This window comes from Cricetulus griseus, assembly GCF_003668045.3.
Source record: "Cricetulus griseus strain 17A/GY chromosome 1 unlocalized genomic scaffold, alternate assembly CriGri-PICRH-1.0 chr1_1, whole genome shotgun sequence".
In the NCBI taxonomy this organism is placed as follows: Eukaryota; Metazoa; Chordata; class Mammalia; order Rodentia; family Cricetidae; genus Cricetulus; species Cricetulus griseus.
This window is the reverse complement of record NW_023276807.1, coordinates 155,351,874-155,423,962: the sequence shown is the minus strand read 5'-3', so window position 1 is coordinate 155,423,962 and position 72,089 is coordinate 155,351,874. Positions and strand designations below refer to the sequence as shown.

General features: G+C 40.9%; 2 protein-coding genes and 1 pseudogene across 2 annotated transcripts in view; 2 read left to right on the top strand and 1 right to left on the bottom strand.

Annotated features, from left to right (window-relative positions):
- Window positions 1–23,675: 23,675 nt before the first annotated feature.
- Window positions 23,676–62,100, top strand: Rassf6 (Ras association domain family member 6). Its single transcript, XM_035453051.1, has 12 exons — window positions 23,676–23,811; window positions 24,109–24,295; window positions 32,491–32,589; window positions 47,920–47,998; window positions 49,814–49,956; window positions 56,160–56,257; window positions 57,033–57,214; window positions 58,853–58,954; window positions 59,244–59,295; window positions 61,642–61,760; window positions 61,847–61,944; window positions 62,025–62,100. Exons 1-12 carry the CDS (start codon window positions 23,676–23,678, stop codon window positions 62,098–62,100), a joined length of 1,371 nt encoding a protein of 456 aa, XP_035308942.1.
- Window positions 39,839–40,159, top strand: LOC118239714 (annotated as a pseudogene).
- A 5,824-nt stretch (window positions 62,101–67,924) lies between the features above and the next one.
- LOC100759078 (alpha-fetoprotein) overlaps window positions 67,925–72,089 on the bottom strand; it is a 44,245-nt gene continuing 40,080 nt past the window's right edge. Inside the window, 1 exon segment of the mRNA XM_027388375.2 lies at window positions 67,925–68,595. Coding sequence (XP_027244176.1) covers window positions 68,491–68,595 — 105 coding nt within the window. The 3' untranslated portion in view covers window positions 67,925–68,490.

Here is a 72,089-nt window from a genome sequence, read left to right as displayed (position 1 = left end):
TGTGATGAGAATTCTTTGTGACAATAATGGGACATTCAATGGTGTCCTATGCTGAGAAAGGAATGCTTTGCCCCCTGTAACAGACATTTCCATACAAAAACAAATACAAAACACTTTTATATCGTGCCTTAAAATTTACCATGTACTGAGCTAGACAAGCACATCCATTATATCTAAAAACCACACATACTCTATAAAGAGGGTGTTTTACTCCTCTTCACAGATTTGGAAACTGAGGCTAAGAAACGTTAATGACATCTTTCCAAGGTAGCACATCTGATGGACAGACAGTATTGGCAGGGTTTATGGGAAAATTTCTTGCCTCCAGAACAAAGATGTCTTCACATTCACATAGTTAATTGCTTGAGTACATATGTGAGAGTAGTTCTCTCATTAGATAGAGACACTTACTTGGTGTAGTTGCCCATTATTTATTGACTTTACACATTACTAAGCTTATTCAGTTTCTCTTGAAAATATAGCCCTCATGTGGCTGAATTTTAAGGCAAACAATCTGAGTTTCTTCAATTTCCAGTTGTCCTGGCCACTCCTCACACTGAAATCACTTACAAAGTGGAATTCAATTAAAATGAGATGGAAGTGTCCATGGCCCAAATAAAAACCTTCTGATTATTGCCTTCTGAGTGGACAGTTCTCTAATTTCCTGAGCTAAAAGAAATATCAAGAAATAATCAAAACATTACTGTTCTGTAAGAACTTACTGGGCCTAGCATGGTAATTCCTCCCAATAAGAATGCCTAGTAACAAACTGTGTGGCCCTGGTCATCAACCACTTGAGAATGGCCGGCATCCACCTTTGCCTGTGGTGGGCTCCTTTTTGAACACTTATCACATGGTGTGCCACAGTGTATGCTGCTGGTACTGTAGTGTGGTACTTCTGCAATTTCAGACTACCACCAAGTGCCCATGCCACAGAGGTGAGTGTGCCTAAAATAAATCCAACAGCTAGTAAAAACAATGAAAATGGATGAGAAGATCAGCCTTGGAATACAGTGGGTAGCACACAGATGCTCAAGCAGCTAAAAGACGTTCCTTGAAGGCTCTGGTAGGTGGCTGTTTCACACACAAGTATTTTGTCTCAAGAACAAGATCATTCATTCAACCCTCGTGGTAACTCTACAAGGAAGGACCATTCTACTGATTTCTGCATTTACTGCTTGTGTAAATGTACTGTTAGTAACTGGTGACCTGGCCTCAGCCAAGTCTAGCCCAACACTGCCACCTACAGGTAGGATGAAATATCACTGTTTACAGGGATGCCATTCAAATGGAAAGTCCTACGCAGACCTGACCAGAATCTCGGTTTCCCTCCACAACACAACATTGATTTTCATTTAAGGAAATAGCTGTGCTTGGTAACCATGAAGTTAGAGGGTTCTCACCTGTTCTGACCTTTGGGAGGTCAGTCAGTACATCTTCATACCTTTTCCAATAATATTCAATCTGAGGCAAAATTTGCAAATATCACTGGGGTTTATGAGAAAGGACAGTTTGTGTCCTAAAAATGTGCAAGGGAGTATGTGACCCAAAGTTCTGCAAGGGAGACATCTTGATGACTGTGATTCCATAGCCGGGATAAGGATGAGGCCAGAATGGAGATAAACAGAGCCAAGGTCTTGACCAAACTTGTCTCATATTGGGGCTTCCTTTGGTTTTTCAGTTTATGTAACCAAAATCTCTTTGCTGTGGTGTCTATTTCATTGTTCTTTAAATCATTTTAGCTGAATGTATTTCTTTGTACACGCTATAGCAAGTGAAGACTGCGACGATGCTCATGAAGGGGAAGAGGGAGAGTTGTCTCTGGGCCAGCAGAGTGTTCAGAGAACTCTTCCACAGATCATCCAGATGTCATCATTTGAAATTCATCAGAAGTGGGTAGAATGAGTAAAGATATTTATGCTGAGTCAATCACAGCGCCATTCACCCATTTGTGCAATTGCATGAAATCCAATTTATGACAAACTCTAGGAAAACAAGCTTCATTTCCTGCATATTTTGGTGGAAATGCAGTCACAGGTAGCTACTAAGAACATAAAGTTATATTGAGAAATAAAACATGACCAAACTGATTGTTGTTACTTTGTAAGAAACCTTCCCTCTCATGTAACTTTTCATAAGAATTCAGGAAATAAACCAGGCATGGTGGTACATGCCTGTGATAATCCCTGTACTCAGAGGAGGATCTGAATTTGACACCAGCCTAGGCTGTGCAGGAAATTGTGTCTTTGTAAAGTAAGATGAAATATAAAGTATAAAATGGTTCAGGAAATCATGAGTAGTGTGACTGTGTCTTCCACACTGGCTTCATTTATCAAGCAAGATTGGCAGATGTTGGCTCCTAAAGGGGGACTGACACTTCCCCCAGATCCTATCGTAAGGACCCCTTTCCAAACCAAGCACATTTCTCTTTATGTCTGTTGATCTTTCTGCTAACTCCCAGATGCTGGGCTCAACTCTACTCAAGTCAATAGGAAGCCTCCAAGTATCATGTGTCTTTACATGGGCTAAAAAGATGACTCCATGGATAAACACTGTGTCCCTCAAATGTGAGGGATGGAGTATGGGTACATTTCTTCAACACCAAAGTAAATGTAGGATCAGTGTGGTGATGTGCCTATAATCCCATGAGGCAGAGACATGTGATTGCCCAGCTAGATAGACAAGCAAAATTTCCCTGCTCTGGGTTTACAGAGAAACCCTATCCCAGTAAATAAGATGGAGAGCAATTGAGGAAGACATCTGGTCAACCTCTGCCTTTTACATGCATGTGCACACACTACACATGATTTCACACACCTCCGAACATATGCTTTTAGTACATAACACACACAAATAATCACACAAGCCACATATAAATGTCAAAAAATGCCCTTACAAGAAATGTGGGCCAATAAGATGACTCAGAAGGTAAGGGTGGCTGCCACCAATCCTTGACAGGCTCTGTTGTAGCTCTGGGACCCATATGATGAAAAGAGACAACTGACTTTTGCAAGTTGTCCTCGGGCCTCCCAGGGTACAGTATGGCACATATATACACCCCTAAACAAGCACACACAAAAAATTTCAAAAAGAAAATACAAGAATATTCCAGAAACTGAATATCATATATTTCATAAACAGTTCTATTATAATATCAGTTAACATGAGAACTAATTTAATTTACATATTTAAATATGCATATAGTTATATATTACAATGTATTTAGGGAAGAGGAAGGTTATCAAGTACTTATGAAAATTTTTGTTCCCCTGTTTACTGTCTAAAGCATACTGGAAATTGAGAAAAGATAGTGTTTAATTTAGTAATTAATTTACTTTAATTTAATTTAGATAGATTTTGATAAGTCAAACTAGAATTTTCCCTTGGTGTTTATCTGAGGAAAAAAACTATTTTGTTCTCCAGTTACTTTAGCTGTATTTAGTTGAGAGAAATAGTAGACAACTGGTCAAGACTCTCTGGAAGGATCAGACCTGCGACTAAATACATGTGTGCAGGAGTCACTGCAGAAAAAGCAAGCAAAGACACCGTGATTGGGGGTGGGGGGCGGTCCATAAGAGGGAGGATGAAAGGACAAAGGGACTTGAGGGAAGCTTAGGGAGTAGCATCACTGCAGATGGGTTGTTGTCAGGATAGTGTAGTTGTATTAATGGATCTCTTAAACCTTATCTGAAAGAAGCAAGATGGAAGTTTTGGAGTAACTGTTTTCAGATTAGAGGAAAAACAGCTATCTGCTCCAGCAGAAGGAAGGCAGGCTTCTCTGTGTACACCATTTCCGTGCTCTGTGGGTTCAGGCATGTCTGTGGATTCTTGCTTTGTCATGATCCATCACAGTTCCATCTGATAAGAGCATTTCATGAAACTGTCTGTTTCAGAGAGAAACATGAAGACCTGGCAGGGCTGCCAGGCCAGCTCGTAGATGCCAGAAGCATCTATCTCTCTCAAAATCACAGCCTGAAGTTTCTAAGCTTGCAAAACAAAGTTATTCACTAGGCAAAGGAAAAGGCCCCAAAGCCTAAAAATGTATTTAGAAATAAATAAGTGAGTGAGGAATTGTTTTTACCAAGTTAGCAATGGTTTTCCATGTGAAAGTTGACAAAGTTTCTCATTTTCATTCAAATTTAGATAAACTTTTTATATGTTTCTCAACATAGGCTTTCAAGGTAAGATAACCAATTATTTTTCTGCTTTTTAAAAAGTTTACAAATATCACTCAGGAATGGTGGTAGACATTTGTGATCCCAGCACTCAGAAAGCAGAAGTTAAAAGGATTCCTGCAAGTTCAAAGCCAGCCAGGGCTACATAAGGGGTCTCTGTCTCAATAAACAAACTATACATTTACTAACATTTTTCAAGTTCACAGACTGAATTAGAAATGCTCACATGCCGGGGGGTATGTGGGAGCATGTGACACTTGTTCTGAATTATGCCACGGCAGATCTGCAAGACCCTTTCCAAAAGCAGGCACAGAAGCTGAGCAGTACCCTCACCATGGCCCGTGAGAAGTAGAAGCAATTCAAAGTCATCGTTGGTCACGAAGGCAAAATGGGGAGCTTGAAGCCAATCTGAGCTACATGAGATTCCCCTGTCTCAGAAAAAAGCAAAGCAGAAACCCAAATGAACCATTGCTCAGGCGATAGCTGACAGGCCCGGAAGCTGAAGGCCAGAGGTTGGTACTGCTAAAGTAGCTGTGCAAAGAGGGAGAATCTGGTAAACCCAACTCCCAGTGCACCACTGTCCACCCACATCCTGTCCCTGCTGGGGCCACCTCACATACATACAGTGAGTGAGTGTGGTTCTAGGAGTCTTTCTCCACAGAGTCAACTTAGGACACAAGAATCAACAAGATGAAAGATCCACTACCACAGCAGCTCATGGAAGGACCATTAGTATCTCTCTCCTTCATTGGCCATTGTAGCCCCTTCTCTTCAGCTACAATTGGCCATTGTAGCCCCTTCTCTTCAGCTGGTGCCCCCAATTCTCTAAGAGGCTTTCAGATATTGTGGACCAGAAGCTTGTTCTAAAACCCACTGCCACTTAGAGTAATACCAAAGATGTGGTTCCATCACCAGGTGCATAGAAGCCTTGAAACTCAGGCCTTTATGTGAGACAGTGTCCATATCTGGATGAGTACACAAGGTAAGTAGACAAAGGGTGATGCAGAAGTGGACCTGCTTAAACTGGCCCTAATGACATATGTGGAAATTGTGTTTTCTCTCCTACCAACTCTGCACTCTTCACAGTTGGAAACTGGTTCTCTGAGAAAGAGAACATGGCACTGCCAGATGAAATAAGTTAAAAATCCATCAATGTATAAGTTATAGCCCCTAAGAGTGCTTTAACCTCCATCTGCCTGTGGCCCAGCCAGCAAGAACAAGTCACTATCATGGAAAAGTGACCCAGGCCATCAGAGGAAAGGTAAGGGGAAGCAGATACAGGGTAGGAAATTGTTGGCACTGCTGAGTCAAGGCCCAGCACCTTCATAGAGTTTAATTTCCATCCTGTGAAGCATGTGTGTCCTAATGAAACTCTGCCATGCCAGGCTATCCTTGCTCATGTGACTTAGAGTGAGGTCACTGACATAGGTGGTCAATGTGATAATCATGGAGATGAGTTTGGATTGTATTATAGCAGAAAGCAGAAGAGCCTCATGGAAAATTCATGAATGTATATAATTGCTCAATCCACTTGAGAAAGATGTCTTCCTCGATGAGACTAGAAATGAGCACTCTTGCCAAATCGGTGGCTCCATGGTAATTATCATGGGCAGGATTGTCACCTATCTGAATTTTTTAAAACAGCCGTCCACTGGTCACATCTGGTTTCTAAAGGAGCCAGGCTGTGAAATATGAGTGCCACCATCCCTGTGTCCTCTAGATCTGTAAGACTGGTACTGCTTTTTCCATGCCTATCTTTCATGACGCTGTATGCTTCTGGGTCTTATTTGGGCCAAGGCAGGTAGCTGGTGAGGATGGTTTAGGTGTGTCTTCTGATTGTCCACACTAACACAGGGAAGATGGTTTGGATGTGCCCACTGATGGGCCCCACTAAACAGCAGTTACTTGATGCCAGGGATGTTATTTTTGACAGCTCTCAAGTACACATATCCCAGTTATGTATTTGGAAACAGAGAAATGACTTGGAGGTAGGTCAGTTTGTGGGTTCACAAAACATAGGATCCCCTTGATTCAGTCACTTCCCACAAGGCCTCTCAACTGGGACTGGGTCATGTATTAACCACATGTATGCCAAAGAATCCCAGTAAGAGAGCAGCACATTTAACAAATTAACAAAGCCATGTTATAAATTACAAGATGAAATAACCTTATATGTGTGTTTTTAAAACAGTATTGCTTCTCATACACAACCATGGAAATTCGGTCACATCACTCAGCATTCCTACTCTCCTGGCTCCCTTCAAAAAAGTTGTTATGTTAATTTACAAACGACACAATTTTAGTACTGTTTGACATTTTTGACAAATGTCCCTGCTGTCTAGTCACTAGAAATACAGAAAGTGATGTTTATCCCCAAGTTTTTCTCATGCTTTGATCAGTCTCTCTCACTATTCTCAGCTTCTGGTAGGCAGTTTTCCATATTCTATCACTACAGTTTTCTGATTGTACAAATCCTTTATGATTGAAACCATGTACCCTCAATGATCCCCTTGCTGGCTTCCCCAGCACAGAATGATGTTTTGAAATTCATTCATGTTTACGCCTGAATGAGTCGTAAGTGCTCAGCGATGTTCCACTATATCGTCAGACACCACGGCTTACTCAGCTCTTCAGAAATGTCTGTGTGTTTGAATTGTTCCCATCTGGGCATGTGTATTATGAATAAAGATGCTATGAGCATTTCCCACAGAGTACGTAAACGAGTTTGCATTTCCCTTTTCACGAGAAGAAAAGTCAGCAGATTGGAATCTGAAATCCCCCTCGTTTGGACCACCCCTTGGGCCCTTAAGGCCATAGCACTACTATGTCCCAGCCCTCTGAAAAGGTCACAGATGGGTGACTAGGTATGCAGTTTGTTCTGGACTGTTCCTATGTATCTATGAGGTAGCATAGTCATTGCTAACTTCCCCTCCAGTGTCAACAGCAGCCCTGCGTGGAGGATGCTGGAGCCATTGGGGAATTTATAACAGCATGGAGGTTTGGAAGAGCCTCTTCAGGGTGTCTGTAGATGGAGAAATCCTGAACTCATATGTTATTTCTCTTTCCCAGAACAAGCTCTCTCCTACCATCTTCTTCCCAGTTTTCCTTCCTTGTGATTGTCATGGGGCCCCAGCCATCTTGGTCCCTAAATCTTGGGTGTCTTGCCAAGCCTGGACACTCTATGTCTAGAAGTTCTTGGTGCCAAACTGCCTTGCTGCCACTCTGGGGCTGTCAGAGGAGGAGGAGATACTCTCAGTTTGCTGACTGTTCTGTTCCAGCGGAGAGAGAGGCCTCTCTCATCTCTCAGTATGCCCCAGAGCTCTGACCTCTTTTCGATTCTCCCACCTGACTCTTTTCAATACATGGGTCTTTAGGGATTCAGAAATGAGAATGGCTTCTTCTTTCTACATTTCCTGGGACAAAAGAGGACAGGAAGTAGGAACCAAAGAGGGGGAAATATTTGGGGAGCTAATTATCTCAGTATTATCTCAGTAAGTTACACCTTTGTCTTCACATCTGGGAGACTACTTATCAGGGCTGTTCAGAACAGCCACCCCATGAAGGCTGGAAGGAAGTGAGTGAGAGAGAGAAGAGGTTGACAAAGCGAGCTTATTTTGGAAAGACTTATTTTGGTGGATAGTTTCGTGAATTCTCCAGTGAAGACACAAAGCAAAAGGCTCCTCCAAACCTTCCTAAAATCCCCCAAGACCGATAGGGTCCAATCAAATTCTCCTGACTATGCCTTTGACCTCTGACTGACTTCACCCAATCTCTTCAAATAGTAATGGCGCCTCTGAACATAAGGAGCCACATTGGCAAGACGTCACTATCTCCAAGAATACTGAGTTTTCTGTTTCTACTAAACTCTATATCCTAGGATTCTTTGTACGATTTTACTCTTGCGTATTGTTCCTTACACCCCTGCATCTGGTACCCCAGTCTCGTGCCTACAGGCTGAGGGATCAAGCTGATCTCTTCTCCTCCCTTATTTGTCACAAATGAAAACATATCATAAGACCTTTCTAGGGATCAGCCACACTGGTCTTCACAGTGGCTGTACCAGTTGGCACTCCTGCCAGCACTGGATGGGGTTTCCCCTTTCCCTACCTCCTCACCAACATACATGGTCATTTGTTTTACTGGTCTTGGCCAAACTGACTGATATAAGAGGAAATCTCAAAGTAGTTTTAGTTTGTATTTCCCTGATCACTAAGGATGTTGATATTTCTTGGACATTTGTGCTTCACCTTTTGAGAACTCTCTACTTAGTTCTGTACCTCATTTTTAGAGGGGTCATTTGTTTTCTTGGTGTTTGGGGTTTTATTACTTCTTTATATATTCTAGTACTAACCCTCTACCAGACCCAAAGATCTTTTTCTGTTCTGTTGGGGCTGTTTTGTTTGAGTGATGAAGTCCTTTGCTATACAGAAGCTTTTCAGCATCATGAGGTCCTATTTACTAATTGTTGGTCTTAGTACTGTCAATGTCCTGTTCAGAAAATCCTTTCCATGACTGCAAGCTCAACCTATTTCCTAGTTCCTCATATAAAACATTGGAGACCTCTTTGCCTTCTGGTGTCTTCCATCTCTTTCCTTGATGTCTGACAGTTATTATTACACAGGCCTCTCACCAGCAGCAATGTGAACAGCACTACAACAGTATTTAATTGTGTCATCACAAACTCATGTGTGTCTCTTACGCCAGGATCTTGGCTGTGCTATAGGGCAATCAGCTGTACTGAGTTCCTTTCCTTTCCAATAGGGGACCATTCTCAGGCAGTCAAAGAAGATATCGATGTAACCTGCAAAAGCAAGGACAGGTTCCATGAGATACTGAGAAGAGAAGCTAACAGGGAGGGCTCAAGCAGGGATACATGAATCTCACTGTGCAGGGGGGGGGGGGGAAATGGGCATTGTCAGTGGACAGGGCAGGGGAGGCCTGGAAAGGAGAATAGGGATCAGAACAGGAGGGACCAGGTGGGGGTCAGGGGAGAGTACTGAGAGAGAGAGAAATGGAATCTGGGGCATCTCTGTAATGAGCTAGAAACCTAAAGCAATGGAAACTCCCAGCAATCTATGGGGGTGACCCTAGGTGAGACTCCTAGTAATGGGGGATACGGAGCCTAAACCTGCCATCTCCTGTAACCAGACAAGACTTCCACTGGAGGGATTGGGACACCAACCCAGCCTCACACCCTTCAACTTACACTTTGTCCTTCCTGAAAAATGTGCTGGGGTAAAAGTGAAGCAGAAATTGTGGGAGTGACCAACTAAAGACTGGTCCAGCTGGAGACCCATACCCTAAGAGGGAGCTCACGCCTGCCAGTCAGAACCCAAAGGCAGGATACCCCAGAGATCTAGGATAGAACCAAATACCACTGTCAAAAAAGTCAGTGAGATTATTCCTAATGACACCCCACTATATTCATAGATTGGTGCCTAGCCCAACTGTCCTCAGAGAGGCTTCACCCAGCAACTGATGAGAACAGATGCAAAAACTCACAGCTAAACACTAGGCAGAGCTCAGAGAATCCTGCTGAAGAGAGGAAAGGGGAATTGTAGGAGCCAGAGAAGTCAAGGACATCACAAGAAAACCCACAAAACCAACGAACCTGTACTCCTAGGGACTCACAGAGACTGAACCGACAATCAGGGAGCCTGCATGAGACTGACCTATGCCTTCTGCATATTTGTTATAGTTGTATAACGTGATCTTCTTGTGAGGCTCCTAACTGTGTGATCAGGACCTGTCTCTAACTCTGATGCCTGCTTTAGGGACCCTTTCCTCCTACTGGATTGTCTCATCCAGCCTTAATAGAAGAGGAGGAGCCCAATTGCCCTTCAACTTGATATACCACGGCTGGTGGATATCCATGGAAGATCCACCTATATCTGAAGAAAACCGTGGAGGAGTGGATGTGGGGTAAAGGGGAGGTGGGAGGGGAGGATTTGGGAAGAGGGGAAGGGAAATTTTGGTTGGGTTGTATAAACAAAAAAAGTAAATACCCCCACCCCAAAAAAAGAAAACAAAGGAATAAATTTTGTCACCAGAGGGCGCTACAGACTAAGCCCTAAAATGTGGCTGTCTGCAGCTGCCATGAAAATGCTTGTATATTCCCGTGTTTGTTTTGCCATGTTATACCAATGGATTGTATTGTGCTAGTTTGTATCATATGATATGAATTTGTATGGTACATGCTTGGATTTCCTCAGAAAAGTATTTCTAATTTACTATTCTATTTTTAATTGGTGTCTATAATTACAGATATCAATCAAAAAATCGATACCATAAGAAAAGAAACAACAGCACATGCTGAAATGAGAGTAACTGAAATTGAAGAAAAACAAAGCTTAATTCACCTCAAGAGGACTACAGGTTCATTTTCTGAGAGACAGCTTGTCAAAGGTAAAAGGTCACAGTGGTCAGTCCATCTTGTCTTTAAAACCTAGAATGTTGCTGGTATATTGTATAGTCACTCAGGAAAATACATGAAAGAAGACAGATTCTATTGTACATATGCTTTTAGCTGGTTGAACAAACAAATTCATTGAAGGTTCCTAGTGTCAAACACTAGGAACCCTGACTACCCATAGCCAAACTATCTACATGTTTCTTAAAAATCAGAATTCCTGTGATGCAATGATGGGAACTGCACTTTCAATTTTTTTAATTCATTCACTTTTAGTTATGTGTAAATGTGTGTGAGCCACCATACTGCAGCCTAGAATTGAACCTGAGTCCTCTGGGATCAGTCCCCATTCCAAACTCTAATCCTAGATCCATGGCGTCACCTGGGACTATGTCAGCAACACGAGCTCTCAGTTTCACTGTGGGCTTTCTGTGTCAGAAACTCTAGACCTAAAGCCAAGGTGTCTGTGTTTTAGGACATCACTGGCACACTGCCTCTCTCTGAGTTTGAGAGGCAGTCCTGTGTGCAGGGCCCCAGGCCAGCTGAACCAGTAGAACTTGAAAGTCCAGGCCCTAATTTCCTTTGAGGATTACTGGGTGAGCAGTAAAAGTAGCAGTCTCTTTCACAAATCAAAAGGGACCTTTAGCAAAAAAGTCCCTCTTGGGAAATCCAGAGGCCAGTAAACAGTCATTTAAACACTTTCTTCACTGCTTGGACAAGGGTCTTTTCTGCTAAAAAAATAATTCTAGGGCTTTACGAGTTACACATTCAAACTCTCCTAGGGCAGAATATTGGACGATTTAGTCTCCTAAATGAGTGGCTTTTAAGGGACAGTGCTGTGCATTATGACAGTGAGAGCACAATGGAACAATGGGGGGAGGGGCAGGTACAGAAGCCACTTACTATAGGAAGGTTGGAGATTCTTGTGTTTATGGTGTGTGTTTTTCCCTTGTGGTTAGTGGGGCCCTCCATTTCACCTTCCCCACACTGTACAGTAAAAGCTCTAAATTCCAACTTGATGGCCTCCACCTGTGAAACACCACTGTTACTAATCAAGGAGGATAGAATGTCGAATTTGTGGTTTTCACAGCATGAAAACGGACTGAGTTGTAAAACATCGAGTAGATGTTAATTCCAAAGTCAATTAAGAACTTTCTGTGTGAGGCAAAGATAAACTTAAAATAGCCAATAGAAGATTCGTTTTTCAGTAGAATTCAAGCTTAGGTGGTTTTTTGTTGTTTTTGTTGTTGTTTACTTTCTTTCTATTTATTCTTTGTATCTTTCACATCTTGCATCTCAGTCCCATTAATTACCCCATCCCTTTGTGTCCATCCTCTGTCCTTGAAATCCTCCCCCCAAAATAAAATAAAATCTAAGAGAAAAAAAAAAGGAAAAAATCTCATCGCGAAAGCTGTAGTGTGATGTAGTGAGTTACACAGTAAACCCTTTATCCTTACGTCTTTACAGGCAAGTGTTACAAAGACTCCGGTCTCGCTAGAGGCCTCTTGTTTGTGCTACACTATCGATGCTGAGCCTTCACTGGAACTCCTCTTAGATATCCTGCTGTTGCCCTGTGTCATGGAAACTCTGCAGCTTTGGGACTGTGGGCCAGGTCCCTTCATATGCTCCAGCAGATCATAGATGGGGTGGATGCTGAGGTGGGCCAATTTATAACTCTGGTTCTGGGCCTGGATAGTTACAGGGTTGGTCAGCCCACCGATGCTCCCTTGTCCTCACCACTAGGGGGAGCTCTCCAGCGTTGCCCTGACTAGTTAACTCCTTGCTACCATGAGCAAAGGGCAGGACCAGTTAGTTCTGCTTTCCTGCCCTCAGGATCGTGTTTCCCACACCTATACCTTCAGGGCCAGCTCTACTGTGTTGCACAGTCAAGGTGTAGGGGCCACTATCTCGAGTGCTGCAGCTGGTGAGGGCAGGGAAAGCTCCCACTTTTATGACCTCAGGCAGCAGGAAGCTGGGGAGGGGGGCATCTCTCCCCCACCCACACCCACCACGTGGCAGATGAGGGGAAGGGCCAGATCTCCCATTCTCACATTCTCTGGGCTGTACACACACACACACACACACACACACACACACACACACACACACCAACAGGATCAGCCTTACTGTGGTGCAGGTGAGGTGCAGAGCCCACTTTCCCCTGAATGCTACAGCTGGTGGGGGCGGGGGATCAGCTTCCTTACCTTCCACAGGTGCCAGGGGCAAGTGGTGAGGTCATCTTTCCGTTGCCCTCATCCCCACATGGCAGACAAGGGCAATGTGGCCAGCAATCCCACTCACACACCCTCAGAGCAGGCCCACCTGCACCTCTGACCACGAAGCCAGTCCTACTGCGCTGCCCAGTGAGGAGCAGGACCTGCATTCCTGAGTGCTGCAGCTGGTGAAGGGTGGGGGCAGCCTCCTGCTCTTAGGACCTCAGCGCCAGCTCTCCCACCTGCTTCAGGCATGGTGGTGGGGGGCATCTCTCCCCAGCCCATGTTGCCAGACGGTAGATGAGGCTCGGGGCCAGCTCTCCCAAACTCACCTGTGCCCTCATCAACAGGGTCAGCTCTGCTGTGCTTCCCAGACAAGGTGAAGGGCCTGCTTTCCCAACAAAGGCATCCCCTGTATGAGATGTGTATGGAAGAAAAGTATCATTTAAATCAGTATAGTTCTTTTTTTTAAAGATTTTATTTATTTATTATGTATACAACATTCTGCTTCCATGTATATCTGCACACCAGAAGAAGGCACCAGGGATGGTTATGAGCCACCATGTGGTTGCTGGGAATTGAACTCAGGACCCTTGGAAGAGCAGTCGATGCTCTTAACCTCTGAGCCATCTCTCCAGCCCCAGTATAGTTCTTTTTAGTCACATAATCTCAAAAGTACTGGGAAAACTTTTACTGTATCTTTAAAATAACAGATATGCACTTCACACAATGAGCAAAGTTCTATTTTCAGAAAATGTTTATCATTCATACAGCAAAACTGAGAGAAATTATGTAAAATAAAAATTATTTTTCTTTAAAGAAATCTCAAATACTTCAAGAATGCAAGTCTTTGGAAATGTAGTTCTTCATATCACACTTTAAAGATGTTGCTCTTGAATATAAATGAGCACAAATCTTATTACTTGGCACAAGATTCTCTAAAATTAAATAACTGATAAATCACATAATGGTCTTAAATAATACTTCAAACATTAACATTTGCTTTTACTAAAGGAACAAGCCAGTAAGAAGCACCCCTTCATGGCCTCTGCATCAGCTTCTGTCTCGAGGTTCCTGATCTGTTTGAGCTCCTGTCCAGACTTCCCTCGGTGATGAACTGTGCTAAGGAACTATAAGCTGAAATAAACCCTTTCCTTCTCAGCCTGCTTTTGGTCATGGTGTTTCATCACTGCAATAGAAACCCTAAGACACTCTGTGAGAGTCAAGGTTCCACAGTGCCATGCATACTGTCTTCTTTCATGTATTTTCCTGAGTGACTATACAATGTACCAGCAACATTCTAGGCTTTAAAGACAAGATGGACTGACCACTGTGACCTTTTACCTTTGACAAGCTGTCTCTCAGAAAATGAACCTGGAGTCTTCTTGAGGTGAATTAAGCTTTGTTTTTCTTCAATTTCAGTTACTCTCATCTCAGCATGTGCTATTGTCAGCATTATCCTCCTCAGGTTGGGAAATGAAGACTCCAGGAAGTCAGGCTGGAGATGTGATTTCTGTTGAGGCCATGTGTGCTATGATCCCTGGGCCACTGGATGCTCCATGGAGTCCATTTAAAAGGCACCAGACAGACGAGTCTATTTGGCTGTGTCACTCAATTCGAGTCCACTGATGCTGCTGATATTCTTGTACAGTAGCTTCCTTGTTCAGCCCTCTGCTTGCAGTAACGTGCCGGGAAGTCAGAACTTCTGCCTGCAGGATGTAAATGAAAGATAGGAGGAAGGAATGTCATGTTTCCAGACACCACGTCTCCAGAAGACTTGGAACACCGAGTTTCTTAAACATTCTTCCCCCACTCCAATACAGCTGCCCTACATACTTTTTCTCCAATAACAAGCTTCAGTGTAACCAAGAGCAACAGAAACCCCACTCCTTTCCCCACTAAACTACAGATCTGCTGGTCAGTGGAGGGATTGTCGACTGATCCTTGTTCTTGAAGAGGCAGTGTACTCGAAATATAAAGAGAATGTAGAGCTGACATCATGTAGCTCATTAAACTGCATAATGTAGCAATTGCTTAATGTCAAACATAGTCACCATTTAACAAGCAGTCACTGCTGCTAGGGCTGGCCAGATCATGTCCTCTTACTAACCTATAAGTAACCCCAGGTATATTATGTTCTATACACAAGTAAATGGAGACTTTCCCATTCTCCTTTTGCTGTCTTCATTCTAGCCACACTGGCTTGATCAAACCTTTCAGTTTTTTGTCCCTTCCTGTCACACTATTTGCGTATTCTGCTCCATGCACTGATTGTGGTTCCCCTCCCAAGCCACACACTATTACACATTGATTGGAACCGTTTTCAAATAACATCTGTCTCAGAATTGACACTCTGAGACACAAGGGCTATAAATGTCTTTTGCTGACTCCTGTATCATGAGGAGCTAGTGTAATGCCAGGGACAAGGTAAGGATCAATATTTTAGATTCCTCATATTGACAGAGCTAAGGGCCAAAGTCAATTCTATTTAAGCCCAAAGCCTAATCTTTTTATGCTGTGCCTTGCTGCCTCCAACAGTCATATTAATTTAGGAAAGGAAATCTTCAAACAATACAAAAATATGAAATATGGCAGGTGACAGCACCACTATAATTGCAAATTGCTGGGCTGGATGACATCTTGAGATCCTTGGCATTTTGGACTTGTAGAGAGGCCAGCTCTCTCTGCATGTCCACCAAGACATGTGTGCTGTTAGCTTTCACCACAGGGATAGTTGAACTGTGTTGCCACAGTAAGGTCAGATGTCAAACTATTCACCTTCCTCTTCATTGTCAGCAATCAAACTGAGGACCACAAAAAACATTTGCTTATGTAGATTATAGCCATTAGTGTTTACCCTGTTAGAAACTTAAAACTTGGAAGTTTTGTTTTGTTTTTTGTTTTTTGTTTGGTTGGTTGGTTGGTTTTTGGTTTTTCGAGACAGGGTTTCTCTGTGTAGCTTTGGAGCCTATCCTGGCACTCTCTCTGGAGACCAGGCTGGCCTCTAACTCACAGAGATCCGCCTGCCTCTGCCTCCCAAGTGCTGGGATTAAAGGCATGCACCACCAACACCCGACAAAACTTGGAAGTTTTTAAGATTTACATATAGTTTCAAAAATTATTAAAATCATCACGTTAATTTTATACTTTATTTTATTTAAAAGGTCTATTTTCTAAAACATATACTGAAGAGAGTCCATTGTCTTATAGATTACAAATCTCCTTAATGTCTAGATTAATGAAAATTATCTGAATTTTGTAGCTCTGCCTTACATCCCTTGTAATACTGAGATTAGAAACTTTCCACACACATATAGTTGAGAGGGGATGTTTCAATGGTTCTTTCTTTTTGCAAGTTTTAGATAATTTGGAGACATTTGATTCTGATGTTCTGCCAAAACTCAATGGATGGTAGTTTCTTAGTGATCAATTACCATGTGGAATCTGAGACATTATCAAGGAACTTTACATTTTGTTGCTAGTCTGACCTATAGATTAGTTTTAAACTTTAAACAGATCTTTCAATAAGGTCTTTTGACTTTATGTATTGATCAATTGAAAATGATGGTATGTTGTCTTATAGGTAAGTCTTTCAAATGTCTACATGCTTTTTACATAATATAAAAACATATTTACTAAAATTACCATTTATGTCATCAGGAACCTCAAGGAGTAAAGAAGACAGGCTCTTTCAAATTCTATCTTTCACTTGAAGCCTCAATTTCTGTAGAACATATAATCTCAGTTGTTTTCTCAGAGATCACAGGGTCACTTCTGAGGAAATCTCACCCTATCGGTCATCGTTTATGTGTTTGTATTCTCTCGTATAAAAATACCCTTCCATGAAAACTGGCTAGCACAGGTAGCAGTTTGAACAATTACACTACTGCTTGTCTCAAGATAATCATTATATATTAGTACATAACATGTTTTATGCAATAAAAACAATGCATTTTAAAACAGTCTGGTCTGGGGATTTCAGTTGATTATTAACTTGTCTAGTATGTACAGAGCCCTGGGTTCCGCCCCAGAACCATGTAACCAAGTGAAGTGGCACAAACCCGTAGTGAAGTTCAATGCTATCCCCTGCCACACAGATAGTTCCAGGCCAGCCTGGCATATATGGCACACTATCCCAGAACAACAACGAAAAAGCTAAGAAAAGATGTTCACAATCATAGTCTTCAAAGAAGTGCAAATTAAAATCACCAGGAGGTCAATTCACACTTGTTAGTATGACTCCTAAAAAAGACCAGAGACAACAAATCCTGGCAATCCTATGAAGAAAAGGCTAGTACACTGTTCATGGGAATGCAGTTTGTGGTAGACATTATAGAAATAGTATAGACACTCTAAGGAAACCAGTAATAGAATTGCCATAGACCCAGTAATCCCTCCTCTGGGTATATTGCCAAGTAAGATGAAATCACTATCTTACATTATTTACAATAGTCAAGATATTGAAACAACCTAAGTGTCCATTGCTTGGATGAATGAGCAAAGAAAATGTAACATAAGCATACAGAAATTATTCAGCCTTGGACATGAAAGGATTTGGACATTATACTAAATGAAAGTAAGATGGGTCCAAAAACAAAAATATTACATCATCTCGACAGTATGAGACTCTGAAGACAAAAACAAAAACAAAAAAAAGTCACAATAAAGGAATAGAAGACAACCAGTAATGACCAAGGTGGAAGAGGTGGGATATAGGCTAAAGCACACAGAATAACTGCTGAAGCATGACAAAGTCTAAGGAGAGCTCAATTCTAATATACAACACAAGGGCTGTATCTATCAAGGTTATATTTTTATTTGGAACTTTCGTTAAGTAATTATTTTAGCCATTCTTGCCATTAGAAAAAGTAATTAAGATGATAAATGTATTTATTTGCTTCATATAGCATCCATTTTACTACCCATATGTATTTCATAATCTGTTGGAAGACTCAAATATAAATAAAATTTTTTGATAAAATACAGAATAAGAAACTCAATAGTCTTTTTAAAGAAAAAATTGCTAAATGCAGATTTAGAAAAACAAGCATCAAGTTACAGTCCGTTGAATTTCCATGTGTTTTCATATAATCATTTTCAAGGAGAGTCACTTTGGGGATGGGACAAAGATTACCGCCCCTTTCATTTATATGAAAAATGATTCTCTTCCCCTTTCAAACAATACATATGATTAAAACAAAGGCGTGGCTTTTCTATTAGAATTTACGGGAGCTCTGTGATGGATGCCTTGTGTTTCCTGCTGTTAGTAAAAATTGGAAGGAACCTATGCTCAGAAATTTCTTTTCAGACAGACAAAATGAGCAAGGCTTCCCTTTGTAGCTGAACACTGAGCTCCTCCAAGAAGTCTTTCTTCTTTGCCGAGTATTACCAAGTCTTCAGCAGCCTGCCACAGATTAACTTTTCAGTTAATGTCTAGGCTGCTTTCCGCCTGGCATGCACAATGATGGAAAGCAGTCAATTGTAAAAATAGAAGCTATGTGTGACTTTCAAATGGAAATCACTGTATTACTCCTCATTTAATACAGTGGCTTTCGGTTGTTTAAGGTACAAAATCAGCTGTGGCACTGACTGACCATTTAGCTCCGCAGTGTAACCGTAACAGAACAAAGATCCTAAAATGCCCAGCTACCTAAAATGCCTAGAAGTTTGCAATAACCTGTGCGCATATCAATAAAAGTATTACTTTAAGTGCGAGAAATTCTCGAAGGAAATTTCTCCTCCTTTCTGTTTTTTCTCCACAAAGAGTTTTAATCGAGGCTCTAAAATCTGTTTTCACAGAAGAGCAAGTTCAGGTTCCTCAACAGAAACCGGAAGTGCTGTTTATTCTTCAAGTGCTGCGAAAAATATTCGGAGTTTTCCCACAGGAATTAATCTGTTTTATTATAATAGAACGGCAAAAAAAAATCCCAATCATAAAATATATTTCTTTCAAACTTTACACATTGGAAAAATAATGTCTGTAGGCTCATTGTTAAGGCAGCTTCCTCCTAAACAAGGTTGTTTCCAGTTGGGTTTTTATGGGAGTCCCCTCCTTATCAAGGGCAACCCTACTTCTGTTTGAGCTTCCCTTGGCCCCAGCTGAGTGAAGCCTCCGGTGGGAAGCAAAAGTGGAAGGCTATGAGCTCAGCCCCTGTTCTCCATACTTAAAATTGACAACTGTTGGTTTTCTAGATGTTTTCTTCAAGATATAGAGACCTCTAACTATTTTTCAGAGGTGATTTCATGGCTTGTGGAAATTACTCAGCCTAATTGTAACCCAAGTCTCTTTTTCTCTTTCTTTTCTGTTTCCTTTCTATATGTGCTCACAATGTATTGCAACTCGAGTATTTTTCTTACTTTCTAGTTAAGACTATATTGATGGGCATGTAAATGTATACCTGAAAAGCATACCCCAAATTTTGTGGATTAAAATAACAGTATTAGTGTGGCTCAAAGTTCTAATTGATTGAGAATTCGTACTGTTTTCAACTGGGCAGTTTCCCTTGTATCTTCAGTCATTTGTGAGTTTTTAATCGGCTGTGGGGTGACTTAGAGCTCTGGTTACAAGCTGTGACCTGGGTAATCCCACAACTGGACCAAAGGTCCCTATCATTTCATATGTCAACCCAGTCTCGTTAATATCATCACTGGGAATTTGAAGAGCAGCAAGCAGGAAGTAACAGTGGGGGAAAAAAATGAAGTCATTCAAGTCTTGTTTGGGACTGATCCATAGACCAAAGCAAGTATCATGGCCAAGCCTAGAATTGGTGCAAATAAATTCATCCAAAGGAAACATGGTGGAAGTAGGAATGTTGATAAACAAATCAAAACCTTTACTATAATCATCCCAACACACATGTCAATAACCTAGTAATAAGAACACAATAAAGCCTCAACAACCATGGAAAAACTCTACTTTAGGAGACTTTCTTCAACATGAGATTATCAGTTGCTAATAGATACACACTAGACCTAGAAGAATTTGACAGTGTATTATGGTGAATAAAGTAAGTATCCACTTAACTCTTAATAGTCTATAGGGACCTCTAACACTTGTGGTATTCAAGGCAAAAATAGTTAAGAAATTTTTAGAAGTGATGGTCAGGTTGAGTTTTTCCATAGAGATGATGGTATGTCACTGGTGACACTGAAGATATATGAGCCATAAAGGAGAGTATAAATTCTAGTACCAATGTATATTTATTTATTAAATAAAGTGCCACCTCAAATGAGGAAACATTATGATGTACATTTGTTTGCTCGATACATATTTACCATCGTCATTATGATGAGTCAATGCAAGGTTTCTTGAGCCTCTGACACGGACCTGGCATTAGTATGGACACCAAAGAGGGGGCCACCTGTATTCGTCACTTTTCTGCTTCTGTGATACAACACCATGGCAAAGGCAACTTAGAGAAGGAAGGGTTACTTTGAGCTTATGGTTCCAGAGGGATGAACGTCTATGATGGTTGGGAGTCATGGCAACAAGAGCAGGCATGGCAGCAGAAGCAGGATGCTGTGAGCTCACATCCTCTTCTGACCACACAAAGCAGAGAGAGCAATCGATAAGTGGGGGGAGGATTTTAATAACAAGGCTCACACACTTCTCTATCAAGGCTATACCACCTAAACTTCCTTAAATGGCACCACCCACTGGAGACCAAGAGACTGACTATTGGGGACATTTCATGCATACCACCACAGTATCAAATCTATATCCCCACTCTCTTGGATCTTACATCTTGAAGATGTAAGATAAATAGCCTGAAATGAGAAATGCATTTAGGCAATGATAACTGCCATGAGCACAACAAAACCCGGTACTGTAATAGAGAAAGAATGGAGGCATTCCTCAAAATACAGCATCACTGAGAAGACAGTATTTAAGGAAAATCAGAACAAGGAGAAGATGCTGTAACCAGAGTAGAGATTTCTTGGCAGACACACTACCAAGTACAAAAGTTGTGAAGCAGGAACAAGCTTGGTCTGAGTTCCAGGAGCAAAACTAAGTCTGGATAACAAGTATTCAGGCAGCAAAGAATTGTTGCAGCCAGAAAAGGAAAAGCAATGTCTTTGTTTGTTTGTTTGTTTGGTTGGTTGGTTGGTTTTCCTGTATAACAGTCCTGACTTTCCTGGAACTTACTCTGTAAGCCAGGCTAGCATCTTGGTAAGGAGCTCAGATTTAGATTTCATCCCACATGTATGGGGCAACCACTATAACGACTCCTAGCAAAGGAAGTCCTCATGATGTGATCCGAACACTTCATAAAAGGACCTACTGGCTGAGGTGGAGAGTAAGCTACATCAGGACAGAGCAAATGCAAAGAAACCAATCAGGAGATCATTATAGTATCCAACCCAGGGCCATGCTGGCCTGATGTAGGGGGAGAGGGGTGGAGCTGTGACATGGGTGCTGGGCATGGGAGGAAGAAGAGAAAGGACCCCAAGGCTGACCAATATTGGGCTTACCTAGCCCCATAGTAGGCCTAGGGAATGAAATAGAAATATAGGCAGGATCCTCGCCTTCAATATGGAATCAATACTTTGTATTATTTGATAAATATGGATTATTTAGTAGGTGAGACGCTTAGAAAAATGAGGTTAAGAATCAAAATTCATGGCTTTTAATGTAAGAAATCCAGATGCACAGAATTTAATGAATAAATAGTATCTGGGGAAAACCTGGAAACAAATAGATACATGTATGGACATGAAAGTTTTTATTAAACTTAGTTACAAAATAACAAAGAAAATTAATAGATTCAACTATTTAAATTTTGAATCTTTGATATGTAAAAAGTACCATAAACAAGACTAAGATGTAAACAAATAGCCGAGGAAATAAAGCTACAGCATATACAATGAAGAGTTGATATGCTTCATATGCAGAGACACATTTTAAGTCACTAAGAGGAAGATGAGCAAAGGGTATATTTTTTAAAGTGAAAATGGAAGGTAAATTTGAAGAAAGATTTCAATTTTCCTATTCCACACATATTTATAAAAGATATCAGTTGAGGATAGTAGTATATACCTGGATTCCCAGCACTCAGGGAATGAAACAAAGAGCTGAGAGTTGGAGGCCCGCACAGGATACCAAGTGAGACCATCTCTCAAATAAATAAATAAATAAATAAATAAATCATGAATGTTAAACTTTCAAACCGATAAATGATTGAAAGAAGTATAATAACTCAAGGCAGCATATTGCCCTATGGCTATAAAAATGATAAATCATTCTCTGGATTATGTTTTTAGAGTCTAGAAAGATGGCTCGGCAGTTAAGAGCACTTGCTTGCTCTTGCAGAGGACCCAGGTTATGTTCCCAGCACCCACATGGTGACTAAGTCCTGTCTGTAACTCCAGTTTGTGGGGATCCAATGCCCTCTTCCAGCTTCAGCAGGCAAGTATACATTCCTTTTCATCTTGCAACTTCACTGTGGAGGTTATAATCACAGTTCGATGCAATTATACATAAACATTTGCAGTATTGTTTAGTAGTAAAACTTTCTCACACTTAGGAACTGGTTAAATAATGGTCTATGCATATGGCACATTACACTACGGCTACTTAAAACACATTGTAAGAAAAAATAATAACCTGACTTGACATATGGTAAGTTGTTCACAATATCTTTTGTGGGATAAGAGCCGGTCATAAAATAACAGACTGTGCAGCCACATTTTGATATGTTCATAGAGTAAACATGTCAGTCAAGGCATTCAGCCCATTGCTTACAATAATTTTACCTCAGAGACAAATTTAGAAATAGTTCTCCTTCTCATTTCTGTGTTTTCCAGAATTTTCACATTGTACATGTTATATGATTTCACAGTCCAAAGAAAAACTATACATCTACACAAGGATAAAGTACTTAAAGGACAAAGGGGTCCAACTGGAAGTCTGCAGACAAAGGCAGAAACACAATGATGCCCAAACACTGAAAACAAAGGTGATCCCTTTGTGCACAGGTGATTGGACAGAGCCAGGATCTGGGGAGACATTCTAGAAGCAGGGACTGTAAACACTGCAGGTCCTGTTCCTTATCATCCAAAGGTCAGTCCACACTAGCAACCACACACCAGGGGATTGTGGGCTAAAGTGAGCAAACTAGCACAAGTAACGTAGGGCCCGGGCTTACACAGGACTCAACACTTGAACTGGGTCCAGTGCCCCTTTTGACCAAGGCCTGATAAATCTCAAAGTTCCTGCTCTTTTTCGCTTGCCAAAGGCTACCTCCATTGTCTGACCCTCTCTGCTTGAGAAGAATCCTGTGGAAGATACCACATAGACACATCAAACAAGTCTTGTGACTCTGACGTCACCGTCAGTCATTCTGTTCATTCAGCACTCCAGGAGAGGACACCACATGTCAACTCTCTCATCTTCTCTTGAAAAAATTGTTAAATCCCTTTTTGTAAGTTCAAAAACTTGACACCTGAAAAACAATTGATTTTCCTTCAAAATTACCAATAATATTCTTACATGCAAACAGGAAAGTACAAACAATGGTGTTCAAGTGTGTGCACCCGTGCATGTAAATAAAAACACTGTTTCCACAACGTCTGTCATCTGCTAGTCTTTTGGGCTCCCTTTGAAACTGGAGGTACTGGAGAAAAAGTAAACTTGCCACACCCAATTCAGTAGATGAAATGCTAGCTACCAGATGCTTCTGTGGGGCTTAACAATATAACAGTAATACAAATATGCCTACCCAAAATTCTCTAAGTCATGTGGCCAGACCAGGCAGATATCCTGGTGTTGCAAGCTGCCTAGGAGGTTTAGGCGCACCCTAAGGGTGTGAGAAATAAAAACTGCCTTGGGGGCAAAGGTGCTGCCAAGGAATGGGGGAAGCCAAGACTAAGGAAACGAAAATGAAGAAATCTCAAACTGAAAGACTAATTAACGTCTCAAAAACAAAGCGCAGAGTCCTGGCTGCTATCGTTTATCTACAGCACGGGTGGCTGGCGAAAATCATGCAACCAGACTTTGCTGACAAAGGTGCCCAAAGTCAGTCCACTTCTGCAGAACAGTGACAGAGAACAGTGTACCTGCTGGCGGCTGGGAAGAGAGAGTAAACACTCCCAACATGCACTGAGGCGCTGGGCGTGGCTCAGGTTGCTCACACCCCCTGCGATTGGCAACCTAGTAATAATTAACTGCTGCTCGCCAACTATGCTGGGAGCAGCACAGTGGGGCCAGCCATGCGCCCTCCGCCCCACGGACTGAAGCCAGGAGCAGGTGAGTGAGCAGGTGAGTGACAAGGACGCCGGTACACCCTCGGGCAGTTACGCCTCCCCACTGCAGACAGGGACGCTGGCCACCTCCGGCTCCGCGCTGCTAGACCACAAGAGTCTCCTCTGCCCAGCGTGACAATAGCAGGTGAACTTGGAGGTGGAGGGGGAAAGCCCCATTCACTCCACTCCCTCCTTCGGGGTTGTGGGGGGTGGGGTGAGAGCAGACCCGCAGAAAGTGGAATCCATAGTCAGGGAGGGTAAATGGGTGCGTGCTTAAATCAAAAGTTTCTCAGAATACTCTTTTCCTGGACAAGGTAAGCTTGTGAGGAGGGTGAGGAAGACTAAAGGGAAAGAGTAAAGGGAAAGGTTTGGAAGAGCGAGCGAGTCCATCCTGCCCTCCCTCTATCCCAAAGAACCAGATCATTGACTTTACCTGAGCTGCAGGAATCCCCTATCCTAACAAATTACTAGACTCCTGCGTGACACCCGTCTCTGCATTTAAAGTGTGTGTTAAATGGCCACATCGTAAGGGGAAGATCCTTTGATTTGAGGGTTCGGTTAAATATTCGTTTCCTCAAGGCAAATCACAATGAAAACGATTTGGGATAGAATGAAGACCTCACCAAACAGTGATTAGAATAAATGTAATTACACAGATGTCCGTGTGTTAGCACCAAGATTCTGAAGTTGGGGAGCCTTGGGATCGAGTCTTGTGTCTATTACTTACCAGTGTGTCACTTTTAAAGTTATTTCCCATGTCTAAACCTCAAAAGTCTTCCATGTGTAAAGCAAGCCTGATAGTGTCAGTCACGTGGGGCTTTAGTGAGGATTAAAGAGGTAGCATTCCACAAATGGCACTTTTTATCACCTCCCACAAAACCACAGCTTTATAAAATGGGTGATTGATGTAGGGAGGGCAAGCTGACCTGAGCGAGGCAGAAAACACCAGACCTGGGGACACTGGAAGAGATCAATGCATCTAAGACCCAGCTGGTAACAATGGGCAAGCATCAGCTTTGTGAGCAGAGGTTGAAACTGCCTGGCTTCTCAACACATTCAAGTATTTAGCATACCTGGTGGCCAATTTAAACTTACATGTTATTCACTTTTATTTCATGAAACTTGTGCTTATTTCAGAGGGAAATAAAACATCTGTAGTGGAAAAATTATTATCTGTCTCGTGCCGTAGAGCACTTGCCCTTAAGTTTCACAAGAAAGACTGCTTTTGAATGATATTCATTGAATTAGACCATCTGGGCCAGGCCCTTCTATTGAAACACATACTGAATGGTTTACAGTCACATGATAGTAACTTTCATTTATAGTCAAACAGTGGCCCTGCTTTGTCAGTCTCTAACCCTTCAACTTAAATGACAAGGAAGTGGCTTTATTTTATAAAGTGTCGTGTAAAGAATGTTTTTTTGTGGCTCTTGCTGTTAGTTTTATGAATGTTGCTAAATGGTTTACCCTGAATCTTGACAGAAAATCATTATTGTCTTAAGTATTCTTTCTTCATTATAGAATCTCAATCTCCCAGTGCACTTTTAATTAGATATTGACTGAAAAATTATGGGTAGAATCCTAAAGCCAAACTAACTAAAGTTCCTTGTGCTGTTGTCTTCTAGTACCTAACAGTGACTAGTGCAGTTTAGCCCATAAAATAATCAAATTTATTTAGACTAAATGAGAGTATTAACTAAACATTTTTCATTTATTATATTGAATATAAATTGTCAAATACAATTTAAAGTATTTGATTTTCTATTTCCTAATAGATATATTAATATATAGAACAGTGTACCAATTAAGATAAATCTATTTAAATATATTTAATATTTCAATATTGAGATTAATCTCTTTAACCATGTAAGAAGCTGTCTTGGTATACATAAAAGTTTATCTGCTGTTCCTAAGATGTATAACACTTTATTACAAATTATAGAGTGTTTTAATCAGCTAGAGAGAAAAATAACCAGGGTGTTTAAGAAATAATGAACTTTTCTAATTATATTCAAAATAACATAATATATAATGTAAATAACATGTCACTAAATATTTTATACTCAGCTCTTTATTTTAGTTTCCTAAGATGAGTACCATAGCTGAACTAGATGTCTAATGCTAGTAGTCCATTTCCTTGTATCAGTTCCTTGATTACAATGTAGATGGAGGATTCTGGGACTAGCTGGGCCATGTAATGGTTTTACTTTCAGCTTTTTCTGAGTTCTCCACACTGAATTGCATGGTGGCTGCATCAGCTTGCACTCCATCCAACAGTGAATATGTGTTCCCCTTCTCCCACATCCTCACTAGCATCTCATCTCAACCATTCTGATAGGAATAAGATGAGATCTCAAAGAAATTTAAATTTTCATCTCACTAATTGCTAAGGATGTTGACTACTTTTTAAAGATGTAGTTTAGCCATTTTCATTTCTTCCTTTGAGAGCTCTCTGTGGAGGACCTCGTATGGTTGCTTTTCCTCAACTTCACACAAACACCTAGACCTATATGCAAAAGGAGAATATCAATTGAGGAATTGCCTCTGTCAGATTGACCTGTAGGTGACTGTGGGGGGGGGCATTTTCTTCATTAATGATTGATGTGGGAAGGCCCAGTTCACTGTGGGTGATATGTATGTATGTATGTATGTATGTATGTATGTATGTATGTATGTATGTATATCAGGTTGAGCGCCAGCCATAGGGAGCAAACAAGTGAGCACCATTTCTCTATCTACAGGGCCCTGACTTCCCTTCATGAAAGATTAGAAAGTGTAAACTGAAATAAACCCTTTCCTCTCCAGTTTGCTTTTGCTCATAGTGCTGGTCACAGCAATAGGAAAATCAAATGAGGACAAATTGGTAGCTTATTTTTTAGTTGGGTCATTTGTTTTCTTGACTCTTTGAACTTTTTAAATAGTTCTCTATGTTCTGGATCTCAATACTCTATCAAATGGATAGTTTGCAAATATAAATGACAATGGATTCAGCAGGTTATGTTTTTATGTGGATATTTTGTGTACATGTATAACAATAATTAAGAACAGATCATGAGTTTGAGGGAGGTAGCATGAGAAGGATTAGAGGGGGAGAGAGTGGGTCGAAATGATGTCAATGCAATACTCATGTATGAAAATGTCAAAAAACATAAAGGAAAAATAGGTTTTACCAAAATAAAAATAAAATATTCAAGTATTGAAAGCATAGCTTCTGAAAAAGTACTTCTCCACACTATTCCTTGTATTATGGTAGAGAACTAGTCCTTTGCAAACTTTTGTCTGTGTCTTTCAAAACTGTCAATTATAGTGCTTTCATAGCAGCAGGTACCACTGATTCTAGCAGTTGACCATAGGGATGTCTCCTATTGAAAGAAGTCAGGACTATGTCAAAGGAAATGTTCATTATTACTCAGGGTCCAGTCAATGGAGGTTCAAAAGAGAAAGTGTTGTTTATTTCACAGCCAGTAAGTGAATAGGAAAAGTGAGTCATGATCTTTGGGACAACTTTTAGAATTTCCTTTTGAAACCACAGATGGAGCAGTGAATCCTTGAGCCCAATGACAACAGCAGTGGCCAACTGAGCGGAGGAGCAAGATGCCTGAAGTCCCAATTGGGTACCATGATGCCAGTTTGCCTTCCCTTCTAATCCCACTTTCCTCATCTCCCCAAGGCACTCCAAGAAGAATAGAGTTTATTGATTAAGTGCCATGGAAATATGCAATAGATTTTAGAGATTTGGCATTTCCAATGTCATTTCATATAAACTGAGAGCAATTGCATGCTCATTTGGAAGTCTGTACTTTTTTGATCCTTACTCTGTTTAATATTGCCTTAAATTCAAGGGTTGAAATAAAAAAAAATTGAAACCAGGTGTAGTTACACACACCAATAATCTCAGCACTTAGGAGGTGGAGGAAGAAAGATTGGAGAAATTCACAGCCACCCTTGTATTCCAAGGCAGCTGTCAATCATCTCTACAAACAAGGTGCTGTAGCAAAGAAAAATATGGAGCCAAGCATTTCTTGGAATTCATTTCTTTTCCTTCTTTCAAAAACTGGATAATGGATGGAGTGGCAGACGGCTTCTGACTACATCCCATGTCCTCTAAGTGGAAGCTGCATGCCATGCCGATCTGCTCTCCCTATCTCCAGGTTTTGAGAAAACACCTTTATTTTATATTGAAATACGTATTTGTACATCCTCATTGCTTCTCCATGCTAGAACAATTTTCTCTGAAAAATAATACCATGTTTATAGTTCTTGAAATAACCTTACCTCATAATTAAATCATATACTCGTGATATTTCTGGGGTTACTTTTGTTTCTTAGTTACTTTTATTGTGGCTATGTGTGTAATGCAAGGTAAGTTTCCTACATATGTTTTTTAAATGTACATGTGAAATCAAAAGGAAAATCACTCGTCCTCTTAAAGCACTTAATTTTAGTTATTATTACTTTTATATAGGTTGTTGAGTGGCTCTAATATTTTATTAATTTTTATGTGTGTACTTTATATACACACTCTAAATGATGAATAATGAAGTAGTCATAATCCTGTTGTGAAGAATCTAGTAGTTAATTTAAGGAAAAAATAAGGAAAAGAGAGCGGTTAAGTCATTAGCAAGCTGTGAATAATTTATTATAAAAGTTCAGAAGCCAGCGAAGTGCTGTGGAGTTAGCGATGTTGTTTTGTTTAGGTTTCTATTTGGCTTTTTAAAAGAACCTGGTCCACTGGCTCTACATTCAGATCTAGGCTATATTTCTATACCCTGCATGGTAGCAGGTTCAAGGAAGACACTCAAGAAATGCTTGGTTGGCTATTCAAAGGAGTGAACCAAATTTTCCACTCTTAAATAAGTAACCATTGAAGTCACCCATGGTTGGGCACTGAAAGGTATTTTAAATAATTAGTCTATTTGTGTGGGACTTGAATTCCCTTCCTCCTCTCCCCACCTTCCTCATTCTGGTAACTGGCAGATCCAGGCATGCCCACATCTAAGCAGGAATACAGAGCTGGGGGAAGTGAACCCCAAAGGCCTCTTCTTTCTTTTCTCAAGTCCCAGAGCAACCCACACGCTGGGGCTGTCTGTCACCATCTCTAAAGGCTCCAGACCATCTGCCAGCTAAGAATGATTGTGTTTCCCTGGGCTTCTTCCATTCAGGCTCCCCTTAATTAAACCTGCCTGTTGTCTCCAGGGCTTTCTAAGACTTGATTGCCCTGTCAAATCTTCTTTCTCTGGAAATCCATCCTATGGGTCAAGATGGAAAAGTAAATAACCAAACTTATTAAACCAGTGTTCTCATTTTACATATAACCTAAGTCAATCACAATTCTTGCCCCAGGGCCTAGTAGTGATTATGATTCACTGTCCAAGCAAAGTGCATGTTTATAGCAACCATCTTCCTTCTCAAGTTGTAGTGCATTGTGTTCCTCCAAAGAACCGAATGCCCAAAGTATGACCTCAGAAAGTTCTAGACTTGCAGTCCTTCCTGTTTTCTTCCATCCTCCTTATCTCTGCCGCTTCTGACTGACTCTATTACTTTCTTCCTGAGCTTTTGTGATAACCAATTCAGACCTTACACCCATCAAGTCTTACTAATTTAGAAGATTTTCCTTAGAACTCCATAGGGTTTGATTTGCTGAGTCACAGCAAACAGGACTAGGAAAAGGGAAAGGAGAAACTATTCGAATTTGTAGATCCACCCTTTGCTCTGAGTAAACAAAACCTCTGAGATTTTTATCAAATCGTTCTCTTACTTTTTAGTTATTGGAATTCTCTGAACATTTTAGGCAGTTTTGGGATCATTTGTGTTCAATATTATTTTTATTCAACTATTGTACACTACCTATGAACACAGTCTTTTTTAATTCTTGTCCGTTAAATTCTATTCAACTGCCTTCTTTCCTAAGATTATATCTTCCAGAGTCTTAGGAGCTTACCTTTGATGTACTCTAACACAGATCACACCGTCTGACAGTACACTTGAACGGTGATGTTTGCCCTCTAAAATAAGGATAATTTATATTTTTCTATGCCTACAAAAAGATGGAACTGATAGGAAAGCTACTCCAACAATTCTTCAGCCTATCACTTCTCAGTCACTCAGCCGCACAGCACTTCCATGATACTCTTTACTTCCAAAGTTCCTCAGCATTTGATGGCAGCGAAGTTGCCATCTATGGTGACTTCTGGGTCCCCACGTTGTAAGACTGGGTAAGACAGCTCTCTAGATCCTTAATTCAGGTTGTATATTGGAAATACAGTCCAAGAGTCCTGACCTGTGGATTCAAGTCTGCTTATGATGGGGGGAGTGGTTAGGACTGAGACTGAGTTTGTTGCCTGATTGGATGTGTAGGAAAGAATTGTGGAGGAGGAAATACTGGAGCTGAGAGAAGTCAATGCTGCTCTTAACCCCATTGCTTGTAAGACTGTTAGACATCCTAATAGAAACTAGGTGGTAACAGGAGTTTGGAACTGAGCTGTTGCCAAGTAGATTAACAGATTCATTTGCTTGGAAATAGAGCTAGAGAAGTGAAGATGGAATAGACTCTCCAACCAGCCAGTATTTAAAGAGACATAAAACAGTGAACAGAACAGACTAAGACACTGAGATCTGTGAGGTGGCAAGAAAATAAGGAAAGTCGTTGTTGCTCAGCCTCAAAAGCCTAAGAAGAAAGTGTATCACACAGGGAAAGAAAACTCAGTCTTGTCTAATGCTTCTTCCAGACAGACAAAAATGGACAATTTGGCAAAGTATTGATGATTTAAATGTGGGCGGAGAGGCACAGGACAGGGCAAATTAAATAGATGGTAAATAGCCCATAAATGGATCCAAGAAAAGGTAGTGTTTGAACCACATCATCATCACTGAAGGATCTTGATGTGGGATATCTACAATGCATTTTTGTAGGTTCTAAGAATGAGAAAATATAAAAGTAAAACTCAGGGTTTAGATGCTGGAGCAAGATCTGTGTAACCAGACATCCAGATCTATCAATCTTGGGAATGGGTGATTGTAGTTTGTTAGGCTCAGGGGCAAACTATGTCTTTGCTGTAAGGAAGCCTGGCATGGAGAGGATTGTAGCTAGGATTTTGTCCCTTCTAGCATGAGTCATCCATGACACAGACCTTGGGCAATGATGTACTATCAAAAAGACATTGTTATGATTTGAACCAGGGCAATAGAAAAGGAAGTAAGACATAAATCAGTAATGACAATATAGGAAGCAGAAATACACAAACAGAGTGGTGCTGATAAAGCAGCATGGGGAGACTGGAAAGGGGCCCATAGGAGTGGGACACATCTGGGCCAGTGGTCGAGATCCCCTTGTGATCAGCTGAAGGAGAGACATGATGGTGTGAAATTTCATTACCCGAGGTCTGTCATTGAAGAAATGCTTCAGAGCTGAGTGTGTAAAGATGGGTTTGAGAACAAATAAAGAAAATGTAAAGATTAGGAGACTTAGGCTATGTGTACTAAGAATGAAATCCAGGAAGGTTGGCACCAAGTAAGAATTGTGATGGTCACAGTGGTAGAAGCATGAAACAAACAAACAAACAAACAAACAAAAAGACCACAGTTAAATACTGAGCTCAGAGTCAGAGTCAGATACAAGATGCCTGCTGAGATCAGCAAAGTCCTCAAAGGAAAAGGATGCAGCAGGATTTTATGAGACTAGTAGAATAACTATTTAACCATCCCTTCTTCTTCCTCCTTCTGCTTCTCCTTCTCCTCTTCCTTCTCCCTCTTCTCCTGTTCCTTCTTTCCTTCTCTTTCTTCCTCCTTCCTTCTTTCTTCTTCTCCTCTTCCTCCTTTCTTCTTTCCCTCCTTGTAGCCCAGGAAATTAGTATATATAATTTCTTCCACTCTTCTTGCCACACCCAAACAAACTACTATGAAAGTAAAGAGAATCCCATACAGGTCCTTTTTATTAAGGAACTGAGCTTTTCTTTCCAGCCCGCCTTTTGATTCTGATTATAGTGCCTGTGATTTTTCCAGGCTCAAAATGATAATTACGTGTGTGTGTGTGTGTGTGTGTGTGTGTGTGTGTGTGTGTGTGTGTGTGTGTGTGTTTATACAAAATGGACCAAGCAGAAAATACTCTTAGTATTTGTGACCACACCCTGATGCCATTGATGTGAACTTGTAATAGAGGCGATCCTTGGTATCCGATCTCAGACTCCTAGGCCTGCAGGATAGTTGGAGGCTATTACATCATCCTTAGTCAGCTCTCAAGCCAGGACTTGACTTCAGTGCCTGGAATCTTGTCCTGATTTGGGGTCCAGCCACTTTGGGTGAGGTGACTGCAGGAGAAGTACTGTGATCCGTTGTATAGACTTAAAAGCTTCTCATATGCATTAGAGACGAAAGCAAATACTCAATTTAAATAATAAAGTCACTTGGGTATGTCTCCCAGCAACAACACATTCATACTTTTCTAATGTTTTAGGGCATCCTCAGATCATCTTGGAAAGGGGGGAAGGATAACAATGATGGATCACCAGTACCCTTCTTGGATCTTTGTCAATGAGAGGACATTCATAACCAGGTAATCATATATATGATATGTTAGTCTGCTCCAGTCACTGATAGAATGTGCCATTCAGACCTTTCTAGACATGACCTATGACCAACAAGATCAGCACCGTGAATCACTAGGTAAGATCCTAGATAAGAAAATAAAGTATATTCCTAAAGACTGCTAAGCCATACCCTGTCATAGAGTAGCCACTCATATTTCAATTACAGTTGTCTGATTCCATTTAAAATTATCCTCCAGTTTTAATAACTGAAACATTTATGAAGACTAAGTTAGGGAGATAAAGCTCATGGATGATATTAACACACTCAGAATTTGCACTAAAGCCAGAAATCATGTATTCAGTCCTTAGCTCTCTCTTTCTGCATTACCATTTCTGAAATATTTCATTTTTTTTTGACATGAGATTATGTAAGATATGACCACTATCCTTACCTAATTTCCTACACCCAATAAATAGCATCTTCTATTGCTTTGTGAAGTTTAAGAACTAGAAAGCTGAGAGCTGAACCTGTCTGAGCCAGGGCAGATCCTGACAAAGACAAAGTAGTAGACTCAAAGGGTTCCCAAAACATGGACTAAGTCATACAGATGCTGAGAGGAGAATGGAAGCCACATGAGAAATGCCAATATTGTCAGTCAGTGTAGCAAAGCCAAGGGGCACAGAAGTGGTCAGAAGTCACCCCTAGAGGATAAAAATGTGAAAAGAGAACATGAAAGGCCATTTTAAAGGGAGAAGTCTCCTTGTTTGTTGCTCAGACAGTTGCTGGGTACTCACTGTGGAAGGGCTGTAATAAGCACTGAGCATTCAGAAATGGACCAAACAAAACCCTACTTTCAAGGGACGACAGAGAGTTCAGTCAATATGAACATAAATGCTAAAATAAATAGGACATTTGAGTAAAGCAGGAAAGCAAGTGAAGAATCTGAAGGTAGACAGGCAGGGAGTCTCTAATTCAAAAAAGTATTCAAGGAAGACCTTAGTGAAGACTCAGGACTGGAAGAAAAATGACTGTGAGCATCCCTACCTCTGAAACAGGTGCATACTTGACAATATTGGAATGGCTGGTGCAGAGGAACAAAGTAGAGGGTGAAAAAGTGAGATCAGGGACTCATGGGGCCCAGAACACATGGTGTTTCACAGGCCATTATGAGACTTAGCCTTTCCTCCCAAATAAGGTGAGAAGCCGTGGAAAGATGGTGAATACAGCAGTAATAACGCTGTTGATCTGACTGTTATTTGAGGAACGCATTGATGAAGGGCATAAATAGAGGCAAAGAAGTGATCCTTCACAGTGGAGATGATGGTGTCCTGAACCGTGGCACCAAGAGCAGTGGAACAAGGCCTGCAATAGATCAACCAGTGAGGTGACTCGAGATTAGCAAAGCACTCCAAGGAAAATGTGCACCAAGTATTTTATGCTACTATCTTGTTAAATAGTTTACATGTTTTGTTGCATTTATAGAATTATAAAAGCTGAGATTTCTTTTGGGTATATGCCTAAGAGTGGAATTGCTGGATCTTGTGGTAGACTGATTCCCATTGCCATACTGATTTCCAAAGTGGCTGTATGAAAGACTCTGATGACATCCTATGGAAGGCCTCACCATCCAGGGGGAGCAGAAAAGATATGTGACAGATCAGGTTTTAGTTTGGGGGGGGGCGGGTAGGGGAGGACGGGTGGGAGAAGGGAAATGGATTGTCATGTAAAACAATCCTGTTTCTAATTCAAATAAAAAAAAGCTGGAAAAAAAGCTGACATTTAAAGTATGTATATTGATCACACATTGAGGAAAAAATGCAGTTTAATTGTAGCTTATTTATTACCTTAAACAGATTCCATTTTACATAGCTGAGACCACACTGTATCTTGTTTTACATGCCCATCATTAGATTACAAATATTTCCCCATACCACTAAAGGAAATCTTACTAAAAAGTTTTGATTGATACAGTAGCATTCAATGATACAGAAATGCTACCCTGTAGTCATTCCCTAATTTCTATCTTCAAGATGGCTGTAATTTTGTTTTGATATGTAAGGTTGGTTGACAGAAATAGCCCTGGAGCAATGTGTACAAATAAGGTAAGGTTACTTCTTCAAATTAGCTCTCTGAAAACATCTGCTTTCGCCAGCAGCTGAAGGTCTAGTGGCCTCTCTTCCTTATTTCTTCCAGGAGCACCTGGTTAGCCTAGGTGAAATGTAAATCACTTGAGGGTAAGAACTACCATCTTTTGTAATGGTTCACAAAGTTGGACAGGTGGGTAAGCTTAATGTGTGAAATGACTTTTAAGTGAAACACAGATGCTCGTCTTATTTTAACACTATGGAAAGTATTAAGGAAATATAAGTATACACAATCCTTGGTTTCACAAACATTAGGAAAAAATAACAAAGGAAAGCACAGTTAATTAGAAAACTGTTGACAGTAGTAATACTTTAAGTTACCCTAAATTATTAAAACAGCCATGCATAATTAGCTTTACAGTGCTGCCATAGCCCTCAGCCAGACCACATTGGGCTTTCTTCTCTCTCTCTCTCTCTCTCTCTCTCTCTCTCTCTCTCTCTCTCTCTCTCTCTCTCTTTCTCTGGGGTGCAGGGAGAGGAAGAAATAGTTTATTTAGGTCACTTGTACATTTATCTTTCTTACACATTAGCCTTAATATCTAATATATAAAATTAATATTTCCATCTCTGAAAATACTTTCACAAGCATTTCCTAAAACCCAGCTATAAGATAGAAGAAAAAAACAAGAATGCATTTTGAAAACCTCTGTACGTTCCCACATTATTATTTCTCTGCAATTAAATATATTACAATGAAACCACACATTGCTGAGGGTGGTCCAAAAGGAGGCTCAGATTGCTGTGACCTTTATTTTTTGTCTTTAACTCAGTCAACTGAAGAACTTAGAGTTTGTCTTCCATAGTCTAGAGCATCTTTTAGGCCATGGCACTCTACATGCTTATCCAAGTCCTGTATGACTGAATGCCATCAGGAGCAGCTTAACTCCACAGACACTATGCGTCAAGATAGAACTCTTTAATATGTGCCTGGTCTGCGGAACGCCTGATTGTGAATCGGAATCTCATCAGCAGTACAGCCCCTGGGCTCTGTCCCAGAGCTGGTCAGGTGACTGTGAGAATCTCACCAACAGTACAGATGTTAGGCTCTGTCCCAGAACTGGTCAGGTGACTCTGCTGCCTACTGAACTCGGTGAACTTCTCAGAGGAGGAAGGGATAAAGTTCTGGCAACTTGTAACTTTCCATCATAAAATTCCAGGAACCATAAGAAATCTCTGCAAAACTGTCATCAAACATGATAGCAATGCTGCTGGCTAATTATGGTATCCAGTGTGTACACATCTGGCAGTCTCCACTGTTTACTTTTTCTTCAGCAGTTTTTCAGCTCTCCCTGTCTATGTTAGGCATCATAGAGAACAAAACAGAAATTGTCAACTTATTAAAGTATTTTTATTTGCCTACAGAAATGTAGCAAAGTGTTGGAAATTGTTATTAAAATAGATTTTAAAATAGGAAAAAGTAGTATATACCTAGTTGAAAATTTGGTCCCAGCACATATAATGAGAATTAACATATGAGCAATAAAACAAGCAATCCCGGGGTCATGGCTCCACCCACAGCCAGCAGAGCACTTGTATTTTAGGACTGCATGACAGTTTGTTTTCCAGACTTCCTGGCCCATTGTTGGCATCAGTTCCTTTCAAGCTCCAGTGACTTGGGTTCCAGTTGCTGCTTCACTGCCTGGAGTCACTGCAGTGCCAGGTGCCCATGCAAATATTCCAAATTAAATGTGGTTCCATTTGGTTGCTTTCAAAGCACCTTATTTTTACATTGTAAATCAGAACACTTTAGAAGTGATCGAACACCAGCCCTGTATTTAAAGCAAACAAAGGTTCAGTCTAGTTTTAAATGCAGTTCAGATTTCAGAACCCAGTAGGCTTGGTGCTTCTCAGAACCTGATATCAACCCTCACCAGCCAGAAGGCGCATGTGCACTCCTGTCCTTAGTAAATAAGTTTAATTAGCATGGTGTCATGAGTTTATGCAGAAAGAACATTGTCCTTCCAGCTTCTTTTTCCAGGCTTGTTGGCCAGTGCCCTTTTGCTGAGACAAAAGAACCAGCCACCTACATTGCTAAGCACAAATTATTCACAAAGGGACAGTGTTCCTGAGTCTGCCTCCTACCAGGCTCAGAGAGCCGGAGGGCTTTGTGATGGATGGTGGGAGTCCAGAGTCTTCTCATCTAAGGAGTGAACACCCACCAAGCCCTGTGTATAAGGAGATGCATTGCTCTCAGGAAGGCCACTTCTGGGTTTAATAGGATACTCAAGGCCTCTCTAAAGTTTTTTATAGAGTCAAGAGTTTAACTTGAGTCAGAGACAAGGGGTTTGAAACATGTGCTTAGAATCCTCTCCTTTAAAACAGGGACTTTTTTTTTTTGTGTGTGTGTAGGAATTGTTTTACAGTTTTCACAGTATTACTATCTGATGATCAGGTGAACATAAAAGATTAATATAGAAAAAAGATTAATATAGTAGAAACTGAATGATACATATGGATTATGTCACAAATAGTACAGTAATGTCCCCAGATATATGGGAAGAGGGCACTTGCTAAAAGTTCTTCATAGTCAATATTTCCCCAAAGGCCTCTGTTGTCAGTACCCATTGAGTGTGTCAATGACAGTCCCCTGCTGCTACCAGTTCAGTTCATCGGCTGCATTACCCATCCTGTCACTTAGCAGGTTCAAAACACAAGATCTTCCCAAGAAACACAGAGACTTTTCCAGAATCAGAAGTCAAATATCCAGCACTCCACCCCTCTGTTTATTACCTGTGTACAATTTGCTTGAATTTCTGATAGCTTGCCAATTGCATTGTGTCACACTTGGGTATGTGTCATCTGTGTGGCGCCCCCTCCCACAGAGTAGACTAGGATTCAATTTCCATGTTTTATTCCCTAAACAAGTGATGTTTGAGGGTGTTCCTTGAGCCAGAAGCTGTTGCTAGAACAGCTAAGGTATTTGGATAAAGCAGGACCCTTCTAGAAGGAACTTGCTGTCTGACACTGCAGCTCTCTGCTTGCCCAGAAGATTGCCCGGAGGCCAGGCCCTTTCTGGGAGTTTCTGGGTCTTCATTGAATATGAGCTAGGTATCTCCATGTCCAAGTTCTCAGCTGGTTCAGCCGCTGTGCTCTTTGGGAAGTGCAGGTCCAAGGAGGCAAAACAAAGTGAGAGGACCTCCCTTGACTGAGATCCAGGAGAGACAGTTTATACTGAGGGAGAGCTAAAGAGAGTTAGGGAATAAGGATCAAGAGGTATCTGATGCAGGAAGCCTCAGAATCCAGTGTCCAGTGAGTTAGAGCAAGCAAACAGCTCCAGGATAGCATATATATAATGAGTATGGGTGTCCTGTCTGTCTACATGCATGTCTGTACACAGTGTGCAAGCCTAGTGCCTGCAGAGGCCAGGAGAAGGCATCAGATTCTCTGGGAATGGAGTTGTGAGCAGCTGTTGAGTGCTTAGTATCAAACCTAGGTTCTCTAGAAGAGCAGCCAGTGCTCTAACCTCTGAGCTATCCCTCCAGACCTGGAAGGAAACTGAGAAGGAAAGTGGGAGAGGGCCCACACAGAACCATGTACCGTGATAAGGGTTGGATGGTTTTCTCAAAGAGCTACAGATAGACATTTAAAGACATTAAGCAAAGCAGATGATATGATTAGACATGTTCTGTGTTCAGTGGACATCGTGTGAGTGACAGGTGGGCATTACTCAGAATAGCTGGGCAGTTGCTTAGTGTATTTATTTGCAATCGAGAAGAATCAGCTGTCAGTCCTGAGAACAAAGCTGGTTATAGTGGCTGTAAGACTATGTGAGGAAAAAGCTCCAGCCTGGAGCTCCTGCTTGCATCACATCAGTGGCCCTGGGGATTATATATCACCTTCTAGCAGCACTCTCACAGGTCTGGTGAGGCTGGTTGGCCTACAGGTAGCAATTGAAGGACTTCATTAAGTAGACCAGTTAGATTGCTTTCCCCTCCAAAAGGAGCAGGGCATCAGAGTGTGAAGTCACCCTCATTCATCTTTCTTAGCAGGCACAATGTCCCTCACCTTTCACGCACAAGGAACGTTGTTCTTTAGCACACTTGTGCCTCTCAATATATATATATATATATATATATATATATATATATATATATATATATATATATAACCAGTGATATGTGGCACAGCCATGTTTACTTTTCAAATGATTTTTCCCCAAAATTTTCCATTAAGCCCTGTTTTAGAAAAAGTTGAGAAACTGAAATATAAGCAAAACAGGGGATGAATGAGAAGCATCATTTGGAACCATCTTCTGCTCTCTACCCAGCCAGTCACCTCCAATTCCCAAGCCCAATCAGCCTTGCACAGTTGAAGCTCATTGATAACCAACATGGACAACTACAACAGCCTCCTGCTGGGGCTTCCACTCTGAGGCCCATTCTCTTTGGGCTACCAGATGTTTCCCTCTTCTGTAAGCCCCATTATCTTGCCAAAATCCTCCAAAAGTTTCTTGTGCTCAGAGCAAAATGCCCACCCCTCTGTCTAGCTTCAGAGGCTAGCAGGCACTCTAGAATCACTTCTTTCCCTTCCCTTCAGAAGTGCCATGCTTAGTCCTACTCTCAGAACACTTGTGTGTCTGCCCAGAATTGGAATCTCTCCCTTACTCTTTCTCTGGCTGTGTGCTCCCATTACTGAGGCCTCAGTTTACCATCTCAGACCTCCTGAGCTGCCTCTCTCAAGTCCTCTTCCCAAGCACTGTACCATAGAATCATGCTTTCTTTTGAGAAATCTTACCCTCCTTCAAATGGTGGTTTTCTTTGTTTTGTTTTCTTTCCTTGCCGTCTGCTAGAAAGTCATTCTCATCTGTAGACGCCCAATGCTTTCTTCCAGGCTGCACCTTGCTTCTACAATGTCTGTTAGGCTTTAGTCCCACTGGATAGAAATAAGTGAGTGACCACCTCAAAGACCTTACCCATGACATTACTATGACTTCACATGTATCATCCCCAGATGATGTTTTCATATCGAGGGGTAAAGTGATGACCCACATGACGCATCTCTCTTTTTAATGTACACACAAGTTTAGAGTCATTAGAAATAATCAATGCGCCCTTTCCTGATTGACTCGTGCAGTGGAGGCGGTGATCTTGGATGCCAGGTTTTTGTCATGTAGACACCTCCACTGCAAAGATGATCAACATACCAAAAACCCGAACAACTTTCTGTAAGAAATGTGGCAAGCATCAGCCTCACAAAGTGACCCAGTATAAGAAGGGCAAGGATTCCCTGTATGCCCAAGGAAAGCAGCACTAAGATTGGAAGCAGAGTGGTTACAGTGGGCCGACAAAGCCAGTTTTCTGAAAGAAGGCCAAAACTGCAAAGATTCACTCAGGTTTGAGTGTGTGGAACCCAACTTCAGATGGATCAAAGAGGATGCTGGCCATTAAGAGGTGCAAGCATTTTGAACTGGGAGGAGACAAGAAGAGAAAGGGCCAAGTGATCCAGTTCTAAAACTTGTGTCTTCTGAGAGGAAAATGCTGAAGCAGTAGGAAAATGACCTGTTAGGAAATAAAGTTACCATTCCTGATATCTTATAAAAAAAAAAGTAATAAATTAGTTCAAGTCAGAATGACTACATATCTGAGCTGTCATTCTCCCTATAGGAAGCCTCCCCCTCTTTTAAAAAGCTAATATTACCTGAATTCTCAGTGCTGTAGATGTAAAAGATTGGATCCAAAAGTGGGAGCCCTGGGCTGCTCCGGAATCACCTAGGACCTGTTAGGAATGCAGACCTCAGGGCCCACCCCAGACCTCCTCCATTAGAAGCTTGGCAGGCTCAGCTCAGCAGTCTTGTCTCCACAAGCTCTGTGGGCCTTGCTCTTGCCCATTCAAAGTTGAGAAACTTGTATTTAATGTATAGCTCAATGGGTTTCGTGGCATTCATTCACCCAGTAGTCTACCATGCTTTCATGTTTGTGGAATTTTCAAACAGGGTTTTCTTTACCTTCTAGTGCTTCTCACTCTGTTCCCTCCCAAGACAGCACCAACAAGAAACAAAGTCATGTTGGTTAAAAGCGTCAACTCTTCCCTTCGGATTGGCATCAAAGCATGAACAGTGGCACTCACGTGTAAATAGCATTAACACTGTGACCCAGCCCCTGCTGCTGGGTGTCTCAGGCCCTGGGAGAAGATGTAGAGGCAGAGCCCTTCTTCACTCTGGCCTCTGCCCACTGGCAGCACAAGCTACCACAAGTACTTGGCTGCTTGTGCTAGCAGAAAATGAGATCAGCTGTTCAGCCTTCCATTGCAGAGGCCAACTGGATGGCAGGTTATGTTTTCATTTTTTAATCTTAAACTTTAAAAGCCAAACATGAAAAGAAGTGGGTAAGTTTTCCCCCCTCTTTGATGGATAGAAAACAAACCCTCCAGGGTGCAAGTTTTCAAATACTGATATTTACTCTTCTGAAAGGAGTCTGTTTGAAATGGTCAAACCCAAGCCTATAAAAGCCAGAAACAGAGGAAAGAGCAGCAGAGGTTCCTGAGTTCTAGGCCAACCTGGGCTACAGAAAAAGTGTTCCATCTGTCTCTCCTGTCCACACCTTGCAGCATGCTTCCAAGTAGAAAGACGCCTCTCATAAGGTGGGGTTTAGGTAGTTAAAACATCTGGAGCCTTCCTTTCATCTACCACCTAGTTCCCCACCCTGCTGCCTCTGACCAGGGGGAGTTCCTGATGCTCTAGCATGGAGTTTCTGGAGCAGCCAGGAATTCTTCCTCTTTGAAAAGAACAGAAGCTTTGGCGCATGTGCCCCTGCACTGGACTCTGACATCAAGAGATGGAAATTTGCTTCAGTCAAGATGGCCCTCTTCCCCACCCCCAGGGCCCCAGCTTTCAGACTTTGGAACCCAGTCCCTTCATTTGCAATGGAAATGTGACTAACCTACTTTGCTAAGCTGAGGAAGGTCTGTATGCCAGGTGGTGAGATGAGGCATTCTTTCTTCAGTGTCCCAGCCAGAAAAAAGAGGCCCAAGGCAGGGAGACCTGGCACCCAAGCTTTCTTCCGGGGGAGGGTTAGGGTTGCTAAAGTTTGCAATTTCAATTCCAGGATTCCAGTGGATTGTGAGGAAGGATAGTGGGCTCTGAGAAGTTTGCCAGTGCTTACAGACATCAGCACTTAAGAATGAGGGCAGTGTTAGCTGACATCATAGGACTTTTTTTCTGTTATCTTCACACTTCCTGATCTTGCCTTTCCAGAGGCAGGCAACCATGTATACTATGAATTATGGATGTCAGTTAAGAAAAATCATGAATACATTAAACACTTAATGCACAATTTGGAGAGTAAGCAACATTACAACCCACAAAATAATAATCCCTGCAACAGTCAATCCATTACGCCTACATGTTTAATTCCTAGTTGTTTTTAGATTTATTCTATTTGTGTGTGTGTGCACACATGTGCATATGCGTGTGTGTGTGTGTGTGTGTGTGTGTGTGTGTGTGTGTGTGTGTGTGTGTGTAGTATGAGGACCAGAGACTTCAGAGCCCCTGAAACTGTAGTTACAGACAACTGTGAGCCATCTGATATGGGTGCTGGGAACCAAACTTTGGTCTTCTGGTAGAGCCCACCTCTAAGCCATCTCTCCAGCCCCTAATTTCTAGCTGTTTTATAAAGGCATATAGAATGTTCTCAGTTAAGCTTTTTGAAATTGTTAAATAATCTCATTGCTAAAATTTAACATTATGAACAGAGTCAATGGAAAAAAGAAAACTAAATATGCAAAAAGGGGGTAGGAGGTGTTTTTATTCTGCCCTGTGTGTTGAAGGGACTCAAGTAAAACAGTCCTGCTCTGAAACATGGGACAATCCAGAAAGAATGTCACCTAGTGCCAACATCAGTGACTGACTTAAGCCATCAACATTTTTCAGAAGTCTCCCAGAGAATGACATGGACATAGGAGTCACAACCAAGCATGGCCATGGACATTACTTGGTACATGGTAGTCTCTTAAGGTCATGTTGCATTACAGCACGTGACAATGTCTGTACTTTGTTCACATTGGGCACAAGTTATAAGGATCAGGAATGGGACAGGGCTCATGGTTTCCAGGGAAAGTGTAGAAGAGCCATATTGTGATGCTGTAAACAATTGGAAAAGCAAAAGGAGATTATTATAATACAACTCAAACTTGACACCCATGCGTCTCTGGATAGGAAGCATAATTCCCTTCCACCCATCATCCTGTCTCATACCCAGGTTTATTACAGTTTAGAAAATCAAATAAATGTTTCTTCTAGACAGCTGAATAGTATGATAGGGAAGAGGAACTCATTTCTTGATAAGCTTGTTATCGATGACACACATAATGTAGGTAGCTCCCATCTGCTGTTCTACAGTTCTACAGTTCTCGACACAAGGTACAAAGTGCACGTTAACATTTCACAGTTCATTTGCATATACCAAGTACGCCTTAATGTCTTGCAGTTCATTTGCATATGTAAAGTACACCTTAACATTTTACAGTTCATTTGCCTATACAAAGTACACTTTAACATTTTACAGTTATTTGCATATGCTGTAACCCACTAAAGCCAAGCAGGATCTTAGAGGCACAGGTGCCCTTACAATCCCTCCTCCCCTTGTCAGTTCCTTCATGGCTTGCTGTCTTCCAAAACCCATGCTAGAGAATTCTGGGCATGCATCAGCATCTCCCAGTATGCCTGGCTTGCAATGCCAGTGTTGGAATGCTAGTTTCTCTGGTGGATACTGATGCCCCGTGAATTTCTTTGGTTAGAAATTCAGTCTGTATAGAAATTTGGCATTTCTCAGTTTAGTAAAAACACCTTCCCCTTAATTAGTGTGTGACAATGTTCTTAAAAACCCATGTTATGTACTGTGACATAATATTTTATGTTACAAAAATCCCACAAGTTTTTCCCAGAAAGTCAAGATTTGATGACTCACTCAAATGTGTTTTAATCTTATTTATGTTCTTTTGCTGTCTCTGTATCTTCTAGACATCCCAAGTTAATGAAAAAGGACCAGATGGATAGCCCCTTTCTGAGCTACCATTTTAGAACTTTGTTGGGGGATTTGAATGGCCTGTTGTAACCAACTGGTCTGTGTTGGGTGAGGACATATTTGGGAACTGAGGGAGAGAGAGGCACAATTTGTTTATTATTATTATTATTCATTAAGAATGGGTCTACTGAAATGGGCTCTTAAAATTCTGCTAAAATTACTACTGACAAGTCACATTGTATATTTAGTCCATATCCCTTTTAATGACAAAACAAACAGAAAACCTCAATAACACTTTTCATCTAGCCATAAGTGCCTATATTTTAGACTCCATCTAGATCATTCCATATACATGGATCATTCAGTTGTCTTCCCAGAGAATACCAGCCTTGTTCTTGAGCCTCTGGCTCAGTGATATGATGGCCTCAACCTCCTTTGCTGCCTCCTTGTTGTCTGTGCCTTCGGCTCTCTACCTACTGGCTTCCGTGTTGCTCTGTTTTTCCTCTTGCCTAGAACTTCACTAGCTTCCCGTTTCCCAGGGGATGAACTTGTTTCTTAAAGCACTCATTCTTGGGAATCCCCGGTTCATGCTCCACTCTGAGCTGCTCTCACAGACTTCAGAAATGCTGATGGGTTCTTATTAACGCTCTCCTGACCTAGCAAGCAATTCCAGTTTAGGTATTGCCCACCCAGGTTCACCACAGGGGACCATGTGCTCACCTTCTATGTGGGAGGAAGGTTTCCTGACTCAGCTCACATAGTGATTCATGCATGTATGAATAAATGGCCATTAGTTCAGCCTTTCTGTTAGCATGCTTAATTTGAATTAGCCGACACAGGGAACCAATGGGTGGCAACTCTTTATTTCCTAATGTCCCTCATTTCACTAATCAACCCATTTATATCACAGGTACACCTTTCTTCCTAGTGTTACGTTCACCCATTCCATCACTGAGCCCATAAACTAATCAGCTTCTAAAGTCCCCTTTCAAGTAAGATGCACACAGTTAAAAGGCCCTTGTAGAATGCATTCACAGTCACTGTGGTTTTTCATGTAACTTCTAAATTAAATTAAATGCTTTAGTTTACCGAGCTAAGTCTTTGTCTATGCTCCAAAATCCTTTAAAGTACAAAATACTCAATCAAAAAATCTCTGGCAGGTGGTGAGAAGAATGGGAAAACTTTGGTAGCCTCTTGCTACCCAGTGTTGCACAGTGGAAGATGGATTAGTGGGGTCCCTCTGCAAAGGGCTAAGCTGTCAGCATTTTTAGGGTGTATGGATTGTATGGTTATTGTCAGAGACATTCCACTCTGCAGTTATAACTCAAAAGCAGCCACAACCATAAGCAAATACATTAGTGTGGCTAGATGCCATTAAATTCATTTACAGAAACAAGCATCCCAGGATCAGGGGTTGTCACCTCCCCAAGTCATTTGGAGACTTGTTTTGGTGGGAGAGGATTTGGTCAGACTCTGGTCCAGGAATGAATGTTTCCACTGCACAGTCCCGAGTGAAGCTTCAAAGGTTGTGTCATGCCATGACCTGGGCTTTTGCCAGAGCAGAAGCTGAGGGGGTGAGATTATATAAAGCTTCGTGTGCTTCCATAATGATGCTCTGAGCTCAGCATATCAGAGCTGGCATCTCTAGTGACCCAGAAACTTCTTGGTACTGATCTGGCATAAAGAGTGAGAGCTCATAAAGGGCTATTGGGATCTTGAGTGAGAGTACAATGCTGAGGTAATATCTCACAGTAATGACCCCCCAGGGACAGAGTCAGTGTAGCCAGTGAAATTTAGAGCAGAAATATTCACAATATTAAAATTTTTGAATAAGGCATTTGGGAAATGGAACATTAGCCTGTAGGCTTTCACTGGGATTTCTTCCTGTGATCACTGTATGGAATGTATGGACTCCTGGAAATGTGGATGTTGGAAAATGCAAGTGAGGAAATATGACTCCAACATGTAAAAACAATGTGCATAAAGCCTGTTGTTCAGTATTCAGTGAGTGTTTGCTGAATAACAGCTTAGGATGAACAAGTGTTCCAACCATCAGGAAAATTCAGTGAGTGAAACCAAACTGACTGCTCTCACAGAACCTGTACTCTTACATGAATGGCAGAGGTATCTGAGGATCTGAAATACTTGGAATTAAATGTTCTAGAATATTTTTTTAATAAATAGGTTTATTTTAAACACTGTTTACTCCTTTATCTTGTTATTGGTTTTCTTAGGAAGAGAATATTCTGATAATTTTACTGAACTAAAATTGAGTGCTTACTGTGTACCAATACTACCAGTGTGCACTGTCTGGTTTTGTGTGTCAACTTGACACAAGCTAGAGTCATCAGAGAGAAAGAGGCTTCAGTTGTGGAAAGACCTCCATGAGATCCAGCTGTAAGGATTTTCTCAATTGGTGATTGATGAGGAGGGCCCAGCCTATAGTGGGCGGGGCCATCCCTGGGCTGGTGATCTTGGATTCTATAAGAAAGCAGGCTGAGCAAGCTATAGGAACTAAGCAGTACCCCTCCATGCCTTCTGCATCAGCTCCTGCCTCCAGGATCCTGCTGTGCTTGAGTTCTTGTCCTGACTTCCTTCCAGAGATGAACAGCAATGTTGAAGTATAAGCCAAATAAACCCTTTACTCCCCAACTTGCTATTTATTCATGGTGCTTTGTCACAGAAATAGAAACTGACAAACACACAGGGACACATAAAATCTGAACTTCTAAACATCCCCTTCTTCAAGGAGGTTCATTCTGGTGGGAAAGACAGACTACAAAATCGAAGAGTCAAATTTATAGCAGGACATTATGGCTCATTCCATTAATCCCAGTATTCTAGAGGCAGAAGTAGGTAGCTTCTGGTCTACAAAGTGTTTGTAGACCATCCAAGGCTACATAGTGAGACCTTGTCTCAAAAACAAAGAAAAAAAACAACCAAAAGAAAGGACAGAATGGAGGGAGAGAGAGTGGGAGTAAGTCAGGAAGTCAAATTTATAGAGCATTAGAGGGAAAAGTTAAGGAAGAAACTGAGATATGAAATGTTGGGGGAGGTAAAGATTTACAATGGGTGGTGAAGAAAAACTCCTTACATAGGTGGCTTTAAAAAAAATTGGTGGTGGGGATTTTATTTTATTTTATGTGTATGGGTGTTTTGCTTGTATGTATGTCTGTGCACTGTGTGCATGAATTATCTGTGGAGACCCCAGAAGAGGCCTGTGGATTTGGTGTGATGAACAGTTGTGAGCCAACATGTGTGTGCTGAGAAAAAACCAGGTCCTCTGGAAGAGCAGCCAGTGCTCTTAACTCTGACCCGTCTCTCCAGCCCTCATGGGTGGGCTTGATTAAATGTTTGATGAAAATGAATGATTGGGCTAGCAGTGTGATGATAGAGGAGGAGGTCATTCCAGTTGAGCAGTCAGCAAGTTCAAAGTCTCAAGACCTGTAGTGTTCAAGAGACATCAAGAAAGCCAAGTGTAGTAAGTGAAGGAAAGAGTAATGAGGAATGAGATAGATGAGCTGACAGAAGACTGGATCAAACCTAGTCTCTCAAGTCGCCATGACAATGGGACGTTGAATCCCATTCTGAGAAGACATTAAGGAGTTTTGAGCAAAGGAGAAAGATGGTCAAGTTCACTTTACAATAATTCCTGTTACCAAGAATACACAACAGATACAGGAGGCCTTGTAGGAGGCCATTTCTGTAATCTAGGTGAGGTGTCAAGCCTCTCCAGATGTGATGAGTCAGAGGGAAGGCAGACACTTGGCAGGAACCAGTGCCCTCCCCCAGGGTCTACCTGTCCCCTGAGTGAGATTCCTCTGGAGCATCAAACATTAATTAAGCCATTGATTGACCATTGTTGTCACATCAAAGAGAACCATGGTGTCAGATGCATAGTAGGAGCTTAGTGTTGGGTGATTAACTGTTGTGAAACCACACAAAGCAAAACTGTAAAGAAAGTTTGCTGCATAGCTGCCTCCTTTGACCAAGCTGTCATGCCAATGTATTCAGTTATCCCCTGCCACATACATTTTATTTATGAATTAGCATGTTTGTAGTATTTTAATATTCTAAGAATACTTCTGATTCCCACAATGTTCCTTAAATTAAAAATGCCAGAATAATAATGATTCTGCTGAACATTTTTCATCTCATACTTTTATGAAGTAAAAGTAATTGTTACTGTGTTTTACTATTCTAAGGCTTAAGATTGATTATAACTGGAAAATGTTTATTTTTATTTTTTAGGGAGCAACTTAATTCTTTACTGGAGGCTTATAATGTTTTCTATGAAAACCAGAAAAATCTGCATATTTTGTATGGACAGGTAAGCCCACAAAAGAACTGCAACAGCTTGATTCCCAGGAAACAGATTCTGTAAGCCTGTAGCTGAGTCAGAGTCAGCTGGAGTCTAGAACCTAGAGATTGGTGTGCTATAAATAAGCAGGTAAATCTCTAACTCATTCTGATTTTCATGTTTAGTCTAATTCACGAAATAGGTTGCCTGGAATGCCTGCAAGTTCTAAGCATTTTTGAAGCAGGAAAGCATATAAGAAAATAATATTAAGGACACATTTGCTTTCTGTTTTAAAATGGAATATTTCCCCAATAGTGAATAATGTTATGAAATTACTAATCCACTACTTTCTTACATTCAAAGCAATGTGTGTGTGTGTGTGTGTGTGTGTGTGTGTGTGTGTGTGTGTGTGTGTGTGTGGAGAGGTGTGCACTGTAACACCATTTGCAATAAGAGAATGAGATGGTACCCTTATATCCACCAGTGTGGTATTATTATAACAAATAAGGTTGCATCTGTAAGGTAAGTTCGAATTTGATTTGTTCATTAAAATGAATAAGTTGAGTTCCAGTGGATATATGCTATCTCATACTGTTACCAGTTTTAAAATGTTACAAAAATAGTTCAGTCATTTCAATTGCCTAAAAATTGATTTTCATAATAACCAATGATTTTATAATATAACTTTCTAGTCTCTATAATCTCAAAGTTTCCCCAACAATATATTACTTTGATAAAAAGATATTTAAAGTGTAAAAAAGGAGGTAGGTTTGAAAATTAATTGTATGAGAATTCATTTGTTCTCAACATTTCTTTATATATTCACAAAATACATATATATCCTTGTTTCCTAATTTTTCTTCACTTACACATTTACTCCTTTTGTTATACTATTTCTATTTTGAATGAGTACTTAAAAACCTATTATTTTTTCACAAATATGTTAATTGTGTGTCGCATGCACCAGTGTGGAAGCATACATACCTTTGTTCACATGTGAGGAAGCCAGAGCATGATGTCTCTAGCTATGACTCCTCTCTTCCTTGCTTTGAACCAGGGTCTCTCACTGAACTGCAAGCTTGCTGCTTTGGGCTAAGCCATTCAGAGAGCTCTTGTGCTCAGACTGTCTCCAGCCCCTGATGCTAGGGTTATGTACATACACAGTCATGCCAGCTTTTTACACAGGTGCTAGGAATTTGAACTCAGGTTTCCTCTGTTCTGTTTAGTATCATATACAATGTTTTTATATGAATCCTTTTTTCTTTTATTGATATGGAATCTCAGTGTATAGCCCTGGCTAGCCTGAAGCTATACACTAGCTGGTATCCAGAGATCTCGTACCTGCCTCTGCCTCTTTGCCCATTTTAAAGGTATGTGACACCATCATCCCTGAATAAGCAATCTTTCTTTTGTTCTACATAATTTTGTGGGTTAAATTATTCCTGTTTATTCAAATAACTAAGGCTCTCAGTAACTATTTATCCTGATTCCTAATTCAGTATAGTTTTTAGCTCCATACTTTCAAATTAAATGGAGCTAAGCAATATAATGCCACTTAATCCAAGAGCCAGGAGCTCAAAAAGCATTTAATGCACTGTGACCCTTGGTGGACATGCCAAGGACACTGTGGCTTGTTTTGCCAGGTATACTGTTTTAAAAATAAAAGGCTATTTCAAAATTAGAATTGTTTTGCTGATAGACTGAGAAGCCAAATAATCCATCCAGGGAGATGTTTAAACCTAAAATTGTCTCCTACACACTTACTTTCTACATCTTCAGTTAAGGCATTTAACTTTCTATAAATGATGCAAAGATAGTTACTATGGGTAATGGCTTCTTCCTTAGACTGAAGATGGACAACTGATTGTTGAAGGGATGCTGGACATTTTCTGGGGAGTAAAACGACCCATTCAGCTAAAAATACAAGATGAGAAGCAAATCTCTTCTTTTGATCTGTTGAAGTCAACGGAAACATTTTCCAGCAAAGGGTAAGCTGTCCTCCCTTGTAATTTCCCTTAGATGGCCTTGCTATCTGCCTTCATTATATTTGCTCCTGGAGCAGGTTGCTTATAACTGTGCATGAAGGCTTATAGACAATCTCATACATCACTATTAATTGGGAATTTGGAAACTGTGTCTCTGAGGTTAGGGGAATTTGTACATGATCCCTAGTTAACCACCTGGCAGCACCAAAGGGACCTTTGTTCCACGGGCTGCAGAGTCTAGGCTTGTGGGCCCTTCCATTGTGTCTCCTGGAAGACTGCATTTGCTCAATGGAAGAGACAAGACAGACAGGTAAGATTTGAATAGTCACAACCTGACCTTCAAAAACTGGGAAGAACTTAAATTTGTCCACTCCTTGGAACACAGGACTCTTTTTTTCTGGAGAGAAGACTGAATTGTGCTCAAGCTCAGAGTAAGTGGAGCTGTTTAGCCGAGCACAGCAAAGTGCATTTGAAGTTCATTATACAGAGCAGTTCCCTGCATAGGTGGATGCAACTGTAGCTTGGATGTCTGACTTTGGTGGCATTTTGTCATTAACATTCATAGTTTTTCTTGGAAATTAATAGTTACTATAAATTATACTCATAAAATGACTCATTCCTTTCTTCTCCATCTTCATTCCCACCTCACCTCCCTTCTGACACACCTGGACCACTGCAATTTTTTCACTACTCCCATCCATCCTGGAAGAGTTAGGGTTCTACTGGGGAGAAATGGAGAGCCAGCTACCAGGGTGATGAATTTGACTGGACTGATCTTTGGCCACATTTAAGGAAAGTTAGACACCACCCTGGAGAATATACCCATGTCCCACCATGATTTTTACCTTTCCAAAGCTTGTCAAACCTCATTCTTGAACAAGGCTGAACATTTTGTAGTGCTCTAAACACATCATGCAATTTCTTAGTTTCCTCACTTGCCTAGAAGTCAGACTATCAATGGCCAGTCATCTGACTCGCCTCTAACAAATGTGTTGACATTGTCCTAAAAGCTTTCCACAGTCCCCCCCAAGTCCATACTGAATGCACTGACAACTTTTCTTTATCACCTCCAAGCCACACAGTTTGTTGGACTTTTACACATCCTGTCTTCCATCTCCAGTGAGAGTTTCTAGGAGCACATCTCGAATTGTGTTTGTAACCCAGGGCCCAGCACCGAGAGGAAGGAAGAAGGGAAGGAAAGAGAGAGGAGTGAGAGAGGGGGAGAGAGATGGGCGAAGAAAGAGAAAGAGTGATATAGAAATATGATAGATGGAGAAGGAAAGCATGAGTGAGGGGGGATAAGATCAATTGAAGTCCCCAGAAACCTATAAATAAATTTCACTTGCTTTGTGTGACAACCACCTCACCCCATCTGCCATTCCTCACTAGTCTCCCATCCATGATAAGGACTGCTGGTGGGCACAGGACATAGTGCTCATGAGCACAAATGGGACCACAACCTCAGGCAGCATTTAAAAAGAATCGAGCTTCGCAAAACAAAACAAAAAACAAACAAAAAAACCATATGAGATATGAATTCACAAAATTAGCAATTGTATTTCAGATCTTTTTAAGAACTCATGACAGAGTTCTCTGGGAAGTCAATCCCTTTTGCTATATTTTAATTCCTCTGGATTCATTAAAACTTTGTTAAGTATGAGGCCAAGGAGGTAAATAGCACTTATACTGGTATGTGAAGCTATTATTATTATTTTAATAGCTATTCAAAGATATGTTTTAATTTCTCAAATTCAAAATACTAGTTTTGAATTAGAAATACTGAAATTGTGAGTGAGTTTTAGGAGTCAGGGCGGGGCTAAGGTGATATTGATGTTCTTTCATATGCTGTACACAGACTATAAATTATCATCCTCACACTGCATTGTCTGAAGAGCCCATTTGCACCAAGAACGTTGCTGGTAGATGAGGAACCTTCTCCTTACCATGGTTAAACATGATAGAAGCAGTGCAAAGGAGGGGAGGGTTATTTGGGCTCACAGTTTCTGATGGAGAGACTATCATGGGAGGGAAGGCATATCTCAGAAAATCAGGAAGCAGGGAGTGCTGATCAAGGTGTCTTCAAGGTCTGTCCCCCAGTGAGCCACTCCTGCAAGCTAAGTCACAGGCTCAATGACTCCACAACACTACCAGTTGGGGTCCACATGAGCCTATGGAGTGCATTTCATGTTCAAGCCTTAACAACCTAGAAGCAAGATAGAAGTTATTTCTCATTTAAAATGAAGAAAATACAACAAGACAACTGCAGAAGCCTGTGACCATGACTAGACATGACTACAACACTGGGGTTATTAGCCTGTCCTTTACCACAATAACAAGACTTTCTAGAACAATGTAAGAATGCTTGTGCCATGAACCATATCTTTCTAGTGAGTAAGAGTTAGCAGGAAGAGACACCACCCCTTATGCATACAATGAAGACTCTTTGTCTCTGTATCTCTGTCTCTGTCTCTCTCTCTCTCTCTGTCTCTCTCTCTCTGTCTCTCTCTCTCTCTCTCTCTCTCTCTCTCTCTCTCTCTCTCTCTCTCTCTTTCTCTCTCTCTCTCTCACACACACACACACACACACACACACACACACAAGCATGATAGCATTATTTGGTTGCAGTTGGTTAGTTAAGAGGGCCTTGGGCAATCAGCTGAGCATTCAGGCAGGAAGACACAATACGGATGGAATGGCCTTCCCTGGCCTCTGTCTTGATGGTGCACAGACACCCTCGGCACTGTTCCCTGGCTGTAGTTCTTCTCGGGTACCCTCCCTTTATTACCCCCTTCCAGGTGACTCTAAATTTAAACTCTGTGCCCCAACTAAATTGTGTAAAGAATTTGATCGCCCCCTTATTCCAAACCTTCTCTCATTTTCCTTTTCCCATACTGTTATATTTATGGACAGAACTTGGCACCACTGCTCAGATCTGATGTCCCCCATAAGTTAGTGTACAGTGAAGGACATGGACAGTGTGTGTTCAGCTGCAAGGACTCCAGCTGAGTGCCTGTCCATTCATCCTGTGAGAAAAATAATTACTCCTGTCATGTTAGTTTGTTTTAATCATGTTAGAAATGAGTCACACTGAGGAAGTACTAGCCAAATGGGAAGGGTAGAGGCTTAAAAATACATTGGTTTGTTTGAGCTCTGACCACTTATGTGCATGGAAATAACTCTTATGGGAGGACTTTGATCTTTCATATCTCAGTCAAATGTTTTATTACAGAAACTGTGTGTTTAAAATGAAACAGACAAGAAGTGCCTTACTGGAGTTACTTTGGTTTTGCTGGTTTTCATTTCTATTTTAATATCTTTCTAAAGTTGGTGTTGGCATATTTTAAACAAGCCATGGCAGAATGAAATAAAGAAGTGAACAGGTTCACAGGAAGTGAACAGGTGCATAGTTGATTTGCATCAATAATGTTTTTTTTCTTATGTTATAGATAGGGAAGTGACTGCATTTTATTTATTTATCAAATTTCTACCTCCATTTTATTTTTTCAAACATCACAACCCCTTTCTAGTGTTTAGAATGGTCCCTGTTAAACTCCCTGGTGTTTGGTCAGAGCTACACAAACTATTCCATGTTTGGACATGTTCAACTGTTTGATGTTAAAGTTCTAACCAGTTCTTGCTTGAAAAGTATGGACAACTGCCCTTAAGCTTAGTCATATCTACAGTATATAGAATAGTTCTTGAATTACACAATCCCAAGCTATGAAGTAGTTATTTTTTACTTCAGCAATGATTAGCATGAAGGAAAGAGGCAAAATGAATATATTGAGCTGTTTTATCAGCCCCTGTGTTTATGTGGCACCACTATACCACAAGAAGCTAAGGAAACTGAAGGGGTGGCTGTCACATTTGCCAGAGTCACTGACCAGCTGTGGGAATCATAAGTGGTCAGTATTTGTAGAACTTCTGTTCCCCCTGTTGGAAATAGCACCTAGTTGCTTTGCCTTTTAGTTTTAACTTCTCATTGGTATCCAGGTCCCGTTGCCACCCCTCTTTCAATAGTGATTAGACACACTACTTTACATTGCTAACATGCTATACGTTGGAGAAAATTTTAATTTTATGTGCCATATTAATAGGGTGTGAGTAGAGACCTGAACTGATAATACAAATAGTTCCTCTATTTCATGACATGCATTTCAACTGACAATATTTCCACATAGTAGAGTTTACTCAAAATTGTATTAACAAATATATTATGGTCATATTATCTACTTCTTATGGTGGGTGTTCTTGGTTTTTCAAGACAGGGTTTCTCTACACTCTGTAGACTAGGCTGGCCTTGAACTCACAGTCATCCACCTGTCTCTGCCTCCCAAGCGCTGGGATTAAAGGTGAGCGCCACCACGTCTGGCTTCTTATGGGTGTTGTTAATCAAATAAAAGACTTCAAGAGGACTTCAAGATCAAGAGGGAAACAATAGCATTGCTTTGACAGTGCCTTCCATTAGTGTTTATAAGATGGTTTTCATCAGTATGTTGATTATTTTTCTGTTCTTATGATGACAAGTCACAACCAAAAGCAACTTAAGGAAGGAAATGTTTATTTGGGCTTTTGATTCTGGAGGGATAGAGTCCATCATGGTGTGGAAGGCATAGCATGACTACAGGAACAGGGAGCTGGCTGATCACATTGTCATACACACACAGGTAGCAGAGAGAAAGACAGACAGAGAGAGAGAGAGAGAGAGAGAGAGAGAGAGAGAGAGAGAGAGAGAACAGCATAAGGCTACAATCCTCAAAGCTCACTCAATGGTATGCTTTCCCCAGTGAGACTCAACTTCCTAAAAGTGCTGTCACTTCCTCAAACCAATAGAGGACTAAGTCTTCAAATACATGAACCTTTGGTGACATGATAATTCAAACTATCAGTCAGGGACATTTGAGTAGAATTAAGGTCACAGACACCCCAGGTATAAATACTTGGGGTTCATACTATAAAGGATTTTATGGAAGAGAGTCAAAGTAGGACACAAAACACTTCCACAAATAAGAGTGTCCATTTGCCTAAAGAGGTCCTGACATGCACTAGACCCCAAATTGTGCCTGACCCATCATGAAATGGATTCAGATGGTGGTGATTATAATGAAGATGGTGGTGGTGGTGGTGGTGGTGGTGGTGATGATGATGATGGTGGTGGCGGTGGTGGTGATGGTGATGATGGTGGTAGTGATGATGGTCATGATGGTGATGATTGTGGTGATAATGGTAATGATGGTGAGATGGTGATGATGGTGGTGGTGGTAATAGTGATGATGGTGATGATTATGATAGTGGTGATGTTGATGATGATGATGGTGGTAGTGTGGTGATGGTGTTGGTGATGATGGTGGTGGTGGTGATGGTAATGATTGCGGTGGTGATGAAGCCATTGAAGATGAAATTATTCTGATAATATTTTAGATATATATTGATTGTTTAACTATATTTAGGATATTATTTCAAGATTATTACATAAATTAACACATTAAATCCTACCACCAATTCTATCCTACCTCATACTATGATTATTCTCATTTTATGAATGAGGACACTGAGGCCAAGAAAGGATATGTAACTAACTTGTTTAAGGCCAGATAAATAAAATCAAAATAAACAGTTGTTAGTCTGCTGTAAAATAAACAGTTGTCATGTTTTGTGTATTCTGGACACTAGAATGTTTTGAAACTTGCTAGTATTCTACATGAGATAATAATTTTCTAGTGAAGAATTTTTTCATGTATGTCTTTTTTATAAATTGTATTTTTCAAAGCAGTTCAGGCCTTAAATGTAAATACCATATCTTATCATGTTAGAGTCACTTTCTATAATTATTTTAATACTGTGAATACTTATCCATGAGTGTAAATGACAATTTTGTATCTAAACTCCCCTAAAACCTTAGAAGATATTTGTGAATCAGTGACTCACATTGGTTTCTACCAATTCATTCTGAGCATACATTTTACAGAATCTATCTAATTTTGCATTTCAGTATATCAATGAATTATTTTGCTCTAAAATATCCAGAGTGTGTTTAAAATATGCTTACCACTGTAGTATGAATGTAATCCTTGTAACATGGTAAATTTGTTTTAAATTTGGATAACACATCTACCTACAGAGGCCCACAACTACAGTTTCAACATTGTAAATCTGAGACTCATCACATGGAATTAGTCTTGGTGACAGAATTTGTTACTTTTCAGGGGGATGACTCGATGGGGAGAGTTTGATGACCTTTATCGTATCAGTGAGCTGGACAGGAGCCAAGTTTTGCTGTCTGAAGGAAGGCATTCCTCAGAAGGTCAGTATGAGAGTGCCATTGTCAACTTGGTGGTTTTTTTTGCTTTGTTTTGTTACTAAAACACGAGTCCTAAATGTTTGCCTCTTATATAATACTGCTTGATGAAGTCATATATATATGTGTGTTTCTCAAACATCTCCAAGGGCCCTGTACCTTACATCACTGCATTGCTTGTGTGGTTCATTACTGGTAGCCAGTAGCCCAAAGCATATTGCTGCTTTGCTTTCATGAAATGTAGGAACAAATCCTCTTAAGTCTCCAACTTCTCAAGAATGCTTCAGTAGTTTCAGAGGAGAGCTAAGGCCCAAGATATGTCTTCTTAGGAAAGGCCTGATAGCTTGGCATCGGGACAAAACAGAGATGCAGGCCTGGTCCATCCCCTGGAAATACTATATTCATACAAAAGCTACCCAACTCACTATGCCTTTAATCTTACCTATCTGAGTACAGACTGAAAGAAAAACACGTTTTTCCAGTTCATCCATACTAAAATTGTGTATAATTTACACCCCTAATAAAGTGAGATTAAAAGAGTAGAGACACCAATCATGTGACTACATAAGTCCTATGAGACATAACTCACTTGCAACATCTTCAGCCTGACCAATCTCACACAGCACCTAACAAGTCAGTATAAGCCAATCAGTGAACTATAGTGCTATGAAATAGCCAGGAAATAGCAGTCAGCCTTGTTAGTAAAAGCATACCAGTATCCCTACAATGCAAGAAGATAGGCAGCTAAATGATATGGGCTTGTGGTCTTTATTCTTCCCAGACTATTTATCTTATCACAGCACTCTGAAGCCATATGCAGATGAGGAGCCATCATCCCCACTGCTCTATAGGACCATGAGTGAGGCAGCTTTGGTAAGAAAAAGAATGAAGGCTCCAGTGACGTACAGAAAAGACAGGCAGGACCATAGAGCCTCTATCAACGGACACTTCTACAACCATGAGGTAAGTTACAGTGACTTTAATGCGGAATGATGTTGTCCATTGCACTGATAATACTATTTATTTCAACTTAGAATTTAAACCAATAATAATAACAATGTTAGTGGATGCCTAACACTCACCATTCTTTCCCTATAGTAACTCATTAACTAAGTTTAAATACAATCTTGTTCACTTCTTTCTTGGTTTAGATGTTTTGAAGCACAGATTTAAATTACATAGTATGCACAGTTCAAGTCAGCTGGGGTCCCTGTACCGACAGTGGAGGAAGTACACAGGGTCCCATGCCTACACAGGAAGCTATTTGCAATTGATACCTTCTGGCAAAAGGAAACCCCATATTCTCCAATGGAGTGTCACCCTGTATATCAACATATTCCAAGACAGGCCCCATGCCCAGGGAGTAGTTGGCCAACACAAAATGAACTCCATATTTTTAAAATGTGCATTAGTATTTTGCCTACATGTCTGTCTGTATAGTGTGTATGAAGGTGCAAGATCCCCTGTAACTGGAGTTACAGACAGTTGTAAGCTACAATGCCGGTGCTTGGAATTGAACCTGGTTCCTCTGGAAGAGCAGCCAATGTTCTTAACTGCTGAGCCATCTCTCAAGACCCCTGTTGGGGAAGGGGGATTTTAGCTTCATTTTATTTTGTTTGGACATTTTTTGTCTTATTGGGTCTTTTTTTGGTTTATTTGTTTTGACTTTTGCTTTTTTTTTTTTTTTCTGTTATTTGAGAGAGAATGAGAAAGGAACAGAACATGAAGTTGGGTGGCTAGGAAGGTGAGGCAATCTGGGATGAATTGGAAGAGGGGAAACATGATCAAAATATATTGTATGAAAAATTTTAAATAAAAGGTAAATTAAGGCACCAGGCATTTGTGGCACACGCCTTTAATCCCAGCACTCAGGAGGCAGAGGCAGGTGGATCTCTTTGAGTTCGAGACCAGCCTGGTCTCCAGAGTGAGTGCCAGGATAGGCTCCAAATCTACACAGAGAAACCCTGTCTCGAAAAACCAAAAAATTAAATTAAGTAGTCCCAGCTTGCTATAGAGCCCAAGCTGGCCTCAAACTTAAACTCCTCCTATCTGAGCCTCCCAAGTGTTAAGATTATAGACATATACACCTAATTTGGAACACATTTTAAATAAATTATCTCATTTATTCTAAAAGCTCTCATATGAAGGCCAGTATCATTATTTTTTCTTTTTTACATATAATCAAACTTTACAGAAATAAACAATTTCTTGAGTCACACTGCTTTTAACAAGAACTCTGAACTTGAACACAAAGTTGTCTCCCTCCAAAACACAAATTATTAACCAGTGTGATGGATGAGTCCCCACCTAGGTGCTGGGTGCTGAAGTGACCATTTGAAATACATAGACAAGCTCCTTGAGGTGCAAGTACAAAGCTTAAACAGGGAAACCAACACGCCAACAAACAGCATCCAAATCACATAAATAAGGCTCCCACAGAGTTTGGTTTAAAGGCATTCAGGCTGTTTATTTCACTCGATCAAGCATCACCTTTTCCATCCAGCCCTTTAGGTCTTGTACTGACATACAAGCTCAGGATACCCACCACTGTTGTTTGATAGAGCCCTAAGGACTGACATGATTTTGTTGTTGTTCTTTTAGACATCTATTTTCACTCCAACCTTTGGATCAGAAACTAAGGTCAGAACAAATAGTAACATGAGAACTGAAGAAGTAATAAAGCAACTTCTCCAAAAATTTAAGGTAATCTTTATGAGTAACCTGAGCTATACTATGCATGTGAGTAAGCTAATGGAGACACATAAAAGCACTCTCTGAAAAAAAAAAAAAAAAAAAAAAAAAAAAAAAGAGCCATGGACTGTGAACCAACATTGTATGTTCAGTTCTGGTGGATCTTTTCCTCTGTGCAACAAAAGCCTGGAAATTCACATTATCCCCCAAGAGACATGTCTGAAAGTGAAGGGGCAAGTGGCTACTTTGGGTCTAACATCATCTGGAACAATCACATTTTTTCATTTTTTTCCATTGACAGATTGAGAATAGCCCACAGGATTTTGCTCTTTACATTATTTTTGGAACAGGAGGTAAGAAAATCTGGTCTCTCTTTGTACCTGGCTCCAGCATGTTAGTTTTCATTTCATAAAGAAGACAGAAGAGTGCTTGGTTCTATCAAAAGGTGGGGAGGGAACACAGAACACAGAAGAAAGGAGAGACAGGAAGACAGAAAAGGGTTCATTATAATTGTTGTTATTTACACAGTTTTGGTGCAAGCTAAACACTGAACTACACTCCCATCCTGGAGAAATGGTGCTAGGACATTGTGTGTCTTCTCCAATTCCAGAGAAAGATGAGCTAAGACTTCAAAGAGTTTATAAAGTCAAAGGACTTTGCTTGCTTGCCAGACTTTGTCTGAGTGGAGATCAGAGCTTCAGGAATCCCTCCTTGCATGGCTCTCCAGGAGGTGCTGTGCTCCTTGTCTCTCACCTCTATGCTTGTTTCTGTCTCCACTCCCCTCCCTGCCTTAGCTCTTTGGTCCTCACTGCATGCCACTTCTGGCTGATGTCCTTAGTTTGCTCTTTGTTATTTGACACTGGGTCTGACACATGGTAAGAAAATGAGCTCTCCCTCAGTAGAGAACTCTGCGGGGGGAATATATACTGTCAGTAATTGTTCCAAATGGTCGTGAAGCAAGAAGCTTGCTTGGAAATGTAAAATATGGAAGCAACTGAGGGTGTGAAACCAAGTTGGCATTAGACAAAGGTCAAGAGAGGACTCTGCTGTGCCAAGGAAAGGAGCAAAATCATGAGGGCTTCCTGTTGCTCAGAAGTGACAGTGAAATCAGCACACACTGAATTGGAATGGACATGGGAATAAATTGAATCCAGAGATGAGAAACAGATTTGACCATTCTGAGGAAGAAAGTGAGAAATGGGGAGCTGGGAAAAGAAGATGAACTAAAAGACATCAGGGGCTTTTCTGCGTGCTTCCTTTTATTAAAATAAAATCCCAGATGGGAGCCTACTGTGACAGAATGCCAGTACTTTTGGGGAAGGGCATTTATCGTAATCTTTTAAATTTGAAATTCTGAGAATATACCAATATTTTTGTCTCATTTTCATGGCTGAGTGGATGAAACTCATAAACAAGGAAAAGGACTATTGTTACTAATTGTGCATTTGTAATTTAGTTCTTGGAAGGCCCAAGAATTGAATGTGAGGTAGAAACAAAAGGAAGAATTAAGAACACCTATATGTGGGCTGGAGAGATGGCTCAGAGGTTAAGAGCACCGACTGCTCTTCCAGAGTATCCTGAGTTCAATTCCCAGCAACCACATGGCTCACAACCATCCATTATGAGATCCATTGCCCTCTTCTGGTGTGCAGATATACATGGAAGCAGATGTTGTATATGTAATAAATAAATGAAATCTTTAAAAAAAAGAATGGCTATAAAAATGGATTCATATTAAGCAAACTTGGTGGTAAATATCTGTTGAGTAGATGAAGGAAGGAAAGAAAGGAAAAATTTGAAAGAACTGAGCCATGTCGCTCCTTTGGTAGGACTAGAGCTTTGGCTAAATGATCTAACTAAAAGGTAGAATTATTTGAGTTACTAAGTTAGACCATATATGGAGTGTAAGAATTTCACTTGTAGTTTTTGGAAAGGTTTTCATATTTAATTTTAATTAATATTCTAACCATGTCTACAATTTCACTTTGTAGGGTTACAGTCAGACAGGTGCAAACATAGTCCAAGAATACTGAATGGACTTTTCCAGGAACAGCAATTGATAAGCTCTAAGTAGTCTATCATCAGAATAGTGATAAATGTGCTCTCCTTCACTCCCCCTCCCTGGGATAAACCATCCACGTGTCCATTGTATACACACTGTAGATACAACCTCCCCATTTGTCACTTAGTGTCAGTTTAGTTATAGATCAACTGTTGAGGCACCATGCTGTTAGTCTTCAAATCATGCTTTTGTCTTTCCTTTTGGGAATGACCTGGAACTACAAAGGCAGTACTGCTGACAGCTTTATTAGAATATACTGTGGTTGCTCTACTTGTTACTCGTGATGTTACCTTCTTACTATGGCTAATTTATAAATCAAGCTTTATCATAGATATGTATAAAATGTATATGTATAGGAAAAACAGACATATGGAATTATATACCATCTACAGTGTCACATGTGTCCCTTGAGGTCCGGTAGCATATCCACCATGGATAATGGGGCATGACTCCCCTGTTTTTCTGTTTGTTTGTTTGTTCGGTTGTTTGGTTGGTTTTTGTTTAGTTGTTTGTTTTTTGAGTGAGTTCTCAATTCCTATTGCTTCCAAAACAAACAAAGGAAGACCAAAAGACAAAATTATCCCCTTTCTCTTTCTAGAGTTAACTGTTACTATGGTTCATTCCTTTTCATTTTCAGAGCAGAGAAAGCTAAAGAAGACTGACATCCCACTGCTGCAGAGGCTTCTACAAGGACCATCCAACAGTAATGCTCGGATCTTCCTCATGGATAAAGATACAGAAGAAATTAGCAGTGATGTATGGATGCCAAGAGCCTCCACATGCCCTCAAGTCTCCCTCTGACTCAGAATTTCTTTCATACAGCCTTGTCTTTCCCTTCTCAGGTGGCGCAGTACATTAATTTTCAGTTTTCCTTCTTGGAATCCATTCTTCAAAGATTAGATGAAGAAGAGAAAAGAGAGACTGAAAGAATAATGGCGAAGTAAGTCAAGAGCGTGCACCTTCCGTAGGTTCAGTGCTCACCCTGCACCTGGTTTTTCATGTTCTCCCTGTCCTTTGCAGATTCAATACCGAAAGGGCCTTTATCCTGAAGTGTCTTCAGAGTAAACAGGCAGCAAAAACAGAGACCACAGTCTAGATCCACAGCACCTACGCTAGCCAGCACATCTCAACAGAGCTGGAAGGCACTTCCGGGTGATTGAATAGACAGTCTGCCTCTGCATTCTGGTATGCATGACCTTGAAGCTGTGGAAAACAGAATGCCAAAGAGCCTGCTTCCTCTTTGAAATGATGAGGTTGGCTGCGGTTCAGAGTTGGAGGAAGGCAAGATTGGACTTCGCTTCAGTAACTGAAGGAAGCCTGGATACTGTGTATTCCAAATATCATTTATAGCAAATTCTTTAGTGAACTCAGAGTTAAGTGGCCTCTGCTGATGTCACGTGGTTTAAACTTGTTTTATCTTGCACCCTTAAAAGAACTGAGACATTTGCTGACTCATGAATGATTGGAAATAAACACTTCCAGTTCTTGATGTCAAGGAGATGCACATTCTCAAGCCATTAAGGACCTGTATTGGCCATGTTTCTCAGCCGTGTCAACACTGGAGTGTTTTCATAAAACCTAGAAATCACTCTACAGGGGGTGATAATTTTTAACCCTGTAGTAGCAAAGCTCTCTGTCCTTTGGGAATAAAATGATTTTGGACTCTGTAATGAAACTGAAACTCAGGGCTGCAGAGATGGCTAAGTGGGTGGGAGGGGCAGATGGTTAAGCGGGTAGGAGCACTGACTACTCTTCCAGATGACCTGGGTTCAATTCCCCAACACCCCTTCGGTGGCTCACAGCCATCTACAACTCCAGTCCTAGAGGATCTGACACTCACCTCTGTGGGCACTGCACACACATGTTGAAACATCCATACATGTAGAAATAAATAAAATTTAAAAACGTAAACCTAAACTCTGATTTTCTCAACCTGGGCCCTTCATCTGTGCATCACCTCCCACCACTGACACACACTTCTACTGATGACTTCCAAGCTGATTTTAAGTGTCTTAAAAGTTGTTTGTATTCATTTTCTTTCTTTATCTTTGCAAACAAATATATCACAGATTAGGTAGAACAAGAGTTGGCCGCAAATACCTAGTTGTTGCTGGTGATTGCTATAGATAAAGCCCAGCTGCTGTACCTAAGCCAGGAGAGGCCTGACAGCACGTTTGCTGCTGTGTAAGACACGGCCGAGGTACTCATGGATCTGCTAATCCCACTTGGAAAAAAATATGGGGTTTTATTTTTAAACTCTTTATTAACGTGAGTTTTAATCAATATTCTATCCCCAAACTACTTCCATTTAAATTCTTTATCTTAAACTGTTCAATCATGTTACCTATACTAAGGTAAGGTTGTATCATCAGCATTAAATTGTGAAACAGTTATAATAGTAAGCTATTCATTCTCAGCATCCCCAGAACTGAACAGGGTGACAGTGTAAGAACACTGTGGCATTTCTGTCCCAGGAAGTCTCCCTCATTGATTGAAACAAAGTCATGTATTTCTAAAGCTTTGCCTATCAATCAAGAAAGGCACAATTTCATCTCACTAAAAAGTGGACCAAAAGATCAAAGTATATTGTAACTCATCCAGGTATCTTAGCATATCCTTGGAATCCTACTACTCAGCAGCCAAGGCAAGAGGATTACTACAAATTCAAGCCATGGACTAAGTAATGAAATTCAGTCCAACCTGTACCCCAGAATAAGGCCTTCTCTCAAAACTCTGTGTGTGTGTGTGTGTGTGTGTGTGTGTGTGTGTGTTCTACAAAGTGCATACAAAACTGAGCAAGCCATGCATAAATAAGAAAGTTGGTATGAAAACTCACAGAAGAGAAATTGCAAGTAACTACTAAGTGTATGCAAAGTATTGTTTCTGTGTTCATCAATTCAGGTCAGTAGAGAGAAACTATGCTGTAACATAGGCAAAGTTATGATAGGACAGTAACAATAAAAACAGGATGAGCACTCTAATGGGTACCTGGCAAAAGAGCCCCACACATCTCTGTCTTGAATATTTGTGGAAGTGAGGAGAAAATGTAGACACAATGATTTTGCCTAAGGATCCAGCCTACATTTGGTTCAAGGTTATATCACCACTGCCTGAGTCAAAAGCTGGAGAAGCAGGCCAGGTAAATAGACAGAGAAAGCTGTACCTCACTGGCTGCTAGCATTGAAGAAATCCTTGAATGCAGAGGGTTGAAGGAAAAATCCAGTCTCCAGGAGCCAGGCAGCATAAGACTGCAATGTTTTTCTAGCGCCCTCTGCTGGCCCTAGGTGATACTGTACAAACTGGGAAGGAAGATTTACAGGGGCCTACCCTCCTCACACACAGGGCTGTGAAAATAAAAACTAGCATATCAGCGCAACAAAATCCCTATTAGCAAAGATTAAACTGTTCAACTGATAGTGATAATGTGTGCTGCAGCAAATGGCTTTTTGAACACAAGTTAGTTGTAAAATTTACCTTATAATTCTACTTGAAGGATATTACGTGGGCATCAGAGATACAAAAGCATTTTTCAAAGTTGTTTATACTAACCAAAGGAAGAAAAAAGTCTAAATGTTCAAAAACAGGGAAAAGGCAAGAAACAGTTGCTCAGACTGTTATAGTCATTAAAATTATATTTTAATAATAAGGCTAAAGTCTCCTTATGAATATAAGGATATATTGTAAAATACCCATCCATTAGGTTTATGGGTTGGTATTTACTTATGTGTTTGCATGCTGTATATCCACTCACAAACCAAAAATAAGTTATGAATAGATTATAGAACTGTAGTTCATCTATTTCTAATTTTTGTGTTTATTAAACAATCAATCAAGAAAGAGAAAATGTGTCACATGAAAGTTACCCACAAAGAGTCGGAAGTACATGCAGGAATAGATTCCTACTAGATGCAAAACATTTTTAATTAATTACTCAAATAAGACATTGACTTTACCTTTATGTGGTTTAAAACACAATCTGTCCTCTTTAATCTTTCTACAAGTTGGCTGGACGAAATGGTTGCTTTTTATTTTTAATGGAAAAACAATTATAAACGTATAGCAGTTGGTGTGATGTTGTAGGCTAGGATGTGATTAACTTAAGAAAGTTAATCACATCGAATGCTTATTGCCATGCCTCCAAGACAAGAACTTTAAACATCCACTCTTTCTGCATCTAGAAATTCCAAGGAATAGAGCAAAGCAGAGGGGAAGCATGTGACCTCTGAGATTTGATCACCGAGTTGCTGAGGCTCCTTGAAAGCCACTCTGGGTCACTTCCTTATGTCTATGATGGGCTGGGTGGCCATGGGGAAAGCCTGTTAAATCCAGTACTGAGCCTTTCTAACAGAAGCCAGTCGACTCTTCCTCCTGACGGCAACTTGGCGCTTGGTGCTTGACGTTGGTCTCAGAAATGGATTTGTAGGCCTCAGACAAGCCTTCAAAAGCCAGTACTCAACCTAATAAATCTTGAATGCAACTTCTGAGAGACCCTGAGCCAGAAAATCCATTAGAATCAGTCCTGGATTCCTGATCTTCAGAAACTTTGTGAGGTGAATGTTTGCTGTGCTGTGTGGCTAAGATTGTTACATAGCCCTACATTACTAACATACAGTTTCTAAGGCCAAATCTATTTCAGCTATTTTTGCATAATGCCAGACCATAAACTTTGTCCCAGGAATTATTCCTTGTTTTAGGTAATCCAAATATTTCATTGTCAGTTACATATTAATTAAAATTAAATCCTAGATATCATACTATGGTTATTAATCATAGAGTCTGCTTTTTGTACTTCATGCCATGTCTTGTTGTACATAGGATGTGCTCAATAAAATAAAATAATTCACAAATTAGTTAATTATCTAAAATATTCTTATAAACTCTACTGTGCACATAGCTATTTGTTCACTAGAAACTTTGCTAATTTTTTTACTTAACATCAACTGCCCTCCCCCAAAAAATCTTCCAAAAATATATTTTATTAGCTTAGGACTCTGAAATATTCAGTTAGCCAGCATTACTGTGGAATCTAGTTTCAGGCTATACAGATAGGTCTGAGAAACAGGAGCACATTCCATTTGAGGCAGCCAATGAAGGTGTAACTAATAGGTTGAAGTATGTGCATGAGAAACACATGATATGATGAAATTAGTAAGGCAAAAACCTTCACTGACATCCATTTGCATACCCAATAGCATTTAATGCCAGTTAGGTTGAGCCACTAACATCAATCAATATTTGATCAGCAAAACCTGAGATTTCATATAACTAGTATCATTTGCCTTTTCCCTTGCATGGCTTTATATCTACTAACTAGTGTAATGATCATACAATCTCACAGGGAAACTATTCTTTGAATTCCATTTCATATATGAGGAATGTTAACCTTGCAAAGGCTAGAAAATTAGTCTTACTCAGAAGAAATAGCCAGATGTTGAACCCATGGCTAGCTTGATGGACATTAGGAGTAAATTCTAGGAGACTGGTTCCAGGTCCCTGCCCAAACATCACCATCTAAAGATGCTAAAGTACATCCTTTAAAATGGACAATTAGCACGTAACTTACAGCCTCCCCAATACTTTAGGTCATCTCTGGCTTACTTATAACTACAGATTATTTACAAGACAATGTAATGTAATGATAAGGACAATGTAAATAATAAGTAAATAGCTGTTATATTGTTTAGAGAGTGATGACAAGGAAAGACACCCGCACCTGTTTGATATAGTAGTATGAAATCTCTTCACTCCACAGTCAGGGGAAATCACAGGACTAGAATCTGCAAATGCCTGTTAACTGCTTCATTGGACAGTTGGGAGAGCAATGTGAATAACATGTGTAAATGCTGGTGCTTTGCATATAAGGGGTATTGAGGAAAAGCATCTGTTATATTTAAGTTAGCATACACCATGGACAGCCCTCCTCCATTGCAGCCTTAAATTCCACTAAGCCTGGCTGCCCACACCTGCTTTACTTTTGTCTTACAGCCAGTCCAACTAGGCTGAGGAGGTGGCTCAGTGGGTAAAATGCTTGCTTTGAAAGCCCGAGGACCTGAGTTCAGATCCCCAGAATGCATGTAAATCCAGATGTGATGATGGACATCTGGAATCCAAGGACTCCTATGGCAAGATGGAAATGAGATCGGAGAATCCTGAGAATCTCATGGACAAGCGAGTCTGGTGTACACAGTGGCAAACAAGGCAGAAGGTGACAGCCAAATGCTGAGTTTGTCTTCTTACTGCCACACATGTGCCATGGCATGCATGTGCCCACACACAAACACAAATACACACACACAAGACTGAAAACATGATACAAAAGCTACAGCTAAATGATTCTCTGAAGCACCTTCATTATTAGTCCAGCTGTGGAAGCCATACTTGTTGTCTAGTTCTAAACAAGGCTCTGTCCTTCAGTGACCTTTTGTGGTCTCTGTGACAATGGGTGATCTCAAACTCCTGTGCACTGTGATCATTTGCTCCACTGTTGAAACACTGGACATGTGACCCATGCCTTTATTTCAATGCTTTAAATTGATTGTCTTACACCAACTCATTAGTATCTTTGTGTTTTAAGTGTGTGTGTGTGTGTGTGTGTGTGTGTGTGTGTGTGTGTGTGTGTGTACACATGTGAGAACAAGTCCCCATAAAGGCCAGAAAAGGGTATCCCCCAAACTAGAGTCACAGGCAACAATAAGCTGCTAGATGTGGGTGTGGAAAACCAAACTTGGGTACTGTAAGAGAGTTGTTTGTGCTCTTAACAACTGTACCATCTCTCTGGTCCCCACCACAGTAATTTACAAAGTACATTGAATGCATAGGATGGTCAACAAATATGAATGTTGCTAATATGTATAAATATTGATAACTCTGGAATAGGAAAAAACAACATACGATTAAGTAAAGAGCGTCATAATTAGAATTTAAAGTTTTCTATTTCCCCAGTCAAAATATTCCACTTACTTAATAAGCACTAAACTAATACTGTTTTTTATTACATAAAATAATGGTAGAAAAATTTTAAAGGCCCAATTATAAGTCCTTTGCATCATTTTCAAACCAAAGAAAGGAGTGGTCACCCAATAATGCTCAAATTAATACAAATATATTAGGAGTCATTGCTGGCAATGTCAACATCACCAACATACAGGAGAGTAGGAGCCAGAACCCATCATGGAGGTAATTTTATTAGCATTGTTCCCTCAGTTCATTCTCAGAAGTCATTCTCAGAAGTGGTACAGACAGCTCCATGTTGACCTTGAAGACTTCACCATGGGGGCCCAGCAGCCAGTTCCCAGCCAGATGTGCCTGCACACTAAATTGGCCGGAGACCTTGAATGTTCTTTGGGTTTATGCCTCTGCCACTGAACTTGAGAGGCAGAGCTTGTGTGGGAGAGCCTTGAGAGGCTTATCTGGGAGTCGATATGCCATGTGCTAATGGGAAAGGAAAGGTGGTGTGGACCAACACGGAGCCAATGAGAAGCCACTCTCATATCTTCCATATTGCTGACCTCACTGATGATCCTACATCGGCACTCTCTGGGATGGAGTCCGTCTCTAAGAGGGACTGGCACCTCCTGATCAACTGGAGACCCTAGGGAAAAAGGAATAGGTACCCTGTGATTGGGAAAGAGAAGTCAAAACTACTATGATCCTGGTCCCTAAACAGAAATGTCTTCGAGCTTCTGTGTTGGATGCCTGAGGGAGCTCCACCCTTCCTCTGGGTGTCAGACTTCCCAACATGCCCAGTTTCTTAAAGACTTAGTTAACTGCAAGTCTTTTCTCACTTTCAGGACATCAGATCTGAAATATTGTCACCTCTTCTCAAGATGGTCAGGCTCTTTTGCTGCAGGATAATACATGCATACATGTACACACATACACACAGACATACTCATATACACATACATGCACAAATACACATGACACACATGCACACACACACACACACACACACACACATACATATATGTGTGTACACATGTAAGCTGACTCAGCAGTCCTTTGCCCCTGGAATTCCTAAGGAAAAGACTACGAGTGTATTAATTTATTCCTTTCTCCTGCCCTCAAATATTGTCACACTCCATCATTCAAGTGATCAGACTTTCTTTGACAAATCCCTCTGGATTTTAAGAAATCCCTCCTCCACCGATAACCTGTGAATTTTTTAAGTAAATTTTCATGGGAAGTCACTGTATAAGCTTAATCCGAGACCTCATTTGATCATCATTTCTCAGAAGCAAATGGCAACAGAAGTCTGCTCTGCATCTATCTTTCCTGATAATTTATCCCTTGGTTCCTTGGGAAAAAATGTAATTACAATGTGCAAATATGTCTCTAGACAAGGTAAGGTGGGAGGAAACCATTTTATTTGTTCATTTACAGTGTTGTAGATTAAAGTCATGGCTGTGTGCTAAGTAAACGCTCCATCAGGAAGCTATAGAGCTATGTCCTGAGCCCAGAAAAGCAGTTGAATTGTGAAGAAGGCCCTGCAATGAGAACCACATGGCCTGAGACAAAGCCCACACAAGAGGGAGAGAGAAAATCAGGCAGAGTCTGCCGTGTGCAGGCTCACTAGTGCTTTTAACCCTAGAGCTGGGACATTTAAGACAAAAGGATCACTGTAACTCCAGTTTGGCCTTGGCCACGGTGAGTTCCAAGGCAGCCTGAGCTATGAGATGACACCCTTTCTAAAGGAAAAAAAAAAAAAAGGCAAGCTCCTATGATGGAATGGAAGACACAGAGAACAGGAGGAAAAGAGGCCTTTTCCTCACACTGTCAAGGCCTCTCTGAAGCTAGCCTGCTGCAGACCACTAATCATACCAACACTAGCATTTGTGATGAGCACTAATTACCTGTCTCCCCTCATACCCCTTGTGACATGGTTATTAATCCTTCATTCTGTACATTCCCTGAACATAACAGTTTGCTGGCTCCCTTTTAAGAAATGTTTAGAGGGTTGAGAAGATGGTTTAGTAGGTAAGAGGCCTTGCATGAAGTCCTGGGTATGGACTTCCAGCACCCACGTTAAAAGCAGAGAATGGTTGTACAAGCCCGTGACCCCATCACATGAGGACAGAAACAACAGGCAAGCAGAAACAGACAGGAGAATCCCTAGGCCTGGGTGGCCAGCAGACCTCACCCAAACCATGAGCTCAGAGGAATAAGGCAGAGTGCAATAGAACAGGACACACAATATCCTCCTGTGACCTTTGCATATGTGTGCATAGGCTCACATACATATGTATACACATAGCACACCCCCAAACAAAAATAAAATAGAAATAAACATGGTTTCCATCTCGTCTGATATGTACAGGACTACAAAAATAAAATCTCATCAATGATTTAAAAAAATAAAATAGCACAGACAACGTAAAGACCTGGTCATCAATTTGAGTTAAACATAAGGCAACTGTGAGTGACACTGGCCTGAATGTGATGGTGGAGCTAGGAGCTCTGAACAGCAATGGGAAAGGACCTGGCAGCAGCCAAAGGCCAGAGTCACTGAGGTGAGCTGCTCTGTGCTGGTTCGGACCTGCACCCAGCGGCTCAACCCTCGCCAACCTGCCCGCCCCACTTTCCATTTCTGAGAGGGGGCAGCCCTGCCCAGGCAGCTGAGGTTGGTTTGGAGCTGGATGTTCTTGATTCAGCCTTTCAAGAACTGGAGTTTATAAGCATCAACCACATGACTTCCCAGAGTCTCACAGCTCCCAGTGTCCACTCAATAAGCTTGTTTTCACTTCAATCAGCAGGAATTGAACCCTTCTACTTACAAAGAATTTCTACTGGCAGGCCAGCAAGAGTACTGTGCAAATAGGTGGAGAAAATAATCTTTGAAAAATGCCACTGTTAGCTGTGGTGGCCCAGGCCTGTAAGCCCTGCCCTCAGGAACCTAAGGCAGGAGGATTACAAGTTGAAGACCTGTCTGAGCAACACCCTTTCGAAAACATTTTATAAAGTAAAACAGAGGTTGGAAATATCGGCGAATGGTAGAGCTCTTGCCTACTATGTGTGAGGCCATAGGTGAGGCCCTGAGTTCAAGTGTGTGTGTGTGTGTGTGTGTGTGTGTGTGTGTGTGTGTGTGTGTGTGTGATTTTCTCCCAAGTATTTATCCTGAAAAAAAAAACCCACAAATGTTCATACTGACAGATATATGTCTAGAATATACTGGTCAAAAAACCTTAAGCAACTGAAGAAGAGCCAAGAATGGGAGAAAAAAGTACTCCAATTTGCCCGAGGATGCATGAAGAAGACACCCACGAAGCCAGCCAATTATCAGGTCTAAAATTAACTCAGTCCAAACTGAAAGATAATGCAACATTCTGTTACAAAAACTATGTAAGTAAAACCTTGAGTTATTTCAATGGTATGATAAAAGTAGGTACTTTAAAAGGAGTCAAGACAGTGCTGGAGAAACCCACAGAAACAGTTGGCCTGACCTAGTAAGAGCACTGAGACCCCAGTCGTAAAGCTGGTGAACCAGCATTGGACCGAACCAAGTCCTCAGAATGTGGGTGCTAGCTAGGAGGCCAAGACAGTCTATGTACTTCTAACAGTGGAGCCAATGTTTATCCCTAGAGCACAAATGGACTTTGGGAGCCCATTCCCTATGGAGGGATACTATTGCAGCCCAGATATAGGAAGGAGGGCCTGCCCTCCCAAATGATGTAATGGACTTTGAAGGTCCCCCAAGGAGGACCTCATTACCCTGGGGAGGGGATGGGGGTGGGTTGTGTGGGGTTGGTGGTGAACATAGAAGGATGGGAGGGTGAGAGAATGGGGGAATGGATATGTAAATAAGAGTGCTTCAAAAAAAAAAAAAAAAAAAAAAAAAAAAAAAAAAAAAAAAGGAGTGCTTTATCAGTGGAGAGGGTACCTGAGCTGGCCTTCCCCTGTAATCAGATTGATGACTATCTGAATTATCATCATAGAATCTTCATCCAGTAACTGATGGAAGCAGATGCAGAGATCCACAGCTAAGCACTGGACCCAGCTCCCAGAGACCAGTTGAAGAAAAGGAGGAGCCATAACATGAGCAAAGGTGTCAAGACCAGTTTGGAGATACCCACAGAAACAGCTGACCTG

What these genes read in the sequence shown, in the direction of transcription:
- Rassf6 (XM_035453051.1), top strand. Translation starts at nt 23,676, where the DNA reads ATGAAGAAATCTCAAACTGAAAGACTAATTAACGTCTCAAAAACAAAG. An exon ending in TGCTGACAAAGGTGCCCAAA is followed by an intron (nt 23,812 to 24,108) that starts GTCAGTCCACTT and finishes TCCCCACTGCAG; the next exon opens with ACAGGGACGCTGGCCACCTC. An exon ending in GGAATCCATAGTCAGGGAGG is followed by an intron (nt 24,296 to 32,490) that starts GTAAATGGGTGC and finishes CTAATGTTTTAG; the next exon opens with GGCATCCTCAGATCATCTTG.